The following is a 72,089-nucleotide window of genomic DNA, read 5'->3' on the forward strand; positions in this document are numbered from 1 at the left end:
CAGTTTACATCGATTGGAGCGAGATGCTTGCACGTGGTTTCATTTGCTAAATGTTGGAAATGATCTGCCAATCGTTGGCACGCGTTATTGGCTGAGAATGTCTTTTCTGCGCGTGCTGGGTTTTTAGGGAAAATCAACCGACGCTCGTTCGCATAATGGCACGTGCTCGTGAGATTCTAGCGCGCGATTTTGATGGAAATTCTTAATACGGGCTGGATTTTAACTTATTTATTTCCGAGAAATGAAGAAAAGAATGACATAGTTCAACTATAGAGTTTAGCTCTTCCATTTGAGTGACAGAAATGTAAAAAAAAAAAAAAAGGGTTGTGCCATTGGTTTCCGTGGTAACCGCAGCATCCCATGGAATGATTCTTGATGTTTTCTTCTTTTATTTTAATATAAGGTGAATCCCAAGAAATCAATAACATGTCCGGGTCCATTTTGAGTCCAAAAAACGAAAGAAATTGTAGTACATATTTTCCTTTTATTCAAGGACCATTTATATTGGCATTATGATGACAAAAGTTGCATGTATTTACATTTGTCCTGTTCTGTAATGCTTTAAACGAAAAAGAAAATAAAAATAAATATAGTATGTCATAAATGATTGAATTAAGGTAATTGAATATGGACATTTTACTGTAATTTACATTAATTGAGAACTGGTAAAAATAAATCACCCCTTTAGATTAAAGGGATAGTTCACGTTGAAATTAATTTTTAATATGTTTTATCTTACCTCAAGGGCATCCAAGATGTAGGTTTCTTTGTTTCCACAGTATTTTCAATTTTTATGTTTTTAGGTCAAACCGTTCTTGTCCGTCAGTCATATAATGGAGGTCTATGGGGTCCACCTTAAAGATCATGCAGAGAGAAGTCCAAATTAAACATGATTTAATGACTCATAAATGTAAATACACATTGATGGCCTAAGACACGAAATGAGTGTCATCGTTTTTACCTCTTGTAACCACATAAGGTGAAAACGATGTAAATACTGTTCATTTTCTCACACAAACCGCTTGTTTCGTGTCTTAGGCCATCAATGTGTACTTACATTTACGAGTCATTAAATCATGTTTAATTTGGACTTCTCTGTGCATGCTCTTTTAGGTGGACCCCATAGACCTCCATTATATGACTGACAGACAAGATCGGTTTGACCTAAAAATATCAAAATTGAAAATACTGTGGAAACAAAGAAACCTACATCTTGGATGCCATTGAGGTAAACTAAAACATATCAAAAATTAATTTCAAAGTGAACTATCCCTTTAATAAACATCATAACTATTGGGAAGAATGGGGATAAAAAAAATAATAATAAACAAACAAACATGATAATCGGGGGTAAGTGTCTCAAAATAATTACATTACATCAAAAATTGTAGCTATACTTTATTTAGGGTTGAAATATAACTTTTGAATTATTATTAAAAAGAAGACAATGCACAATAATTATATAATAAAACATTCAACAATAATACAATTATTCACTAAACCATCAAATTATTCATCGGACAAAAATGTATTTGTACTTTAAGAAATCCTGTCACACCACACTTGACCAAAGTGACCCTGAAGACATTGATTAGCTTGTTCAGGTGTGTTTGATTAAGGTTGGATGTTCCCCATCCCTGCTTTAATATACATTATAAATAATATCTATATTATTTGTCAACTGCCCGTATGTTACTGAGGAATTTTTACTCCTGAGTGATTCAGTTACATGAATGTTGATTGAGATTTAATCAGAAAGAGTTCCTTTATGTCACTTGGCCAAAAGTGAAATGTGTTACCTCTCACACTAGTATAACAGTCGCCATGTTGCATACAAAGCTGGCATTGGTTATCACACATAGTGGAAATGGCAAGATGGATTCAGGAGGCATTCTGGAGGAGACAGCGTTGCTCTTAGGTATCATAACCGCAGTCTAAAGGCAGCACACTTTAGGACATTGGGGTAGGAGCATTGCGATCCGCAGTGACGTGAGAGTGAATGTTTGTATTTGGGGCATGACAATGACTCCCTGTGTTGCTGGAGGCAATGGTTGGGTCAGTCTTGTCACTGTGGGAGCTTCATGGTAGTGAACCTGCCAGAAGTGCTCGTAGCTTCGCACACACATACGTGCTCTGCTCTCACACAGCCAGATGACTCAAACGGTCCTGAAGCCGCTGGCCCAAACCAAATGAGTCACAGAGACGCACACAAAAATAATCACACAAAAACACGGACTCGCACGCTCACACATGCGTGAAGAGGAAAAATGTGGAAAACAGGTTCAGGTGTGGGACAAGTTCAAGGATGGCGTTTTGTTAGAGTGGTTAAACACCAGAGCATGAAGAGTTTGGAGGTTCGGTCAATATGATGTCAATATGTCTTTTACACAATGAATAATATCTACGCATACTGGCACACAAAAGCGCTTCTACTTAAGGCACTCTTAAAAATGTACAAATTGCTTTATATAACAAACTAGTCACACTTCAATTTAGGGTCCCATGCTCACTATTATCTAGTTGCTTATTAGTAAGGATATTGGCTGTTTATTAGTAATTGTAATGCACATATTAATGCCTTATTCTACTTGAGCATATTCTTCACCCCTTAATCCAATCCAATATCTAAACTTAACAACTGCCTTACTAAATAATAATAAACAGTAACTAGGGCCCTTTTCACACCTGGTATTAAAGGGATAGTTCACTTTGAAATTAATTTTTGATTAACCTCATTATCTTACCTCAAGGCCATCCAAGATGTAGGTGTCTTTGTTTCCACAGTATTTTAAATTTTGATATTTTTAGGTCAAACCGTTCTTGTCTGTCAGTCATATAATGGCGGTATATGGGAGCCCCCTCAAAAAGCATGCACAGAGAAGTCCAAATTAAACATGATTTAATGACTCTTAAATGTAAGTACACATTGATGGCCTAAGACACGAAACGAGCAGTTTGTGTGAGAAAACGAACAGTATTTATATCGTTTTTACCTCTTGTAATCACAAGTATACGTCACTCATTGTTTACACACAGATTTCAGAAGTGTTACCCTTCACTGTGAAGATCTGAACATATTTAGATATACAGGAAATTGCAATGGAAGACGATTTCGATATATCAACAGACAACGTTGGGTTTTTTTTCGCAACCGCGCAAGAGATCACTTCCGGTGCTTTCTGGCACTTGCGCAGACCGAAGCGCCCATGCCTTCAGATCACTTGGATGTGGCTGTGGTTACAAGAGGTAAAAACGATATAAATACTGTTCGTTTTCTCACACAAACCGCTCGTTTCGTGTCTTAGACCATCAATGTGTACTTACATTTACGAGTCATTAAATCATGTTTAATTTGGACTTCTCTGGGCATGCTCTTTGAGGAGGACCCATGGGTGGACCCCATACACCTCCAATATATGACTGATAGACAAGAACGGTTTGACCAAAAAATGTCAAAATTGAAAATACTGTGGAAACAAAGACACCTACATCTTGGATGACCTTGAGGTAAGATAAAACATATAAAAAATTCATTTCAAAGTGAACTATCCCTTTAAGATGCATTTTGGTCGATCAAATCACAAGCAGACTAGGAAGACACATTCCCGTTTACAAGACTTCAGACCAAACTTGGGTCTTCAGATGATAAAGTTTAAACCCAATCTGGCTATCGTGCTTCCCAAAATGTTTACACAGTAGGCGGAGAGTGGGGTTCAAACGCATTCGACCACATTTTGTGGCTGTTGAAACGCATTTGACCACATGAGCGCTTACAAAAGCAATCCGTTTGAATGCATTTTCGACTACCTCTGGAAGTGGTTGAAACTGGACAAGCTGAAAACGTTATAGACTACACCTCTATTTAGCATTGACCACTTGTGATCAGATCAAACAAAACGTATCTTAATACCAGGTGTGAGTTTATTGAGGTGAAAGTTGTAGTTAATGTGGGAATTGGACCCTAAACTGAAGTTTTACCCAAAATACCAAGCATTTATTTCAAAGACAGACAGGAAACATTTTTAATAAAGCATTTCACATAACGTTAGTTTGGTCTTAAAGGGATAGTTCTCTTTGAAATTGTTTTTGGTATGTTTTAGCTTACCTCAAGGGCATCCAAGATGTAGGTGTCTTTGTTTCCTCAGGATTTTCAATTTTGATATTTTTAGGTCAAACGATTCTTGTCTGTCAGTCATATAATGAAGGTATATAGGGTCCACCTCAAAGAGCATGCACAGAGAAATCCAAATTAAACATGATTTAATGACTCGTACATGTAAGTACACATTGATTGATTAAACGCAAGTACACATTGACACGAAACGAGCGGTTTGTGTGAGAAAACGAACAGCATTTATATCGTTTTTACCTCTTGTAACCACAGCCACATCCAAGTGATCTGAAGCTGCGGGCGCTTCGGTCTGTGCAAGCGCTGGAAAGCGCCAGAAATGATCTCTCATGTGGTTGCGGAAAAAAAAATTCAACGTTGTCTGTTGATATATCGAAATTGTCCGCGCCCTCAGATCACTTAGACGTGGCTGTGGTTACATGAGGTAAAAACAATATAAATACTGTTCATTTTCTCACACAAACCACTCGTTTTGTGTCTTAGGCCATCAATGTGTACTTTTGATCTAAAACTATCAAAATTGAAAATACTGTGGAAACAAAGGCACCTACATCTTGGATGCCCTTGAGGTAAGCTAAAACATATCAAAAATTAATTTCAAAGTGAACTATCCCTTTAAATAAAACATCCTATTTACTATTCAAAATGAAAATGAGGTGTGTATTGGACTGAATTATGCTCACCTTTGTTTATTAAAAGTATCAATTTCCTTTAAAAAAAAAAACTTACTGGCTCCAAACTTTTGAATAGTAGAGTATGCATTCAGTAATACAGAGCATTGACTTCAAGCTTTTTGTTAATTAAGACACATGATCAGAAATTATTTCATTAATCATTAAACCAACAACTTGACATTCTTTACAGTAGCACCTCATTGCAGTACACGAGATCCAGGGGTGGAGTCAGATCCAGATCTGAGGGGTAGAGTTGGGTAGGTTTTGGGGAGGGTTTAGGGATCAGGGGGTGGAGTTGGGTAGGTTTGGGGGTGGGTTAAGGGATCAGGGGGTGGAGTTAGGTAGATAGCTGGGTAGGTTTAGAGGTGGGTTTAGGAATCAGGGGGTGGAGCTGGGTAGGTTTAGGGGTCCGTTTAGGGATCAGGGGGTGGAGTTGGGTAGATTTAGGGGTGGGTTTAGGGATCAGGGGGTGGAGTTGGGTAGGTTTAGGGGTCCGTTTAGGGTTCAGGGGGTGGAGTTGGGTAGGTTTAGGGATCAGGGGATGTAGTTGGGTAGGTTTAGGGGTGGGTTTAGGGATCAGGGTGTGGAGCAAGGTAGGTTTAGGAATCAAAGGGTGGAGCTGGGTAGGTTTAGGGATCAGGGGGTGGAGTTTGGTAGGTTAAGGGATCAGAGGATGGAGCTGGGTAGGTTTCGGGGTCGGTTTAGGGATCAGGGGGTCGAGTTGGGTAGGTTTAGGGATCAGGGGGTGGAGCTAGGTAGGTTTAGGGGTGGGTTTAGGGATCAGGGGGTGGAGCTGGGTAGGTTTAAGGGTGGGTTTAGGGATCAGGGGGTGGAGCTGGGTAGGTTTAGGGATCAGGGGGTCGAGTTGGGTAGGTTTAGGGATCAGAGGTGGAGCTGGGTAGGTTTAGGGATCAGGGGGTTGAGTTGGGTAGATTTAGGGATCAGAGGTGGAGCTGGGTAGGTTTAGGGGTTGGTTTAGGAATCAGGGGGTGGAGCTGTGTAGGTTTAGGGGTGGGTTTAGGGATCAGGGGGTGGAGCTGGGTAGGTTTAGGTATATGTAAGGTGGGAGTCGTCGGATCTGGATCCGACTCCTCCCTGTGGATTTCATGTTCTGCAGTGAGGACCATCTCATTCTTTATGAGCCAAAGAGCATCAACCAGTGCACATACCGAAAACCAGTCTAGAATGGCGTATGAGTGGAGTGGCAGAGACTTTCCCATCTGTGCTCTAAAGTGTCTCAGCTTCGGCTTACAACTAGCAAGAAACCGTGAGCGATCACGAACCAAGAGCAAACAGAGATGCTCTGACTTTCAAAAACCTGTCCCTCACTTGGCTTCCACCCTGAAGAAAAGACAAGTTGAGGGATAAAAACAGTGAAAAGTCCTAGTGCTGCTGGGACTGTATAATACCGCTCAGCTAATCTAAAGACTGGAAATAACTGTATTAAAATGGGTCTAAATTAAAACGATAATCAATTTCTTCACAAGGCAGTTACTGGAAGCAGTCTCATGAGAACAATGTAATTTCAAAACAGATGCTCGGTGATGATGAAAACGCAGATGTCCTCTTTTTGTAAAGTAATTATTTTATTTATATTTTACAGTCTTTACTTTCATTGCAATGTTTCATTTTCTCATTTATTTTTACTCCAGTCCACTTTGCAAGTGTAATATTCCATGCTGTTTAAATTTTTTTTTTTGTGTGTGTGTGTGTGTGGGGGGGGGGGGGGGTGGGGGTCAACAGAAGGAGAACAAATGTTCTGTACAACACTTTTCCAGTTAGGAAAAAATATATATATTCATAATTCACATTTCTGCTCTCTTCCACAAGTTCATCGAGAAAGATAAACGTTACGATTAAAACAAGGTTGTGTGCGTACGCATTTCATAAGGTTGGGTATTTAATGCCCGATTCTTGCTGAATTGTAAAGAAATTTTAAAATGTCTGATCACAATTCTCTCTACTGCATGTTTTTTCTTTGCTAATTTATACAACACAAACAAATAAGGGGAACGAAATATCATAAAATGCTGGAACATTTATGAGTGTCATTGTGAAATGAAACTGAAGTTTTTGTGAAATCTGTAAGACATACAAGTCTACTGAAACTCATAAGTTGCTTTCAAAAATTCACAGCGAATTTACCCTAGTAAATGAACATATTCATTATTCCCTTTCTTAGTCCAAAAAAAGGGACTCTGTATAATTATTTTTTTTTTTTTGATGAGAGTCACAAACCTGATCTGAGTGGCGTGTACTTGGCCTCCTGTTTGTTGTCTCCAAACAAAAATAGTGTGCTTGAGCTGGCGAGAGACTCATTATTTGGTTCCACAGTGATAGAACGATTATGCATATCAATATTAGAGTTTGGGACACACACTTGCAAGCTTATTAATAGCTGTGCTTTAATCAGAGCTTACAAGACAGGGGTGTAACTACCCCAAAATCAAGCTTCCTAAGAGAAAACAGCAGCTGTTATGGCTTGGGTGGACAGATATATGCAAGATTGAAATGGTTATGCATTAGAATTTAATAGCTGATGTTTACTTCAAACTAATCATTTGCTGAACAACACAGCTGTAGCTCAGAGGACTTGGATTAGTTTGGATTTAGGTTGTGACTATAGCAGAACTTCAGTGTTTTACGCAATTAGCCATGGCTAAATAATTCATCCACAATGATTTAAGTTTATTGTCATCTTGCTGATAGGGTGAATGTTCATTCAAATTCTTTTTTGGCGCAAAAATGCTCCATAAAGTTCTCAGAACGGGGGGGATTTAACAGCGTTAAGTCTGATTGAATGAGAGGGGGCGGAGTCACAGAAAACTCGGGCTTGGGAGGGGCTTCAGATGCATTACGCACCAGCGAGACATAAAACAGCCTCGCATGTGCATCTGGGTCTCCTCCCCAGTGAATGAAAGAGAGTGTACATGTGTGTGTTGATTCAATTCGGAATGTCGACAGTAGTCCTCCGTTCTAGTTGACCCTCCGTCACTGAAGGTCCCGGTCCTCAAGGTACCTGTACTCAAATGTAAATCCTTCCTTTTTCCTCTGGCCCCATTTCTCGTAGTCAAAGTAGATGTATGTTCCCTGTAGAAAGACAGAAAAAACAAACCATTCAGTTATTATTCTTTTTTTGGGGGGGGGTTATATTCACACAATAGTGGGTATTAATATTCCGAAATGAATTACATTGTTTAAAGGTCCCCTGACATTTTCTGAGGTTTTTTAACTAATAATATGAGTTCGCCTAGACTGTATTTGGTCCCCTTGTGTCTAGAATTTTCAACCGGTGTAAACCGAGCTTTGGCTATTTTTCTCTTCTCTGCATCTCAAACGCGCTGATCTTGAATCTCCCCTATATGATGTCATACGGGGGAAAGGTTACTCCCCTTTCTCTGCTTTGCCCGGCCCGGAGAATTCGGCCCGACCATGAGAAAACGAGCTAGGAACAGGAAGTGTGAACACGCAGGCGCGATTTTAGTTTTTCCTAGAGAAATAGCTTTGAGATTTGAGTTTTTCCTCGAGAGATATCATGGCTTGCTAACGAGCGAAGCATGGCAGTTGCTCAGTGTTCGGATGTACAAATGAACACAAAAGTATTTTTTAGTTCCTTCATCCGCGCCTCTGAAGAAACAATGGGTTAATTTTATTTTCTCTGGAGATGCGCCGACTCAACTCCCAAAGTTTTGGATGGTCCAAACAGGCAGGAGACAGGTAAGTTAATCTTTCTCTCAAAATCGTTCGATACTGTTTATGCATCAGTAAGTCAAGCCAGTGACTAAAATATCAACTTCAGATCGTTTCTTTTAGTAGGATGAAATTGTGAATAAATTATATACAAAAAGCGATCAAAGAACAAACTTTCCACACAGCGCAAGTTTATCTGGACACTTGCCAAACTCGTTATGTATTTGATGATGCACGTTACACTGTACAACGAAGCTCTTACTGTATTAACATGATCGTGTCTGCATTGGTGAAAGCAGAGAGTGCAGAAACTGCGTTGAAATAGGATCTTCATTCTCGCGATCGACAGACTGTCCTCTGCTTGCTCAATGCTCATCACAGCAACATTTTATGTGATGGGAATCTAAATACTTCAAAAAGTTCTCACAATTCAGTAATCTCGAAAGCTGTAATAGTAAAAGCGTATAATAGCTAGGGCTGGGTATTAAGACAAATTTCACAATTCGATTCGATTCACAAGCTTGCAATTCGATTCGATTTCGATTACAATTCGATTCGATATCGATTATTTTGGATATCAGTTACAATAAATGGCTATTTTTCTTAAGGTAATCAAATCTCTTAAATGCTGTAAACTATGGGAGTCTAGTTGTAGCCAATAGGCTTCATTAGCCTAATATGAAGGTAATAATTAAATGTTTTGTAGCTATACAAACACTTAAATTACACTTTTATTTATTTTTATAATAAGAAGATTATATGAAACATAAACATTTAAATGGTGGCTGTCATAAAATTTATTTATGAAAATATTTATTAAAAATATTTATTCAAGGGCCAATCCCAATTCTACCCCTTACCCCTTCACTTTCCCCTTCCCCTCCGTTTTGCGCGTCCACGTGAAGGGGTAGGGCTGTCCCAATTCTCTTTTGGTTGGAGGGGGAGGGCTAGGGTGAAGGGCCAGATAGCCCTTCAAACGAAGATTTTTCGGGAGCACACTTCAAACGAAGGGGTATGAGAAGTGTCACTGCTAACCCAGGCTGGCTGCCCAAGCGACAAAGGAGACCCATAAATTTAAGTATTTGTGGCTTTAATAAGTATTATAACGACAAATAATGATTTGCTTTATGTTACATTCAATATTGTGTTCATATTTACGGTCAGTTTCTTCACAGAAACGTTTGTAAAAAAAAAAAAAAAAAAAAAAAAAAAAAAAAAATCGCTAAAATTACTGTAGTTTGCTAACGATAGTCCCGCAACATATTTTCGTCGTCTCCGTTGTTTCCTGCGAACTTCACAAGATGCAAGAAAATAGCTGTAACCCATGTGACTGAGATAACTGCAGCTGTCGACGGCATCTTGGAAGTTGTGATAAACATCGGCGCATCTCCTGTGACGTAGGCGCTAGCGACGACTTATAATGACGTTTAACGGAGGCGTAGTGGTGTCCCATTTCTTAGGAGAATATTTTCACCCCTACGCATTGCCACTCTGTTTCAAGGGTCAAGGGGAAGGCAAAGGGGTAGGGCTAGGGGAAAGGGAAGGGGTAAGGGGTAGAATTGGGATTGGCCCCAAATATGCATTAAATATTGAAGAACATTAAGATTATAAAGCATATGTATGGTGTATATATTTAGCAAAATGCTCCTCTCTGGAGTTATTTTTTTTTTAGCTGACTAACGAGTTTATGTGGGTTTTCTGAGGTAAATATGACAATACATGACATTGATTACAAGCTGTTTAACTGACGTCTTTCCACGATTGAAACGCTGATTGACCGAATGCGGATTTCGATAAGTTGTACTCTATCTTTACACACTTTCAGATGCTCATTCATGTTTATTTCGCGGTGTGACTGGTATTATTAAGCCGGAAGAGAGATCAGCGCTGCTGCTTCTTTTGAGCTGCGCCAGAGCGATCTCACGCCAAAGCGCCAAAACGCTATTTATGTTTTTGAATTTCTAAAGAAAATGGACGTAATTTGAAAATTGAGACTTTGTTTCATATCAATAGTAACAAAGGACAAAGATTATTGCGATTTTTTGGATGCGTGCAGCCGCGATACAATGTCCCATTCATTCAAATGAAACAGGATGACTAATCGATTCTTGAGATTTAAGAATCGATATCGGTTCGTAAAAATGAGAATCGATTAATATAGAGAAATCTATATTTATTACCCAGCCCTAATAATAGCTGTAGTAAAAGTATTCGAGAGAGTTTCACATGTAATATGTAGCTATTTCATATGCAGCTATTTCATATGCAAGCATGTCAGCCAATCACAGCAGTGGGTGGTTACATTGAATCCCACAGCAGACACGACCCTTCAAACAGACAGAAGCTAAAATCAGGCGAGGAAAAATGCCTTTTATTTCTAAATTATGACTATTTTTGATCTAAAAAACATGCTAACATTATAAGGGGTTATTAAAATAACCCCATGTCAGGGGACCTTTAAAAGATATAAATACTATAGATTACATTACTATTACAATTTTCATTACGTAATTTGAAATTAGTAACCGACTATAATTTGTAAGTAATCTACACATAATTTGTTTTCGTCAGGCCAGTAGGCCTCAAAATTATTATTTAAATATTATATTAAATAAATAATAAATCAATATTTGCATAATTTGTAATTGATATTTATTTTGTCCATCAAAAGTGTGCTTTCACAAAAATTGAAAGCAAATCGCAGCCAAACTCGGTGCTGAAACCCCCGCTTCACCGTTGCTCACACTACGCTCCTGCTCGATGCTCCGGCACCACATGTGAATGCACTCACTGATTAACATGCACGGTGAAGAAAAAAAAAAAAGAAAAATCGTGCTACCCGCTCCAGCTTGCGGTGTGAAATGGCCGTAATTCACAAGGTTTCCTACTTGTGCGCGCTCCGTGTGCACGTGTGATGCTGATGTTGCGTGATATTAAGCATGCGGTGCCCGAGTGCATTTGACCGGCATAAAACCGGATTATGTCACACTGACCGGCTGGTCGCTGATCACGTGAAAATCAGCTTATTCCGGTCACCAGCCGATCAATCGGTGCATCTCTAATCCCTAGGAACAGTAACATTAATCAGAAGAATAGAGCAATAGTGTGACTCACTTGCTCAAACTCATCAGTGATGGTCTTAGGCTCCTCGTGCCTCTGGAACCACATCATGTACTTTGTATGGAACCGCCATGACTGTTTTTTCAAGGCCTTGGCTGCTAGATACTGCGCTTTTGTACCCTAGGGAGTGGAAAGGAACAATCTGTCATTTACCAGAAATACACCAATAAAAAGGGACTGTAATCTGACCGTAATGCTGAAATCCCACTCACAGATCAATAGTAATCAATATGTGTTTACTAAAAGACAAAACAACCTGTTTGCAATTACTAGGGCTTCACTGAAGGTGTTAACTATAAATGTGCACACACACACACACACACCTCTAAGTAGTAAAAGATGAAGAAGAGGGTCTCTGTTGACAGTCTCTGGTAGAACTCCACAGTGTCAGAGTGGGTAGGTGGCATCTGGTGGTGAAAAGGCAGTGTAGGGCAGGGGTTCCTCATCAGGTACTGCCTGTGTGTCCAATAAAAGAGGAAATGATTAAGTGAGTATTCAATCGAAACAAGTTTGCAAGTCAAAGAACCCTGAACCAACTGAAAAGAGATAGGAAGTGATGGTATTTTTGTGTGGCTTTAATACGGAGAACCTAAGAATAGTAAATACATTCATTTAATGAAACTGAATGTAACTGATGTACCTACCTACTTTTTTAAAATAAATACATATACACAAAATAAGACTTAATACAATACCGTACATATAAACTTAATACGAGTTAATATAATAAGACTTACCATAATACAAATAAAAAATTAAAAGTAGTAAGTCCACCAATAGGAACATTTAGGTAAATCAAATAAATCAATGTGTCAAATCAAATGAATCTCTTTTTAAATAATTATCAATGTGGCTGCATCAGGATGACCAGGACGCTCAAACAAATGATCTCATGAAACTTGTTACTATTTAATAGGGCTGGGCAAATTTAATCGTTTTTTAAAATGTGATCGATTTAAAATCGATTCTCAACGGCCGCAAACCGATTTTTTCCATATTCAGGGCTTGTGGTGCTGCGTCTTCTCTCTCTGCACACGGCAAGCATCAAATGCTGCAGGCGTCGATACACACTCGCGTTTGTATATTCACATGCACAATCGGGCCAGCATTGCATCGTAACTAACGTTTATCATTTTCACGTCTTTTTACCTTTTACCAGTTTAAACATTCAATCAGTGTTAAAGGGTTAGTTCACCCAAAAATGAAAATTCTGTCATCATTTACTCACCCTCATGCTGTTCCAAACCTCTATGTGTTTATTTGTTCTGCTGAACACAGAGGAAGATATTTGGAAGAATGTTTTTAATCAAACAGATCTCATTCCCCATTGACTACCATAGTAGGAAAAAATATATACTATGGTAGTCAATGGGGAATGAGATCTATTTGATTAAAACATTCTTCCAAATATCTTCCTTTGTGTTCAGCAGAACAAATAAACACATAGAGGTTTGGAACAACATGAGGGTGAGTAAATACTGACAGAATTTTCATTTTTGGGTGAACCAACCCTTTAAACTATCCTGTGCTCGCGCACTCTCAGAGATGTTTTTCACTGCTTGCACATACATTAAAGCCTAAATCCGCCTCACAAACAGCTCGCCAGTAACAGAAGTTCTTTTACGTGGATTATATCACTTTAACAGCTAAAAACACAAAAAATTATGTCAAAACTCAGGTCTTGGTGAGTAACCACATAAAGACAGTCGGTTATGTCTTAAATAAGCTAAAATGTGTGTGACAGATGAATTAAAATATAGTTCATACAATATAATGAAATAGTGATGGATTTGCGCACAAGTTCTTAAAGTGAACGCAGCAATTTTTGTCTGTCATTGATTTTTTTGTCGTTTTTTTTTTTTTAAATATATTAGCCTACATCTTCATTATAGTCGAATCAAGAATCAAATCAGGAATCGATATTGAACATCTGAATCGATACCCAGCCCTAATATTTAAAGTGACATGAAGAAATACTAATTATATTTATTTTTTGTAAAATCCAGTGTTAGTCATATGAAAGCAGATTTTATAAGATGTCTTGTGCAATAATGAGCAATATGGCTGTTTAAAGGGCCAAATATTTTTCATTTTTCAAATATTTTTCAACTGATGCAAAACATGGTCACATTGGAGTACAAGGTTCCAGGAATTCCCACCATTTTGAGGCATGCATGTAGTCAGCTGTCAGAATCTGTGAATACTAAAAAATCGTATTTGTGTGTGTACGTGTGTGGGGGGGTGTTGTTGTGCGCTCACCTGATCCTCTCAGAGTCGGACGGGTGAGGCATGTGCATCCAGGCGGACTCTTGCATGGCTTGCTGGTAGAGTTGCTCTTTGGAGAGGGGGACAGGACCCAGTGGACACACACCCAATGAAGGGGCGATGCTAACCTCCGAAAGAACAGATTGAGAAGCTGGAAGACGGCGATAGAATGAATGTTACCAACAACATAGAGAACGGGGCAAGATAACCTTATAGTGTTGAGTACTTGTTGATACTTACCACTAGAGATATGTAGCGCAGACAGCTCTCCTTCTAACCCTGAGCTCTGGGCAACCCTCTCAACCATCGACTTTTGAGAACTCAGAGGCTCCTGAGGCTGAAGAGAGTGAATGCAGAGGGGAAAATGCATTGGTCAAAACGCTCAATAAAACAATGCCACTGAAAACCAAGAACAGTTATGCATAGAAACTTAATGGTGACAAAATAAGTTCTAATTTGGCTTTTCGCCATCTCACTGCATCCTAGTGCCATCACTTCCTTAGGTAAATGGTGCACATGTGACTGTCCATGTGATGAAATGAAACTCATTGGACCAGGCGACATTCTTTCCCTGCTCAAGGGTCCAGTTTGGGTCAAGGGTCACGTGCCCATTGTAGGCGCTTTCGCCGATGGAAAGTGGTTATCATAGGCACTCTGAGTGGTCTGTAAGTGTGATGCACATCCCATCATTAAAATTTAGTGTAGACAGTAAACCTTCTGTTGGCTCAGACCAGACGGAATTGCCTTTGTTGGCCTCATGCATCTATGAGCCTTTGACGCAACAACACCCTGTCAACCGGTTTTTAATTTGTTTTGGTTTTGGTTTGGTTTGGTTTTTTTATTTAATTATATCAAGAAAGCCTTAAAACTAGGGCTGTGCAAAAATGAATTGCGATTAATCGCATCCAAAATAAAAGTCTGTGTTTACATAATATATTTGTGTGTGCTGTATATAATTATGTTGTATATATAAATACACACACATGCATGTATATATTTAAGAAAATGTGTTATTCATATTAAAATATTTATATTTATATAATATAGATTATGTATTTATAAATATATACAGAATTTAAGCGCAAATAATTCTTAAATATATACACATGCATGCATAGGTATTTATATATACAAAATAATTATATACAGCACACACAAATATATTACGTAAACACAGACTTTTATTTTGGATGCGATTAATCGCAATTAACTTTTGCACAGCCCTACTTAAAACATAAAAACAAAAGGCATCAAAATATAATCGAGGATTAAAACACAATAAAGTCCAGGACTTATTTCCATTGTGGTCCTCTTACACATAACGTCAAGACAGGACAATTACATATAGTGTGATAACAATGACAACATACTATACAAACATTTTCAAATTTGAAAATTTGTTCCTCCTCGGGCCACTGTTTGTAAATTCTCACCACTGCCAACGGGAGTGACCCACAAGCCTTGCCGTTTCAGAGATACTCTGACCCAGTCGCCTTGCCAAAATCCGTCACTCCAAAATTTATTCCCTGCCCATTTCTCCTACACTATTGTTCAATCGTTTGGGGTTGGTATGAAGTTTCTTATGCTCACCAAGTCTGAATTTATTTGACCAAAAATAAAAAAAAAAATACAGTGAAAAATTATTACAAATGAAAATAACTCTTTATATTTTGTTATATTGTAAAACAGTGATGTCAATGCTGAATTTAAAGCATCATTATTCCAATTTTCAGTCTGACTTGATCATTCAAAAATAATTTTTTTTGGAAAACAGTGATACATTTTTTAGGAGCCTTTTCATAGAAATTTTAAAAGAACAGCATTCATTTGAGTAGAAATCTTGTCTTTACTATCATTATAGATCAATTTAATGCATCCTCACAGAATAAAAGTATGTTTCCTTCAAAAACTTCTGAACGGTAGCATACGTGTCTTCACATCTTACACCCTTTTATTTTATCTAAACTTCTTGGTTGGTGGTGAGCAATAATTAAAGAGTAATTTCTCTGCCTGTTTCCTCATCTAATCATTGCAGAGCACTATCTGGCAACAGCAATGTAGACTTCGCCTTCAGACCCACATTGTTGTTGAGAATGTGCAAATGTTGTGTGACTGACCTTGATGTTGTCGGCAGCCTGTGTGTATGAGAGAGGGCCATTCAGCAGGCTGCCACCGCTTGGTTTACTCTCGCTGTACGATGGTGAGGGCGAGCTGGGCGGCAGTGTCATCGACCCCAGAAGGCTGGACCCACTGTCCTTACTGTTTTGAGAGTTGGGAGAAGAGCATATTGGAAATTGGTTTAATTATGAATAACAAAGGAAAGTTTTTTACTTTTTTTTCAGGAAAGTAGTGATATTAGTTTTAATGCAGGTTTTCCATGTTATTCACCTCTAGATTTGTACATTATCTGAAAAGTGGCGTTTGCCCTTGCACAGAAGTATTTTATATAATGTAGCGCTTTATACAGATTGTTTTAAAGCAGCTTTACATTAATAAACAGGAAAATAACAGTGCCAATGTAGTAAAATTCATAAATTATGAATCAAGTTCAATTTCAACTGTAAAGCAGCTCTACAGAAGACATTATTCAGCTCGAATAAGATAGGATAGTGGTACGGCAGTTAAATGTTTAATATGACTGAACATTACTTGTCTTTGTTGTCTGTTAAGTGTTAATCGAATATCAACGAATAAGTGGTTGCCAGGGCATTGCTTCTAAACATAGAAATGTGGTGTAAGTGCGCTAGTACTCACGGCTGATTTGTTGAGGAATTTAAGGATGAGGATTGGCTGGTCTGTGATTGGCTGGCACTGTTGAGGGCAGAGTCTGACGTGCTATCTGCTACCACAGCACTATAACCTGGAAGATGTGGGGATATTCAAGTACAAATGTGAACAACTCTTGCATTTATTTTAAATATTTTAGTTTCTTCTTATAATGCGATAATGTTTCGCATAATTACTTTTTTTCAAATCAGACAGTTATCCTGCACTCACTTGTACCCCCATTTTGTTTCGGCCCACTGGGTGGCCGTGGTAGTGCGGCACTTCCCGCTGAATTTCCTGTCCCAGGTGACCCTACATTGCCGCCGATACCTCCTACGCTGCCACCGATAACTCCCACATTGCCACCGATACCTCCCACGCTGCCACCGATAACTCCCACGCTGCCACCGATAACTCCCACGCTGTTCCCTGAGATCAGTGCGCCTCCCACAGGGCTGGGAGCTAGCAGAGGTAAAGGCTCCACAGCAGACTGTGTGGACCCAAGACCCAAAACACCAGACCCTGAGCCCAAGAGGCTTGTGGAGCCAAGACTTCCATTAGTCCCCACTGAGGTTACGACTCCACTGGAGTTTGTGCTGCTAACATTCGTTCCAATCGATGCGGACAGCCCGCTGCCTATGCAACTTGCGGCGGCGGCTGCTTGCGCGTATGGTGCTGGGGTGGTAAACCCAGGCATGCTGCTCATCCCTGGAAGGACTAGAACGGGCATCTGGTTCGCGCTACTCGTCACCGACATGCCCTTCCCGAGGCCCAGACTGGAGGAAAGACCTGTCCCCAAAGGAGGCTGGCTCTGCGAGCTGGGAGTCGGGGGACCCGGTGTGCAGGTGTTGGGTGGCGACGTGGACATGGATGTAGGGAGTAGGATACTGTTGTTGGAGGAGGCAGAGTTGGTGCCTGAGTGGGAGGAGACTGAGTTTTTGGGCTGGTGCTGCTGTTGTTGTTGGGATTGCTGCGTTGCCGAACTATAGCTGCCAGAGTTCTGAAGGGGGCCGCCCATGTTCCCTAAGAGGCTGCTGCCCCCTAATGCCAAGCTTCCGCTGATGGCGACAGTCGCCAATGAGATCAAGGAGCTTGAAGAGGCTCCTGAGGATGAGGATGACAGTGAGGAAGAGGAGGATAGAGATGAAGATGGATTTCCGTTCTTGATAGGTGACTGCAATAAATTGACAGGATTTTCAGAGTCAGGCCAAAACTGGAAAGGACCATAAGACTTTTAGAACAGGGATTTTAGGTATCTTTTCTCACCTGACTAATATCACTGTCTGTTGAGCGACCTCTTTTCTTATCATCTTCCGAATTCTTATCAGCACAAATGAAGAGAACATGACGTGGTAAAAAAAACAAACCAAAACAAATGACTGAATTGCTCTTTACTACTTTCATATCCATCCACATCCATGGCATTCACAGAGAAAATCATTTTTAGTGTTTTAAAATATCTGTCCATGAACAAATCAGGGTCCTGTATATCGAATGTTCCATTTTTTTTTTTTTTTTTAAGGAAATCTGATGAGATTCAAATACATTTTCATGGTAACTTGCATAAACCTCTATTGGATAAATATGTCTGCAGGTAAGCAGGTTTGAGAAGTCATATGCTGCTCTGACTAGGAATGCACCAATATTAAAAATTCAGGCTAATATGGATAACTCAATAATTAATAGACGTATACGATAAATAAATAAAACAAAACAATTCATTAGAAATACAATTAATACATTTATATTGTTATAATTAATAATTTAGTTTCAAAATTATTATTTTAATTTTATTTCTTTTTTTAAAATTAAGTTAAATTCATTCTAAAATTTCCTAGAAATTAAGTATTAATAATTCATTTTTTTATTTTATTTTTTGAAGGAATACGTTTTAAATGCCACAAGTGAATTTAGCCATCACAACATTATGATGTTCATTATGAAATAAAATTCATAATAATATTTATATTTGCTAACAGATTACAAAGGTAATCTAAATGTAAAAATCTGTAGAAACAAGCATGCACAATTAAATATCTAAAATCAATAACATAATTCCATGCCAATACCAAGAGCAAACAAAAAAACTCTATAATTGGCCAATAACCACTATGGAACTGATGTATTGTGCATCCCAAGCTCTGATTAAACTTTAGGTCTCACCGTAGTGCAAGTAGCCGGTGAGGGAGGTATGGGAGAAGATGACGTTGTGGAGGTTGGTGTGGAACTGGAGTGCTGGAAGATCTCGTCCTCTGCGTTACCAGCTGGAGATGTGGTACCTAGTGGCTGGGCTACAGGAAGGAAAAATGAAGAAAGAAAGAAAAATTTAAATTAAGAATAAACCAACACAACAGAATTCTGACATGTGCACCAAACACTTACGAAGTTCCTCTAAATCAAGGTCATCATAGATGAACTCATTCTCCTCAAAGTCTGGATCCTGAGAGGAATCAAGGTAGTACTCAACGTCATCTTTAATCTTGCGTATGGAATCCACATCTATCGAGTCATTGTCCAGCATTCGAAGGATGGTTTCCAGCATGAGGATGTGATACCGGTGCCTCTCGATCAATCGTTTCAGTTCCTCGATCCGATCCTGCTTCTGAGGTCACAGCATGGAAAAAATATATAATTGACAACGTAGATGTGACGCAATCGTTAGCCTATTTTTACAAAAACAGCTTCTACGGGGCCATAACGTAAGATACAAGGATACAAGGTGATTTCGTTCATCATGCCTTTTATACATTGTCATGTTTCTTTAGAAATAAACAATGGACAAATGGAGTCTTTAAACGCCTCAGATGTAAAATTATTCGCCGTCAAAGTGTCGCCAAAACGAATGGGAGTCAATGGAATGCTAACAGCAGGTGAAGGCTTGCTAGTCAATCCCCAGACAGACTTCAGTTTACGGCTGGTACGGCTTGGAAAAATCTCCCGAGCATGGTCACTGCCTTCCGCCATTCCTTCTCGAATTAAAAAAAAAAAAGATAAAAACTTCTTTTTTTACGCCAGCGTCAGACTGTTGCTGGCTGCAGTTATTAAAATCACGATACTCAAAACACGGTTTTAATGATAGTTAAATTTTAAACAATAATACTGACCGTTAGATCTATCGAATTTATCATGGTTCATCGTGGAACTGGTAATCGTCCCATCCCTAGTTAACACTTTTATTCGAAGTGAATTACAGAAAGGACAATCACCCAATAAGTGTCATCGTTCATGGTTCACCCATTGGTGAGTTTGATTCAAAAACCTTTATCATTAGGCTAAACGATCACTGATCAAACAGTTGCATTGTAAAAGACAAAAAGCATGAGAATAAAGAAAGCAGGAGGAAATTTAACTGACCTCTTTGTCTCCTTTCTTTTTCTTGGTCAGGACAGAAAGCGATTCAACCTCGCTCTCAAACTGGTCCACTTGCATGTTCAACGTGTCTATCGTGTTCTAAGGGAAACAAAAGGTACACAGCAGAAGCAGATGACATTAGTAAATGAAGCAACCAGAGCAACAATTCAGGTGCATGTTTTTTGTAGAATAATGAGTTGACAAGCTCTCAGTAACTGAACGGGTGTTCCTAATAATCCTTTAGGTGAGTGTATATTGAGAACATTAGAATTGTGTGCTTGGGACATGGCTTTTAATGGTGAGACTTTTGTTTTTGTAATCATGCTCTCAAATTATATACAAATTTTGATTTAGGTTTAATATCTGCAAATTTATCGGTTATTGGCTTTCATATATAAAAAATTATCGGTTAATGGTATCGGCCAACATCTTAACGGTCCATCACTAATACATCCAGTGGATTACATGTAGTAGAATTGAATCATAGTTACAGTGGATTACTTATTCATCATATCAATATTCATGTAAAAGCAATATCAAACACATCCACTTCACTGGCAACCAAGAATGCGATCACAATATTTGCCTTTGCATGCATACAGTAGATTGCTGGACCACTACAAGAAGTGGGAGTCCAGCTGCTCTTTTTTCACTCCTCCCCTGACAGCAACCGCCTACTATCATCGACATTAAAAACAAGGCATTTGGCGTCTAAAATAATCATAATGTTTCATCATATTGTGTCAAGACACAAATGCTTTTCAAAACCAATCCTAATTACTATCTTGATGCACATTTCTTGTCTTATTGTGAATTATTTATTGGTGCATGTTAGTAAAAAATAAACAACAACAAAAAAAATCTAGGTCAGCCCTACTTTTCCACAATACAGGAGTCAAATGGGTGCATCTATAACTTGTTCGTTCAAGTGCTTCACACTAGGTGTGTAAATCGGACAAATGACAGTTGATGACATCATGATGCGATATTGATTCTCTCAGCCTACGATACCTCGATTCAGATTCGTGGCCGGGGCTATATCGATTGATTTGTCAATATTTAGATAATAATAAGTTTACAAAACCAGTTACATTTTTATTACCTCACAAATGCAACATATATAACATGAATGTTTAATTAAACTCTTTGGAACTTGCACACCCTCTCCCAATTAGGACATTTACAACAACAACAAAATTACACATTACACATACACATTAGTTATCATACAAATAGGCGTGATCATATAAAATCAATCAAGCTTATGATTGCAACAGTCAATAATGTTTTGAAGTCTTATGTTCCAAATTGTGCAAATCACTGAGGTACTTTAGTTACATTTTGTTTTGAAAAAATAGAAAAATAAAGCTGTTATCCTAAACCGTCCAATCTGTTTTCGCAAATACAAAATGTTTTCCAACCCACGGTTTGCGTCCGACAGCAGGCACAAAGTTTGCTACAATGCTTTGTTGCTGCATCACGTTCGCAATCTGACACACAGGCAGACAGTATTGTGAGTAAACGAAAATGCATGCTTTGGTGGAAATGTGTAGACGGACATTGAGTGAGGATGTGGAGTGTCAAAATAAAGGTCCCTCATATTGATATACGTGTGGCATTGATTCATCGTAACGTTAGACATATCTATGTATTGTTACACCCCAACAACACACTGCCGTTCTTACCGTTAGCCACTGTCCGATCTCTTCTTTCTCTTTCTGTGCAGGATCGACTTTCAGAGCAAGGCCGAGTCCCTCTTTAGAGTATGCTTTTGTTTTGGTTTCCCGTTCCACAATTTTAAACCGCTCCATTTGCTGTTAAAAATAAATAAATCACAGTCAAAACCAAGTACCACATTTTGTTTTACCATGTACCAAAGCTGAGTACTTTTCTCTGTATTATGTTTCAGAATTTGGATTATTGGTCTAATTTGGATTTAGTATCTACTAGGGCTGGATAAAAAATATCAATTTCTCGATATTAATCGATTCTCATTTTTACCAAGCGATATCGTTTCTTAAACCTCAAGAATTGATTAGTCATCCTGTTTTCATTTGATGCATGAATGGAACATTGTAGCGTGTATCCTATCCAATAAATCGTTATAATCTTTGTGCTTTGTTACTGTTATTATGCCTCAAATTTCGAATTAGGTCCGTTTTCTTATGAAATTCAAAAACATAAATAGCGTGTTGGCGCTGTGGCGTGAGATCGCTCTGGCTCAGCTCAAGAGAAGCAGCACATGATCTTCTCGTCCACCTTAATATCAGTTACTCCGCCTTAATAATAATACCAGTTACAGCGCCAATCTGAAAGTGTGTTAAAAGATGGAGTACAACTTATCGAAATCCGTATCATCACATGAAATCGCTCAATCAGTGTTTCATACGTGGAAAGACGTCAGTTAAACAGCTCGTAAACAATGTCATGTAATATCACATTTACTTCAGAAAAACCATGCGACCATAAACTTAGTCAGTTAGTCAGCTAGAAAAATTAACTCTTAGAGAGGAGAATTTTGCAAATATTAACCATATTACATATTCAATATAATTTGTATTGTTCCTCAATATTTAATGCATGTTTGAATAAATCAGGCAAGTTTTTATGACAGCAACAATTTAAATGTTTATATTTCATATAACTTTCTTATTATAAAAAATAAATGTGTAATTTAAGTGTTTGTATAGCTACAAATCAGTTAATTTTTATCTTCAATATCATAGGTGACTAATGAAGCCAATAGGCTACTGATTCCCATAGTTTACAGCATTAGTTAAGAGATTTGTTTTCCTTCAGAAAATTTGCCATGTATTGTACCTGAAATCCAAAATAATTAATATTGAATCGTAATCGAATCGAACTGTGAAATCTGTGTCAATACCCAGCCCTAGTATCTACATTCCATTAAATAATAAATAATTGATTATTCATTTATTTACAAAAAGGTCTCAGTTGTTCACATCTCAAAAGTTTCACCTTACTGAAAACATTGCTAATGTACTTCATCCAATAAAAAAGTAATAATAATTTAAGTTGTTCAAACATATTAAATCTGGCAAAATTTATTAGCATCAAGTCTTTTTGTTAGATTTAAACAGACTCACCGTCTCAATGAGTTTGCGATTCTCTACTAGCTGTCTTTTGTCTTTGATCTCATTGGAGGCGACCCATGTCTTAATCTGGTCACGAAGGCGCTGCAGAACCAACGCAGACAGAAACAGAAAGAGCATGCAGAAAGAAAGAAAGAAAATTGAGCTGGACACCTGAAATCAAGCATGCCGACTCGTCCTGTGCCGCCAAGCACAGAGGACACGCGCAGACATGACCCTCGGCATGGGTAGTGCTTGTCCTCATGGTTACCAATAAAGACAAAGCAGTGACACAAGCCAATGTATTACAAATGAAATGAAAAGCACTTCAATCTTTTAATACTTCATTTGGTTCACCTATGGCCAAACAGTGCAGTTTTGATATCAACTAAATATTCTCACCTGTAATTTTTTAATCTCTTTTTTAAGGTCAGACTCATATTTTTCTTTTTGGTTTGCGTTGGCTGCATTGTGGAGCTGAAATGAGGGAAATAAATCACAAACATATCAATTATTTATGAGTTCATTTTAAAGGATTCTACTTGGCTTGAATCATAAGAAGGTGATTGTATTGCATTTGTTCATTGAGGGAGATTGGGGAGAAATCTAAATGCTGAGCAAGGTTGAATTTTCAGCATCATTACTCCAGTCTTCAGTGTCACATGATCCTTCAGAAATCATTCTAACATGCTGATTTAATGCTCAAGAAACATTTTTTTTTCTTCCTTGATGAATAGAAAGTTGCAAAGAACAGGATTTATTTGAAATAAAAAATATATTATGTAACATTATAAATGTCTTTTCTGCCACTTTTGGTCAATTTGGCGTTCTTGCAACAACAAAAAAAGTAATCATTTCTTTATTATTTACTTTTCAATGGTAGCATATTTATGCATTAATCAGCCCCATCTAAATTCACTACCCAATTTGGATCTGTTGTAAAATATTACTCTTAAAACAGCAAAAATAACTGAGAACACATCTAAAATATAATTAACATGATTTAATGAGCTTTACAAAAAGTGCTGTAGTCGTTTCTTACCTTTTTCCAAATGTCCTCGAACTGCTCTACCCCTTCTGCAACTTTTTTCAAACATCTGTCTATTTCGCCTGAAGAGAGAGGAGCAAACCTTCAGTACATGATGGGATGGGGTGAGACCGGGCCACACTCTCAGAGACAGACACACATGCAAACATGTGGTTGATACAGCAGAAGTATGCTAAATAATGTATGCTATTCATCTAGCATCCTCAAACTAAGCTGAATAAAGACATCTTCCAAGAAGACCATTAAACACATATGGCCAAGAAAAGCCTGTTCTCATTACCTTGAAGTTTTCTTTTATCAGCCATGACTTCCTGACTATGATGTTTTCTTCATGCCTTCATCTATTGAAAGAAACAAAAAGCACAGTAGCTCTTCATTCGTGTTAAATCAACTAGCATAGCAGGGCTGTAGACTAACATTTTCGAAGGTAATTTTGTTATGCATTAAGTAGTGCTAATAATATAAAGCTACATGTTTATTTTTTTGGAAATGCACATTTGACAGTAAAGCACTAAGCTTGAGTTCAGACCCAGATAACATTATATTTTATTAAAAACTTTATTTACAAGAAAAAAAATTATTAGGAAAAATTGTAAATATTCTACTTTTATTAAATGCACAATTGTTCTTTTATAGCATCACACTGCAGCTTCAGTGATTAAAACTTCACTTGCTTGCTTTCTGTGTAATTCAGGGGCGAACTGGGACTGAAAAGTGGCCCTTTCTGGCCCACGGCTGCCCAACCCATAATATATTAGAGCCAGACCGATATTATCGGCCGAAAAAGCGCAGGTAAAGGGATAAGCAAGCTGACATTGTAATTATAAGGTAGCTTATAAGGCAATGTAGGGACTAATTATTATTTTATTTATCAGAACTTAAATATATTTTGATGTTCCTCTGTTCTGTTGTGATAATAAAAGAAACAAGTTTCTTTTTAAATGCTTTATCATATTATTTTAGTTAAAACTCATAAATAACTACAAATAACTATGTTAGGGAAATCTGTTAATGTTTTGTTGCACGTTTCTGAAAAAAAAAAAAAATATCGGCCGATATATTGGAATATCGGATTTTAAAACCCAAAAATATTTGTATCGGTATCGGCCTTCAAAATCCTTTATCGGCCGGGCTCTATAATATATTGGCTGATTATTGTGCAAAATAGTTTTTAATACCACTTATAGCATAAAAATACAACTAAATAAATGCTATTTAAACATTTATTTTAAGTAACGCAGCATACATTAGGTCATTGTAAAACAAAGGGAAACAAACAGAATAATATTAAGACATACAACATTATTAATATAAAACTATCAAGACAGCAAATCAGCTAGTCAGGGGGTATCATCTTGGGGCAGTGTAAGATACACCACCTAGCAGTGCTGCGCTCAGCTGGACAACTCCTGACTCAAGATTTAAAATATTTATATTTTTGAAAATATATTCAGCAGAGTTTTATGAGGAGATGGCTTGTGAGTGTCTTTGTGTGTGTGTGCGTATTTAAATGAGCTTGTGTATTTATGAGAAACAGAGTTTTTGTGTATAAGAGATGAAATGATTCCTTTGCAGAAGACTAGAGCCCGACCGATAAAGGCCGATACCGATACAAATATTTGTTGGTTTTAAAATCCGATATATCGGCCGATATTTTTTTTTTTCAGAAACGCGCAACAAAACATTAACAGATTTCCCTAACATTAGTTATTTGTAGTTATGTATGAGTTTTAACTAAAATAATAATACATTTTAAAAATAAACTTTTATTGTCTTTTATTGTTTCTTTTATTGTCCAACAGAACAGAGGAACCAAAGCTCATTAATGTTAACATTAGCGGTCTTCCACTGATGATAGTGGCATTAGCTAGCTTTGTGGTTAGCTAGTGTATGATGAGCCATAATTTAGCAATGGATAACGTCATACTGCAAATTGTAATATAATTTGGAAAATGCCTTTATCAGCCAATAATATCGTCCTGCCGATATATCGGTCTGGCTCTAAAGAAGACAAAACAGATTAGGAATAATTCAGTATTATCTGTAATAAATCTGTTAGTGTAAAGAACAAAGCAAACAGCCAAAGACAAATAATATTAATACTCATAAAACCTGCCCAGCAAGCCACATGGACAAATAGGTGCAAACTTATTGTGTAAGTTGGTCCTGCTATCTGCAATGAAAATAGCTACAAAAAGGTTAACCTTTTTGTAGCTATTTTCATTGCAGATAGCAGGACCAACTTACACAATAAGTTTTTTTAAATAGCTATTAACTTAGTAGCTATTTAAATTTCTCTCAAACACTATCACATGCAAATTATCCAAGAGGATCATCAAAATCTTAAATTATGTAATTATTAAGTTAAAGTTTTAAAACATAAAACAATGAACTCGTTTTTGGAAGAGAACAATATTGGATTGTTTTAATTGTTTTTGTTTTAATGCTCGAAACAACTTTTCCCCCCATTTTATCCATGGACAATTATTTGTAATTATCTGCTAAGAGAAATTCGCTGTAACAGATCAAGCTCTCTCTCTCTCTGTTAATTAGATGTGAAAGGGGGCGTGTTTCAATATGCAAATTTAAGTAGACCATACTAATAATAAGGGAGGGAGGGCAACACACTCACATGCACATATTGCACATGTACATATGTAATATTATGATTTTTTTTTATTATAATTATTTTTTTATTTGTGTACCGGGTGGGCCAGCCCACATTGGCCAGCAGCCCACCGGGAAAATTCCCAGTGCTCCAGATGGCTAGTCCCCCCCTGGTGTAAATCATTAGCAACTTTAAGAAAAGTTTATTTTAATCCCTTTTATTCCTACTTAATCATTATGAAAAAATTGCCACACTTTAACAATGATTTCTTGACGATTTGATATTTTAGAACAGTGATTTAATAATGTCTAAAAATAAGTCCAAGGGGACAATCTTTGAAGGATGAACAAATAATGTTTATGGTCGTCACATCAAAAATATCATTTAAACTGGATATTTAGAGGGTTGGAAAAAGAGTTTAGCAACTGAAAGTTCTTTAAATACTTGAATTTCACTCTCAAAAGGTTGTACAAATCCTGAAATTAATAATGTAAAAACATTCGACTATATTTGCCACAATTCCATTGTTACAGTTAGCGTTACTACATGAAATCCAAGGTGAATGTTGGTAAATTTGTGGAATGAAAAGCCTTCTATAACTTGTTTGTTCATGGCACAATGTTTCTCCTGGTTTCCACGTCAGCGCTAGTTAATCTAACATTTATGGTTTATGACAGAGAATTCTGCCCCAAATAGAGTGCCGAAGTTACGACGTCACTCTGTAGGCCAAAACGCGGAAGTGAGTTAGCATTTTAGCATTACGGTTCCCTCACTCTAAAGCCTTTGGGATTTTTGAATGGGTTTTTGCTAAATCGCCTGAAATAAGGTCTGTGGTGAACAGAGCCTCTAAATATTTTCACGTTTTGATCTATGACATAGAACACACAGTTATAACCTGCTTGTGTTTTTTTTTTTTAAACTTTATTGTGTCTGAATGTGTTATTTTAAATCTTTATATAGGCTTCAAAATGTATAAATTTTGGATTAACTTGTAAAGATTATCTTGCTAGACAAAACGTGTAAGGGTCACAACTCTTTGTTAAACACAGATCTTATTTTTTGCGATTTTCCAAAAGTCTATGGGGAAAATGCATTGCTTTTCGACCGAGGGAACCCATGCGCCGCTAGCTTCCGAGTTGTCCTACAAAGTGACGTCATCACTTCGGCACTCTATTCAAACACTTTCTCACTGGATCACCCAGCACTAATAATAACGCTGTAATAACGCTGTCGCTTGGTCGAGATCGGATCGCGAGTTAACCGTTTTTGAGCTTGTGCTGCACTGTTTACTATTGTTCCGAGGCTCTGAGCTGATGAACCTCAAATGAGTAACGCAGTTTTGATCCGCTTTCGTTTCTCATATGCAACAGAAATAGCAGCTCTTATAAGTTGGGCAACGTGGTGGTGGCACCAGTGCAACCTCTAACAAAATTTAGGCTAGTTGCACCGGCAGAAAAACATTTGGTTGCAGTCTGGAGTCCTGCATAATCCTTTACAAATGACTGGATTTGTAAGAAACAAAACACATTATAATGTGCTTCAAAGCCAGATGTCCAAATAAAGAACACAAGCCTTTTAGACGGATGGCCTATTTTATAATTATGTTTTTTTTTTTCCTCCTGAACTATTAGTGTAATTACTGTAATGGCACAGTGATGTCATTACAAACACACAAATTGACTCTTGTGATTGCTGTAGGGAAGGCTGGACAGGTTTGGCTTGAATATAAAAATGCAAAATTAGCCTCCTTTAGTAATTGGTGTATTTACAAAAAAAGCCAATGTTGCAATAGCCTTTTTCCCTTTAGAAATTGGTGTATTTGACTCGTCAATAAGCTGCAAGGAGAAGCATACTTAATTTAAATGTTACGAACATTAACCATAGTTTGTTTATGTCTGCCATTTGGGGAAGTGTTTTATGGTATCACAGTGTTTTACAGCATAATGATAAACCTGCATGGAAAATAATTATTAGATTAGATTAGACACAACTGTCATTTTGCAGAGTACTAGTAGAGAGACAATAAAATGCAGTTAGCATCTAACCAGAAGTGCAAATAGCAATGTGTGTACTGTGTATATTACTTAAAATATGATTTATGGTTCGATAGAAAAGTCCAGGGTTTTAGGTAGAGAATATTATAATAGCATGGCAGTAATAAATAATAGTCTTTGTATATAAACAGAGACAAAAACGACGTCATTGGATGAGACAAAATGATGTCAATGTTTTGAAAGCGGCACAGAGACACAGTGTTTACACTCTCTTTGGAAGTCAACTTATGGATTGCTTACAATTACAGAATTTTTTCCGCACATTAAACTGGAAAAGGAGAAAGTATTAAACACTTTTACACGCTTTTAATAAAAATACCTTCAACGCAAAGAGCAATTGAACGCTTCTGCTTCTCTAAACGAGACAAGTAAGCCCTATATACTGGAGAGTCTGCTATAATTTTACAGATATGTCTATAAACATCTCTACAATAAAACAAAATATGAACCGTTGAGCTCAGATCCAGTTGCATTTGCGTCAAGTAAATAAATATAGTAAAAAAAAAATTAAAAATCACGTTTGACAGGCATGATCAAATATATATCAATGCACATTCAAAGCACACATTTGGGATGCACACAACACAAGTATGCCGGTGGGAAATATAAAGATGTGTGATCTCAGTCTAAATTTACATTTAGATCTAAATTCTTCACACATCTCACATAGTAAAGACTTCCATGGATCCAGACATCTAATCCGTGTTTATTAGATTTAGAAAGCTCAAGGGTTTCGCTCAACACAAGTGTACTTAGAAAAAAAAAAGGTTCAACGGGGCTAAGAACTCTCCCAAAAGGTTTAAATAAAGATATTGCATAATATTTTCATGCTAAACAGTTTGTTTCATTTTTCTAGTGATATAACATGTTTATGAGTTGTTTAATTAATAAATGACAAATTTAGCTAAATTAATGAAAACATAATCCAGAAAATTAATATAATGGGAACCCCTCAAGTTTATATACAGAACCTTTTCTTCTAAAAGTGTACAATACTTACAAGGCTTTTAAAATTAAAGATCAATAAAAATCTGAGATTGCAAATAGTCCTGGGGTTTAAAATAAGGGTTGTCATCTGTTTCTTCAGTAAATAAAAAAGCTCCTGATGTAAAGGCATGTGACAGCAAGAAGCCTAGCCTACATGTATAAATGATTAAATAGCTCCTTTCGGCCCTTTTAAAGGAATATCAGCGTTTACACAAATCTTTCTGGTACTGCACTTTCAAGGCTAGTTACAGTGAAATGGATTCATAAAGAACTTTCCACATATGGCTTTTGAATTCATTTCGACATGGTAACCTTTCCTATTGTGATGAATATTTGAGTGAAACGGCTTCTTAAATAAGAATGGAGGGTGGGCTTGATTTTGTTCATTAGGAATTGTTTTATGTGATCTCATATGAGTGACAGGTTGTCCCACTCTCACACCAGTAAACACTTCATCAGAGAAGATGTTGTTATAAGAGGGATGGGAAGTTGAGGGCACATTAATAATAATAATGAGGAGCACAGATAACTAAGAGGCTACTTCAATATCTCAGTAAAACAAATGAATGGTCAATTTTGATTTAATGGTGACTTTATCGTGCTTTGAGTTATTGTCAGTCAGTAAAAACATCCAATTCACAAACTTGAAAGGTGTGGACAACAGTGACAGGAAAAATGTGCCAAATTGAATGATGAAAGAGCAGAAATCAAAATGAAGCATTCATTTTATCAGGCAGATTTCTAACTAAAGTGATCACCGTCCAAACACAGCTGAGCAAGATGCATCATTTGCCACAATGAAGAAAGACATTTCATCCATCATGCACTTCCATAACCAATAGTTAGTTCAAGTGTGACTGAAGCAGAAAGCTAATACTGTATAGAAACGTGACATTCATTCAGGAGCATTTCTTATCATCACATATGACATAAACAGAGAGGATGACAGCTGCATGTCAATCAAAATTCTCTGACACAGTCGCGCGCGTCCATTGAGTTCTCGCAACAATGTAGCGCCTGCAAACACAGCAGCTGTAGTTCTCGAGCTGATCCTCCATCGGATGTTAACAGTTTAAAGTAAACCCAAAACCCCAGATCTCACAGTCCTGGTGATAACAGCTCATTTGGAGAAAGCTCGGTTTTAAATAAATGTACTATATAATATTTCAGCAATATGAAACCAGAGACTGCCACTGTCTTTGCATGCATGTGGCTTCTTTTAAAGGCTCACTACTTTTTTTACGTGACGAGACACTGGTGCGATAATTTTAACACTTTAGAAGAGTTAGTAAGCTCAATTCCAGCAAGCAGCTCGCGAGCATGTAGTAAACGCGACCGGCTCGAGTTTCTTTCTTTTTTTTTTTTTTGGCTGGGATACAAATTGGAAAGGAAAAAAGCAGCATGTTATTGGAGTTACGCTCCCACGTTGTGGTGATGTTTTACCTGATTTTCCTGAGTTTTACTTTCCCTCTTAATATCCCCTCCAGTTCCGCCACAATTCCACAACTTTTCACGCTATATTTTTATTTCCTATTATTTCTATTCGCCAAACAATCACTTCTCGCATCAAAGATGGCCGTCAGGAACACCTCCTCCGCTTGTGTGCTGGAGGCTTGTGGTCCCGCCCACTTAATCGCCATTGGGTACTGGCCATCAGCTCTCATCTCTCATTGGGTGAGAGGAGCTGTCTATCTTCTCACAGTGCTTGACAGCTTCCGTGCACAGCGAGTGATGGTTGGTGAAAATGAGAGGTTAAAGGTGTACCGGGATTTCTTTAAATTGTCCGACTTACACTATGCAATTACTATTTTGTACAAAAGTAGGAAGTTTCTGACAAAAGCAATAGTTTCTTAATTCACTGCAAGTTAGATGCTTCTCACCATCAATGCAGTTATCCTTGTCAAACAGCTTGCTTGGGAAACAGATGGGGTTTGGGATATGAAATCTCATGACACTGAAAAAAAAACATTAGCCTTCATCTTTTAGACCTTTGATTAACCCTCAAATGGACTTCGTTTCCTGTTTACACTTCTGGTCTTAGGGGTCTATCCCCCAACAATTGATAGAGTAGGCGTAATTGTACAAAAAGATACATTTTTAAGCATACAACTAATATATCATTTTAATTTTTTTTTTACTTCTTATCTGTTTATTAATGCTGTGTTTTGGGAGATATAAAGTACTTTTGTTACGCATTTACCACACAATTCCTCAACTACACCATTAGCTTGCATAAGAAATATTGCATTTTTATGAAAAAATCACTTAAATGACGATCTAAATTTAATTTAACTTGTTTCTGGATATTGATCAAGGTTTTAAGCATAGATGTTTTAAGTATGTCATCTGCTTGTTCGAGATAAACCTACAATTAATATAGTTTAAGAAAGAAATAGTTTTGACCAGCAGAGGCAATAGAGAGCCAATCTTTTTATGTGGCCAACTGCTGGTATCACAACTTTTGTGATAGATTTTGTGAATTATTTTATATATATATATATATATATATATATATATATATATATATATATATATATATATATATATATATATATAATTAGCAGTAATAACATCACTCGTGAAAAGTCATCTCCCCCCTCTCACTCTCTGGAGTGATGATATTACTGTGCCGAGTCGAAGTGCTCCCAAGCACTTGCTGTGGTATTCCCCCATACAATATAGTTATCCACTTTACACGCTTAGAAAAGCGCAACGTTTTATTTTGTCACCGTCCTAGGTGAAGATACACTACTCATGTTACTGTATTTAAATAGGGAAAACGTGGAGGTGTTTGGTCACTTTTCTGCTTGGCCCCTATTGAATGAACTGGGCTAGTTAAGTGTGTTCAAAGTGTCTCGCGCCCCAGAGCGATTGAGTGCATGCACTGAGACAAGAGAGGTATGTATTTTATAAATACAAATGTAAATTTTTCAAAATTCCTCCATGGTTTTTGGTTTTAAGGAGGAGTTCAAAGCATATTTGGAGACAGTGAGAAGAATGAAAAGCCCTAAAGCAGTGTATTTGTACTCCTTATTGGAAGATTTTGGTTTTATAATTTGAAAAACTTCCAAGCAATACGGATGGAAATCCAAGGTTTGCCCAGTGGAATGTGGCTGCAGAGGCTTTGTGGGCAAGTCAACTATCAGGCTGCTTAAGGAACTGGGAGTGCGAGGCCAAACCCTATGGCAAACCATCAAAGCCCTCTCAGTTGCAGCAGAAGAAGCAAGCAAATGGATATGGGTGAAAAGGGGAGACCTCCAACTGGGCCCCTAATACCACCTGTGGCATGTAAGGGTTAAAAGCAGAGGGGGGCACACCTGGGACGCAAGATTCTGCCGATGAGCCCTCTGGAGGTGTCGTGGGCCTATCATTGAAACACCAGAGAAGGGGGGTGCCCACTTGATGACCCCAATTAAAACCCCCATTCTTATCCCACTAATAAACCATTACTACAGTGACAGTGATGAAATCACTCTGATGGATGCATTGTTACCACTCAGACCTAAAACCAGTCACCAATACAGAGAGGAAACCACTCCGATAGATGCATCATACCTCAGGTCTTAAACAGGGGATTGTTTCACCTAGTCCTAAAAGACAATTGATCGTCTGGATCTACCCAGTGACTGCTGTGAAGAAAGCAGCTGGCAACTAGGGAAAGACCTGGTGACAGACTGGAAAGACAGCTGCCAGGAGGGAAAGACACCAACAGGCCTGCCCCAGGTTAGCTCACTGTGGTACAGTAGGAGGGACCTGGCACTATTAAGCCCCCTTCACACAGAGATTCCGGAAAATACACGGATAATGTGACCCGGCATTTGTCCCGGGATAGTTTGATTTCGGTTCATTCACACTGCCAGTGATTTGCCGGGATCTGTGAGTGCGTTCACACACAACCCCTAAAAATCCCGGGAAGACACATGACGTCTGGATGAGACGTATAACGGACGCGTCGAAAACATGTGCACGCGCATACCTTTCCACAAAGCTGGTGAACGATCTCAACTTCAGTGCGGATAGTAAGGAGCGCGTTCCAGGACTGATCCCAGCAATCTTACTAGGTCCCCAACCCGGCATCAGTCCCAGTATCAATCCCGGGTCGTGTTTGCGTTCACACAGAAGCCGTTCTGGCAATTTCCCGGCAATTTCCCGGGATCAACGCGCTATGTAAAAGGGGCTTTAGTGTAGGCTACAGGTCCCACCCATCTCTGGTTACAAAAAGTTAAAGGAACAAAGTCACAGAGTCACCGAGAGCGGGGGAGGATGATGACTCACCGACAGACTACATGGTTACTGACCCAGGTATGAAACAGACAACAAGAATGATGATCAATAAGACACCTGAGATGACAACATCTATAAGACGCCATTGAGATGACAACACCTGCTCCAGGAATTAAGCTCCAGAGTTGTAGATGTGGCTGGACCAAGGAAACATCCTATGCAGGCCTGAGAAGACACCAAGGCTTGAAAAAGTGCTTGCTGTCAACGCAACAGGGAACTCACATTGACCGTTACTTACGTAGCAGATTGAATAAGTGAAGTTCAGCAGCAGGACCAAAACCAAAGTCTGCAGAACATCAATCCCCCTGTTCGAGAGGAAGATGAGGAGCCAAGCATAGTTGTGCCCCTCAAGCCCAACTTGCCGCAGCCTACAACTGAGAATAAGATTCAGAGGCGAAAAACACAGATCAAGTGGCCAAAATCCTGTGAGAAAAAGGAGTGGGAGACGATTGACACAGACATCAGTAACCTCTGGGGACAACTGAGGGGATCTGCAGTCAAGAAGCTGGAGTGAATGGGAGACCTGATTTACAACTATGGTACACAGTGCTTTGGGATGGCAGAAAAGAGGAAAAAACCATCACCCACCCCGACGAAGTTCAGCAGCAGTAGGTAGAACGATTAGTCAAGGAAAGAAGTCAGCTGAAAAAAACAATGGAGAAAAGCTCCAGAGGAGAAGGAGGGAATTAACCTGCTACAGGCAGAAATTAAGAACTGATTGGCAACCTTGAGGAGAGCTGAGAATCTGAGGAGGAGGCGTAAAATGAAGGAGCAAGCGAGATCTTGCAAAAAACCTTTTCACAAAGGAAAAAAGTGGCTAACTCAAAGCATCAAAGAAAGATATGGAAACTTGCCTAAAACAGAGCCACACTGACGGCCAGCGAGGCAGAGAGACAACTCTTCCACCCGATATGCCAGCGATACATTCCCCAGAACATAAACTGGACATCCAACAAGAATTGTACGCCGGGCAAGAGCTGCATCCTCCCCTGGACCCAATGGAGTCAAATACCGGCTGTATAAGAACACACCAGGGGTATTGCGCTGTTTATGGAGGCTAATGAAAGTAGTGTGGCAGAAACAAGTAATTCCAACAGCATGGAGGAGGGCAAGAGGCATCCTAATCCTGAAGGAAAAGGACTCTGTGGACATCAGCCAGTTCCGCCAAATCAGCCTCCTGAACATTGAAGGTAAAATCTTCTTCAGTGTAGTGGCTAACAGACTAACAGCCTACCTGGGAAAAAAACACTACATAGATACCATGGTGCAGAAAGCTGGGATTCCAGGCTTCTCTGGTTGCTTAGAGCACAAAAACATGATATGGAATCAAATCCAAACCACCAAAAAGAATGGAAGAGATCTCCATGTTGTGTTCTTGGATCTTGTCAAATCCTATTTTCAAGACCTGCAGCTATGCTTAACTACTAATGAGTATACCACAGAATGGCAACGTTTAGAAATCGTAATAATGGCAGGATGCACCATCTCACCTTTAGCATTCAAGGTGACTATGGAGGTCATCATTCGCGCATCCGGTGGCTAGTAGGAGGTCAGCTCAAATCTGGTCTTCGTCTCCCTCCCATCAAGGTCTATGGACGATATCACCATTCTCACCTCAACCAAGGCTTGTGCTAGGCTCCTGCTGAACAAGCTACAGGAGAACATCCAGTGGGCTCGGATGGAAATAAAGCCAGGCAAGTCCAGGAGTATTTCAGTCGTCAAGGGAAAGCTGTCGGAACAGCGGTTTTATGTGGGCAAGGAGCCTATACCAAGAGTGGCAGAGAAGCCAGTCAAGAGTCTTGGACGTTGCCCTCTAGTACCATGCCACCCTCAAGGACACAAAGCAGGTAGACCAGCTTACCATGCACGTCCTTGAGAGTTTTGACAAGACCATGCTCCCTGGCAGGCTAAAGCTGTGGTGCCTTCAATTTGGGCTACTAGGATGATGTGGCCTCTTACCATCTTTGAGGTCTCAATCTCAAAGTTAGAAAAGCTGGAGAGAGTGATCAGCTCATTTGCCAAAAAGCTCATTTGCCATCTGGATGCTTTACTATAGGACTGTGTGGAAGAGGCATTTTGGAGATTCTTGTTTCCAGCATGGTTGAAGAGTTCAAGTGCTCTAAAGTAAGGCTGGAAATGACACTAACAGAGTCCGTGATCCATGAGTTTCCCAAACAGCTCCTACTCTGAACATAACTAGTAGGGGAGTTGTAAAAATATAACTACTCCCCTAATTTATTTATTTGTTCATTTGTTTTTTATTTGTAGTATTATTACTATTATTTTTTGATGGTTCTTGGCTTAAAGTTAATTAGCCCACTGATGGGAATGTAATCTATATTGTGTTGTAATGTGTATGTAAGCCTAGGGTTGGCTCTACAATTTGAATCCAAAATGAATCAGATTCAGTTCGCGCCCCGAGTGTAAACCCTGTGATTGGTTGTAGCAAGAACGTGCTACGATTGATCAGCTCAACCTGGCCGTTATCTGATTGGCTTATGGAAACGGTAGGTGGAATCCACTTATTTGTGGATTTGTCTACACCTCGACGCTAGGAGTGTTTCATAATCTCAGATTTACAAATACACAGAAAGCGGTTCACAAATAAATGACAGGCTGTGTTGGTGGCATAAAAACATTTATATATATATATTGCAAATATAATTTTATTGATTTGTGTATTTTATAATAGTCAGGTAAAAGTGGCTCCATTCAAAACTTAGTTTGCACCAATTTATACTGCCCATCTGTGGTCTTATAAAAAAAAAAATAAATAAATAAAAAAAATCCAGCATGCAGTTGCCTACAATGATGCAATGAGAATTTTACTCAAGTTTCCTAGAGGAGGAAGTTTATGCAAGGTCTGGATGAGTCTACCAACAAGTATCATGGTGGCACTCTCCCTCCCTGTCTTTGAGACACTCTCTTCTATGAGGGAAATAAAAAATAAAAGCTATATATAAATGTTTATATATATATATATATATATAGAATTAAATTAAAAGAATGAAACCTGAAATTAGTATAAATTAAAAAAAAAATGCTCAAAATATTAATAAATACCATATTAGTATATAAAAAAATAAACTCTTGAAAGAGTACAATTGGGGGATACAATAAGACAAACCAATATATAAACTGTTTTAAGTGATATTTATATGGACAATCCAGTGCACTTTCATTTGCCAATGATTTATGCTCTGCTGTTATTTTGAAATAATTTTAAGAAGAAAAAAAATCAACAACTTCCTCAAATAAGATGCTGTTTGATGTTTTTTTAAATGCATAAGAAAAAAAGCATCTTCAAAGACCATTCCATTAAAAGTCGAATGTTGTAAAAGCCTTTTACTACTGTTTACATAAGAAAATCAAGACATTACCAAAAGTATTCAATGAACAGAAAATGAGATGGAAACACATTATGAACTGACCGAGTCAACATGAAAACACACAACAGGCCTATTCGTTTTCTACCATGAGTCATACAGTGTTTGTTACCACACATCTCGATGTTCTCACCACAATGAACATGATAAGGCTAGATCTGAACTAAACAACAGCATACAAACTGGTTTTAAATCGAACACACCAATAGAAAAGTGTTTGCAGCATGTTGCTGCACGGCAGTGATTAAGTCTTTAATTTGACAGAGAAAGAGAGGGAGAAATAAGTGATTAACTTTGGTTTGGATTGACAAAAAGACCTCATAAAACCAGTTCAACACAACTATCAGTTCTTCCACGGCATCCCAGCTCAATCTGATCTTCTATAACAGAAGCTAAAAGACTATAATGTGGAAATTACCTTCACGAGCAAATTAACAAGACACTAAATAGTCCTTAAATGGGAAACATTCGGAAATCGGTCATGATTATAGACACTTACGGCACATCATTTTAAACCTACTGATTTCAGATATTAGCGTTTGTAGCACTAAAGATGTTCCTAGTACTATTTGAATAAATCAAGCCTGGTAGGTGTGCAGTATGAAGCAACAAGCAACAAAAATATTCAAAATAATATTGTACAGAGATAATCTAGATGATGTGCAGAAGGAACAATGATGTATATTCAGCCCTGGAGATAAAGAAAATACAAGTTTTGTCTAGAGAATAACCACCTGATCAGCCACAAACTACAAAAATGCTACATATCGCTTCTTAACAGAGAAGCATGCAGAGTCTTTCAAACCAATTGACAACCAGACGGACAGATCGACAACGGATCATACTTCCAAGAGTTTTATTATCAAAAGTGGCCTATTATACTGAGAGAAAAAAAAAAAAAAAAAAAGACATCACACGTACAGAAACAGAAAAGGTGCCACATTGGACAAATGTCATCACCATCTAATCGTTTGGTGATATGTATGGAAGAGACCCAGTAAGTGTAAGAACAAAACAGACAAAAACAAGATCTAATACCAGGAGATATGAACTGCAAAAAGCTACAAAATGGGAGGGAGATGTGGTGAGCTGGCCAACAGAGAAGACAAGTGACTTCTGTCAATTCAATTGAGGAATAAAAAGAGATAAAAACAAGGTAAGTGAACGTCTTCATTTGAATTATCCAGCAATTATGAACAAATCTCCGCATTTGGTTGGGTATCAATAGTTCTTTCATCTTCTCTGATGGTCAACAATCACGATTTTACATCATTTGTTTCAGTGTACAATTAAAAAATAGTAACAATTTTATTAACAGAATAAGTATAATCACTGTATAACAGAATATCTCCCGCTAATAATCTTAAAATACAAACAAAAGCAGAAACCCTCCCATAATTGCTCACAAATCATCTTTTAATTTAAGCCTCAAAACAAAAGAAAAACAAAACAAAAAAACACAACATTCACCTTTTGGCTTTTTTTAAGCATAAACAGAAAAAAAAGAAATGTTCCCCCTGTCATCTCTGCCTCAATTTCTCTCTCTTTTTAGACGAGTTGTTATCACAAAGCTGGACTTCGCTCTCTTCCTCTACCAGAAGTCTCGGCGGTGGTAGGCATCTGGATCGCAGTACTTGGTCACCACCACTCTGTTGGCGAACTTTCTCCCCGTTAAGCCCTGCATGGCTTTCTGGGAGTCGTAGACGGATGTGAACTCCACAAAGATCTGGAAAAATAAAACAGATTGTGGGATGGGTTTGTGTAGCACTACCAGATGTTCATTGCTGAAGGGTTCAGAGTCAAAATGCTTTAACCAGCACCTACGCCCATGGTCATCACTTGAGCTGGTTCGGTATGGCTTACCTTGCCGGTTCCAGGGATATCAAGGCCATCAACAGGCCGAGGAATCTCTATGCTCTTGACCTGGCCATATTTGGAGCACTCCTCCTTGACGTCCTCCACTATTTCCTCGTACTCCTCGTCGTCCAGGAGCTCCTCTGGAGCCACCATGTTCATCAGGCACAGGACTTCGGTAGGGATGCCGCCCATCTGCATCATGGAGTTTGCCATCATCCCCGGTACTTGCAACGTCACCGGAGTCTCATTTATACTCGTCTGCAGAAAAATAAAAAGATGGCTTGAGAATCAATTCATGCAATTTAAAATAACAAACTTGTGCATCATTGCTGCATATATTTTGACAATTTCTTTTTTTTTTTTTTTGGAACATGCACAGAATGCACTACCATTCAAATGTTTGGGGTCCCATTTTATTCATTTTTTTGTTTTTTGAAGAAAAGTAATACTTCTATTCAGAAAGATTCAATTAATCAGAAGTGACAGAAATTATTTGTAAAATATCTTTACTATTTAAAATTAATGCTATACTATATTCATAAAAATTATCACAGTTTGGACAAAAATATTAAGCAGCTGTTATCAACATTGATAATAAATATTAAGCTACTGTTTTCAACATTGATACTAAATGTTTGAGTAGCAAATCAGCTTTTTTCAGCTAATTTCTGAAGGATTATGTGAAACCTGAAACTTGAGTAATGATGCTGGAAATTCACAGGAATAGATAACGATTTGAAATGGAAAACAGGCCATTTAAAAATAGAATACTTAGAATACCAAAATACGAATACGACACTGCACTTCCTTGTGAAGTCGTTTGGATGAATGGTTCTCGAAATAATCAAAATGTAAATGGACAGACAGATATATAGAGATTCCAAAGCTTCGAATATTTGATGTTCATTACTACCAAAGCTTCAAAGCTCAAAAATGGTATTCGGACCAGCCCTAAATATTAAACAAACCCAAATTTTGTACAGTAGAGTAACAAGACAATTTGTATAAAATGTCTTCAAATGAGTGAATTTCATGTTAAACTTGAGTCTTACCATTGTGGCATTCTTGGCCCCAACACTTGCCCTCTGAACCAGCAGCTTCTTATCCGCTAACTGCATACCATTCAATCCCGCAATAGCCTGAAATAAACATTAACAGATTAACTTAATCTTAGTACATGGGCTACATGTGTTAAAACCCATTGGACACAACGAAACACTAACCATGCCAACTCACCTGATCATTGATGTTAACATCCACATATTCACAGAAAGCATAGCCCTTTGAGAGGCCGGTAGCGCTGTCCTTAACCAAATTGAAGGCTTTGAGAGGTCCAAAAGAGGTTAACAACTCTTTAACCTGAATACACGGAGAAAGAAATTCAGGATTTACATTACATCTAACATAAGCAGGAAAAAGGTAAAACAAACAAACAAATACAAACATTACATTTTAAACATTTAAAGTCCCCCTGTGGTAAAAATCAAGTTTTTAATGTTGTTTATATGCCTATGTGGTGTTTTTAATATGATTTAAGACAAATCATGTGCAAATTCATAAATCAACAAAATTTCAGAGTATTTTCTTTTTAAAACCGCAGTGAACCAAAGACAGTTTCAAACGCGGTATGAAATCACTGGTGTTTCTGACGTCACAAACTACCTTGTAACCAATCACGACAACGTGTGATCGTCAACGAGTGGATCTCTAAGTAGGTGTGAGTGAGTAAAGGCGGGGATAATTTGCATTTTCAAAAAAGTGCGTATACTAAATGAGGCAAGGGTGTAGAGTTACATTTAAGCTATTCTAATGGCATGAATAAACTTTTTTATTTCAAATTTTAAATGTGTAATGTTAGTGATCAAAAATGTATTTTAAGGGATCAAATTATTGACTACAGGGGGACTTTAATTTCCCCCGAGATCCACTCATAATGTTATTAAAGTTTTTTGTGCCAAAAACATTTCAGCTATTCCCTGACCAATTTCCACCTTTTTTGCTGTGAGTTTGCTCGTGTGTCAAATATGCATATATTACCTGGTGTTCAAACAATCTGTCCTGAAATAGAAATAATCAAGGACCTTTTAAAAAAATCAACTTCAACTGCTCATTGCTCATGTTGGGAAGGATATGCAGAGAATGAAGAGCCACATGCAGCCAAGACAAGCACAAAGCTGGGCAAACCTTACAATATATTATTGTTAGCCGTTATAGTGTTTATGAATAATACAATCTGTCCTACTAGCTCATTATTTCACTATGACTTTCTCATTATTTTGTGCAGTTTAGTTTCAATAAATGTTTTTTTTTTTTGTTAGTTCCAGTAAAAGGAAGCAGTATGTTTTCATGGCACATGAGGCTCTTATGAGTTAAAGGGATAGTTCACCCAAAAATGATAAATCTGTCAGTAATTTCTCACCCTCATGTTGTTCCAACCCCGTAAGACTTTCGTTCATCTTCGAAACACAAATTAAGATATTTTTCATTAAATCTGAGAGCTGGATCACTCCTCCATAGGCTTCTTAAGGGATCGAAACTGGCCGGCCCAAAAAGTTATGAAAGACCTTGTTAAAATAGTTTGAGTGACTACAGTGGCTCAATCTTAAGTTTATCAAGCGACGAGAATACTTTCCGTGCGCAAAAAAATAAAAAAATAAAAATTTCCTTCTCTGTGGGCCTCGAGATTTCACGCAGTGTAAATGCGCAAAGCTTATGTTTTGTACGTCACACATGACCAGCATCGGCCAATAGTGAGCCTACGTATGATGTCCAAACAAGAAGCTTTGAGTAGTTTCACTACATGAAACGTCGAGGCCCATAGAGAAGGAAATGAATACTTGAATAAAGTTATTCATTGAATAAAAGTTATCATTTTTGTTTGTTTTTTGCACACAAAAACTATTCTCATCGCTTGATAAAATTAAGATTGAGCCACTGTAGTCACTTGGACTATCAGATGTCTTTCATAAATTTTTGGGCCGGCCAGTTTCGATCCCTTAAGAAGCCTATGGAGGAGTGATCCAGCTCTCAGATTTAATCAAAAATACCTTAATTTGTGTTCCGAAGATGAACGAAGGTCTTACGGGTTTGGAACAACATGAGGGTGAGTAATTACTGACAGAATTTTTATTTTTGGGTGAACTATCCCTTTAAATAGACTTTCTACCAAAAGCCAACTGTAACCAACCTGGTCGTCGTTGAGATAGTTGGGCAAACCTCCAATGAAAAGCTTGTGAATAGAGTCTGGTACAACAGTGGACACCACACCTGTGGAGCAGATGGAGAACGTTCATTAACAAGTCAATTGACTGGCAGAAGAAAAGGAAGAGAATAATAGACCGATAGACTATAATTAGAAGGTTGTAACAGACTCATTTTTCACTCAAGGTTTAAACCAAATACATTCACCTGAGAACCGAGAATGTAATACAAATGTATGCTGAAATCAGCCATTTGTAATTAAAAGTACAAAAGGAACATGCCATGTTGTAGTTTGATATCTCTGAGTAAAGAGCAAACTGTAAAGTGGTCATACCCGGCACATATACGCTGGGGTTCTCGCTCATGCCAGGTAATGGCTGATAATCATGTGGCCGGCGAATCTTTAAACTCTGCCCCTGGAAGATGATGCCATCAAACGCCATGGCCTGTGTGGTCTCATCCACTGATCGGAACTGAAGAATTAATGGGAGGAAAATTGTAAAGAACCAAGCTTGCTAATTCATAGGTAATATAAGTCAGTGTACAGGTGTTACCTACCTCAAGGAAAGCAAAGTTCTTGTCCTGGTTAATCTGGACGGCAAGAACAGGGTTTCCTGGGGCCTGAGTCAGACCGCCGAGTCTCATCTGGGCATTGAAGAAGTCCATCATGGATTCCTGAAGAAGAAAAGGTGTTACATAATGCAAAGACAATCATGCATTTAAAAAATAAAAATAAAAAAGGATGTACTGATAATAAGATGGAGATTTTTTTATGTTATGAACAATAACAATAAAATGGCAGATATTTAAGTGTATACTTTGGTTTTTCTAAATTTTTATTTAAATAGCACTAAAAATGCCTTTTGAATGCCACGAGTAAATTTAAGCAGCGCATTATACAGTATGAAATTGTTTTAGATTCATTCTAAGATTTGCCAAAGATTGTATTTATTTATTTATATAAGAGTGTTAGTCATTTATTTGTCTTTCAAGATGCAATACGTGATTTCTGAGAAACGCTGTTGAAAGTGAATCGGACCAAACGTCACAACACACTGTTGTGTCCAAGAGTGAGATTTGAAGAAAGACTGTAGAAAGGGAAAAGGCTGAGAGACATTACAAAAGATAAAAGCACAGGGGACTATCACAGGAAAAAGAAGGGTCATGATAAGGCAAGAGCTTTAGGAACCGTGTTAATATTAGAAAAGCTTTCCAGCACTGGAGAAAAAAAAAAAAACGGACGCAGAGGTTGCGTTTATGTTTCACAGAAGATATGGTGTTGTTGTAATGTTACCAATAGTAACAGGACGTTGAGTGTCATTGTTTGTCTGAAGCTGCTGGCGACAAACAACCAAATCTTGCTTGTAAATACTCTTTTTTTTTTATTCTTCCTTGTTGTTTGTGTCATCTTCACTGTTTTTTGTTTTTTCCAGGGAAGCATTATTATGTTTCTCTTCAGCTATGATACATTATGATCCACTTTTGCATTGTGTTTGTGGATTTTGGCGGCAGAGCAATGAAGAGAGGGGTGAGTTTGTTTGTGTTGATTTTACATATCAACAGTGTTTCTCAGAAAAGTGAAAATAGGGGAAGCAAGCATGTACAATTAAATATTCAATATGCTTCTGCAGAATACATCTACTTGTGCCAGTGTTCTGTGTGTAATTGTTCTCTAAAGCCCTGCAGAGTAATTCTAGTGTGTGAATAGTGTTCATTCAACACCTCTGTGATGCCAAATGGGATATTGCCAACGTAAAGTCTGCGGGCCTGGCGAGTCATCTGACTGCCCACTACAGGCACCGGGGTCGGCGTTACTGCCAGGCCGTCTGGCGTCATGGTGGGCAGCAAAGCAGTGGCAGGGATCTGACCAGCAGCTGAGGAAGAGAAAGACAGAATAATTTCATCAACAACAGAATATGCATTTATTAAATCACATTACATTGTTATTATCAGGAGATGTCTGAAAACGCCTGAACCAAAAAAATTAAAATAAAATAAAACCAAAGAATAGAGAGGGAGAGAATAAATAAGACTTGATTGGGGTGGGTACAATATGAGCAAAAAATATAAAATATTTAGTTGATACTATACCAAAAGTATATAGTGGCAAAAGAAAAAGTACAAAAGAAAAGTGATGTACAGCGTAGGAAAACATATCTTCCCCCTTTATTTATTAAGAATTTGTTAAATATTTTGTAATCATATTACATAGCTGGGCTTGGAGTCAAATTGTTTTATTTGTAACGCAATGAAACATGACAAATGGCCAGGCTTTGAAAGAAATTATGAACATGCTAAAACAAACGAGAACCAACACATTTTTTTTCTTATTTTGTTATCAATATATGCTTTTATCTGTGATCTTTTTGTTTTTCCATGCAAAAAATAAAACATGTAGCTGTAGTTTGCATTTTTTGACAAATAATTGTGTAAGATATATACCTTAACCAAGTTTAGTGTATTTTTTAGATTTCAAAATACATGTATACACACACATATATATATATATATATATATATATATATTATTTTCCCCTCATATTATAATCATTTAATCAAACTTGTAGGGTCAACAAATATCTCCTCTGTACATCACTTTTGACTGTCGCCTTGCTTTTGGCTTGCTTAATTGGGGTTATTTAATATTTAACAATATTATTGATCTGTGTTGTACTACTTTCATGTTATCACTGTGAAGCTGCTTTGATACAATCTGTATTGTGAAAAGCGCTATATAAATAAATGTGACTTGACTACTACTGTACAGCATGATATCATCATTTTATGGAAATATATAAAAAAAACCTACTCCAAATAATGAATTTAAGCCTTTTTATTTGAAAAGTCATTGATTTGGCTCTCAAATTTTCAACAAATTTCTGTGCTCCATTACAACCGGTATATCACCCACTCCTACTTGGTGAGTATAAGGAGTAGACACTGGACACAGGGTAGTCTTTTAAGCTGGCACTCACCTTGCATTGCCTTGTACTGCATAGGTGTAATATGCTCAAAGCCAGGAGGCGGTACATCCCAGTACTTCTTAATTTTCTTCTTTTTCTCCCGTTGAGGTGAACGGCTGATTTACAGGAAGGCAGAGAAAAAGAAAAAAAACAAAACAAGGTGAACTTATTTTTATCTAACTGGTATATTACATATTCAACAATATGATTACTCATTTATTTATCTAAAAGAGCCATTTCATTTAGCTAAATTATTCCTTTAAATCCAAAAGGATAGTACAATTAAAACCACAATAAAAAAAAAAAATTGTGAAATAAGAAGAATCTGAAACCATTACAGTTGGCACTAATTAAAAATATTTTACCTAGCGTAACAAGACGAGGATTTTAACGCAGAAATAAGAATTAATTCATCTCACAAACTCCTTCAAAGTCAAAACACTAGCCAGGTGGATTTGTAAGATGTAAACAAATGGGAAAAACTGAGTCAGCCCATCTGCAGTATTACCTGACGTTTTCTTGGGGATGGTTCTGAATTTGATCACTGAAATGACATTTAAGAACAGGGTTTGACATGTAGCTACTTTACAGTAGCTTAAACCACAGTACATAAACTGAATGAGGTTTAAGAGCAAGACTAACGATTTTACCGTGCACCGATTACATTCTTGATTACAGTGCACTTAAAACGAACTACTTCAATTATAAATTCAGCTTAAACTGCGTAAATCAACAAGCAAGCATAATTAAAAGGGCATGAATTGACTCGTATCGTAATAGCAACATCGATTTCAACAGGGCTCAACAATAAGAATAGATTGCAGAAAACCAGATATTTAAATATGCATGTACATCAACTGGCCCAAAGCTCTCACTCTGCACCCTCTTTATTGTTGAGCCTTGAACAATGATGACAGCCACGTCACAACATTCCCTCTCGCACCTGCGTCTATGGCGGCGGTCCTTGCTGTCGCTGCGGCGTTCCCTGCTTCTTCTCTCTCTGCTCCTCCTCTTCCTCTCTCGACTGCGGCTGCGTGAAGGGCTGCGGCGCCGGTGCCGGTTCTCTTTGTCCCGCTCTGAGACAGAAGAAACAAATGAAAAATATGAGCATCCCAAAAAATGAGACAAAGCCATAGGCTCCTGAAGCAAACCAGTAGGGATGCTCCTAACAGGATTTTTGCAGCGGATACCCACAACCCATTTCTTGTCATAATGATCGGCCGATACCAATCATTCCAGCTTTATACAAGTGATATGTACACTCTCTATTGACTCTCTAAAACGTTTTTTTTTTTTTTCCCAGCTAAAAGTAATGCCACAGATGTTGCCATGGTTATATTGTTTACAGTGATGATGTATATTGTTTTAATTGAGAATCAAATAAATAATCACAACAAATATTCTTTTTACAATAAACACTGAATTGGCCTTTAATAGCAGGGCAAAAAAAAAAAAAAAAACAATCCTGTCAACTACATCTGGGCCGAATTTTGTTGATCTCAAAGCAATCAAAAGTTTTGGCATTTGGAACCATGGTAGGCTTTTTATCAAAAATCTCTCCAAACAAGTGATCTGATTGTTTTACTGAACATACAAACTACTTACTAGGGCTGAATTCGGAATATTTTTAGAATGAAAAAGCGGTCAGAGCATTTCATTTTAATAAAAGATGCAAAGCCTGATTTGGTGTAGATTTGCTTATCGCTTCATGGGATAGTTAACCCAAAAACTCAATTTACTCATCCTCAAGTCATCCAAGGTGTATATAACATTCTTCTTTTGGACAAATACAATCGGAGTTATATAAAAAAATATATACATCATGATTCTTCCAAGCTTTATAATGGCAGTGAATGGCCGTTTCAGATTTGAAGTCCATCAAAGTGCATCCATCCATCCATGATCCCCCAGAGCAGTGAGGAGAACCTTTATCATGGATGGATGTACTTTGATGGACCTCAAAACTGAAACTGAAAAACTCATTGTATTCCTGTGAAAGAATGTCATATACACCTAGTATGGCTTGAGGGTGAGTAAATCATGGGGTAATTTTCATTTTTGGGTAAAAAATCCCTTTAGGACAATACAGTACTTTTATCTTCTAACATTAAGTATTACCTTTAGAATGAATTTTGTTTGTAATATTTAAGAAAGAAATTCGAATTTAGCTTCTCAGCCATTTTGACAGCCCTACTACTTAAACGTGTAAATGCCACAATAAAGCATAAAAAATTATAACTACATAGATTAAGTAACAAATAATGAGATCCTGGTGGATGACTGATGATCTCCCAGTGGTGTTTTAGCTGTGCGCTCCTATTCTATGGCGCATGGTAAATTAAGGCCTGTGAATTAAACCAATCCAAACACGCTCCAGCTGTAAAACAGTGTCCGATTGGTCTCCTCTACACATCATCCCTACCCACTATACCCTCCCACCATGCCCGAGATCCAGCTTCCATTGGTTGAACTTTCATCATGATGGCGATGCAAATAGATCACGGAAGTCCTATAGCTTTAGCCGAGCAGCATGTCAAGTCACTCAGTGAGGATTTTATCAAGAATGACGCATCATGCTATGAATAAAGGCCTGTTCACACCAGGACGAATTTCGCGTGTTTAACGCCTCGTGACTAAACAAAGGGCGCCAATGTGAGTGTGCACTAGGGCTGCAACGATTAGTCGACATTGATAATAAAAAATTGTCAACAAATATGGCGCTTTGGCGCTAGAGTGTAATGCAGCCCTTTACAAATCCAAGTGTGGTAAAAGAAAAAACAGAGCGAATTATGACGGAGTACAAACGAATCCGAACTAGCAAGGTTTTTACAAAACTTAAAACCAACAATGCTGTCTTGTGCAATCCATGCAAGGCAGAACTTGCTTTTCACGGCAGCACCACATGCATGTTGGAGCACTTAAAGAAAAAACATCCAAAAGAGGAGCCGGTGAGAACTGAGGCCCCGTCCACACTACTGCGTTTTCGTTTAAAAACGGAGAATTAAAACGAATACGATCTCCGTCCACACCAGCGTTTTATCTGCGTATTATAAACGATCTCCGTCCACATTAAAACGACTGAAAACGCGGATCACGTGACCATTCACCAACACTGGGCATGCGCGTGCCGGTGTAAACAGTAAATGACGAATCAGGGAAGGATACGTCATGACTGATAACACCCAATCATAGAGCCAAGCGTCAGCATTTCTGAAGTTCTCCGTTTTGTATGGTTTGGTCCCGTCCACACTAAAACGCCCTCGGGAGATTCAAAACGCAAAACGCAGCTCCAGCGTTTCTAAACTTCTCCGTTTTAGGTCTTCGTTTTTCCCGTTTTAGTGTGGACGGGAGGTGCAAACGTAGCAAAAGGTCTCCGTTTTTAAACGAAAACGCAGTAGTGTGGACGGGGCCTGAGTGTTCTCCAGCTGGAGCCAACTAACTGTAGTGGTAACGCATCTCTTTATTAGATCATGCAATACTATTAATAGTAATAATATCATCAATAATAATATAATTACAGTAATGTAATGATTTATTTTGCATAGAATAAAGCTTGATTGAGCTTAGGAGTCAGGGCTGTTTTATTATTGTAACACTATTTGGTATTATAGTCTTATTACTTGCCTGTATTTTGTTCCATAATCATGAAGACTTACAAAAGAAGATATTAGGAATAATATAATAGCAGTTACTTTCTCTTTTTTTTTATTCTGTAAATTAAAAGGTGAATGAGAACATCTCTGTCAGCTCAATTCTCATGTAAAAAAAAACTATTGTAATTTTATATCCATAATAATGGTTTGCAGAGTAATATTTTACCCTTTTTGTGTCCTGAAGTAATGACCCTTTTTTCTGTTTCAGTTCTATGAAAAGCAGTGGGGTTATTAAACAATGCTTAGAGCCCATTTGTGTGTGATTTAAGTTAAACTTAAAGAGAATAACCTGTTTAGTTGGCTCTAAGTTCATTAAAACCACTATTTCAAAAGCTGAACTGATTTTCTTTTTTTATATTAGAACTCAATTAACTCAATTATTATATTATTAATGTTTTAACTAATTGAAAAAAAGCTGAATAATTGTTCCAAACTTAATGATTTGCTGGCAAAATAATCGATTAGTCGATTAATCGTTCTAATAATCGTTAAATTCATCGATCATCAAAATAATCGTTTGTTGCAGCTCTAGTGTGCACACCGACGCGTAAAAGCGTCATTAAAAAAAAAAAAAAAAAAAAAAAAAAAAAACACCATGGTTTCAGTTTTAGTTTGACGCACAGCGTCAAAAACTATTCAACCAATGAGATTGGCGCTTCTGAAGTTACAGTAAAACACAACTTGGGGGCGCTCAAACACAAAATGGTCTTGCCGAGGCAAGATGAATGTAGAGCTGCTCTTCTCGTTGGTGCTGTGAATTTGCATGTTCACTCGCTCATCGTCAGCGAAAATCGATTGGGTGTGAACACAAAAAACGAAGAATGCGCGCTGATATTCGTCCCGGTCTGTACAGGCCTTAAAGATGTGATTCACAAGATTCACAAATTTACAAAGCAAAATAAAAAAAGAAGGCACAAAAGTCTAATCAGTATACTGTTGACACATGCGAATCGGCAGCAATTTTCATATGAATACTTATAGTTTGTTCACGAATTGATTACTAGTTTGATTACTGATTGGTCGCTAATTGAGACCTATTCATAAAATTTTGATCGGTCGGCCAAATTTTGTGACTCCCGATCGAGTCAAAGTATGGAAAGAGGAAGGAACAAGAAGAGAAAGCCCATTCCAGCTGCAGAATGAAAGATTTGACACACTATTATGTAGAGTTTCACAGTGAGTATCTAGGGGAAAAAGGAAGATTAGAGGTAAAGGAAAGAGACAGGTTGTGTGTGCTTTTCTGCACCTCATTATTGGATACCCACCATGACCGTTTAGACTGTCACCTGTGCGGAAGAAACAAGAGGGGTTACAAAAGGGAAAACAAAAGTTATTGCAACTCAATTTTACTTACAAACAGAATACAGTGTGTGGAGCTGTAAAATTGATTAATCGCGATCAATCGCATCTAACATAAAAGTCAGTGTTTACAATATATGTGTGTATTATTTTATTATCTCCATGGATAAACTTAGGTTATTAAAACCAGTTAATTATTGACAATAAGTTTAATCAATTGTGCATTTTAATTATAGACACTCATGGTTGAGTTTGTTACAGTGTTTTTATTTTTAAGAGCATCAACCTGTATTTATATTTTCTGTATGCAAATATGCTTAAGCAGAGTCATTTAGATTGGATTCTGAAAGTTGTGGTCCAGCTTAACCATATTTGCATACAGAGATTATAAATACAGGTTAACGCTCTAAAACATACCTTGAATGTGTACAATTAATGCACATTGATTAAACTCATTGTCAATAATTAACAGGTTTTAATTACCCAAGTTTACACACAAATATGTGTGTGTGTGTATATATGCACACAGACATGCACACACAAAAATATACACTATATATATATATATATATGAAGGGCTGGGCAACGATTAATTGCATCCAAAATAAAAGTGTGTATAATTTCGCATCTATAAATACCCACACATGCATGTATATATTTAAACATAATTTATATTAAATATAAATATTAATATTGTATATGTTAATAACACATTTTTCTTAAATATATACATGCACGTGTGTGAATTTTTTTTTATACAAAATAATTACAAACAGTACAAACACACATATATTATGTAAACACAAACTTTTATTTTGGATGCGATTAATCATTGCCCAGCCCTAATATATATATATATATATATATATATATATATATATATATAACATACACATATATTATGTAATGTAAACATACTTTTATGTTAAATGTGATTAATCGTCATTAATCGATTTTACAGCCCTAACAGAATGTGTCAATTGTGACAGGTGATCTGACAACCATGTAGACTAGAAATGATACAAAACCTGCAGTTACAAGCTGATCATAAGTTATATATAAAACAATAAATTCAAAGCTTTTAATGAGATGCCAATTCTGGGACAATCACCACAATAAATTCAAGTAAGCTCTGAGCTGCTGATTTCAAATATAAAACTTTCTCAGCAGTTATTGTAGAGGTGTGTGTGTGTTTTTTATATTATTATTATGATTTTAAAATTCATGTACTACATTAGTAAGACTTAAAGCATGCAATGGAACTTGCAAGTGTTTTTTTTTTCTTAACTATTGTGAGATCTGAAATGGCTTCATGAAAATGTTTAGGTCTGGACTTGATTCTCGTGTGACAGGTGGTCCCGCCCTCGCACCAGTAAACACGTCATCAGAAAACCGATGTCGTTTCAAGTGGGAGGGGGGATGTTGCTAATTTGATAAAAGATTACATGGGCTCACGAATTAAAAAAAAAAAAAAAAAGAAATGCTATGCATGGATAAATAATTTATAACACTGCAATATTCCATACATTTTATTTCATGTTGACTAAGTACATTGAACTTTTCTTGACACATTTTTATCCAAACAAAGGGAGTTGTTTCACCAAATACAGAATAAAATAAACAGTATCATGTGAGTAAATATAAACAATTATCAAATGTTTATGCATATCTACAGCATTCTAGATCTATTTTCTTCAATAAAGCATGAAAAAAAAATGTTTCAAGTGCTGAGTGCGTTTAATTACCGTAAGCATCAATAGGTTTTGTTATTAAGATAATATGATGCTATGCAAGTGATTACCGTTCAAGGCAGGCAGTGGTGCACATTTATACTCACCTTGTTTGTTTTCAGATAGCTGTCTCTCGAATTCATCAAAATCAGACATCCTGGTGTTTTGATCTAACCCAGACTCTGAAACTTCAGTTAACACGCTCTTTCGCTTTTAAATAGCCCTCTCTTTGTCACACGCAATTTCAAGGGACGGACTATAAAAATGCAGATGTTTTAAAATGTCACACCAGCATATATAGTTTCCAAAAATGCACTTAAATTCGTGGAGAGAAAAATACACGCTTTGCTTTAGAGGGTTGTTAGCTGCTAATGCTAACTCGAACCACCGCAGGGTGAAAATGGAAGGCTCGGGTCGGCAATACAGATGATTAAACTCTTTAGCTAGTAATATTTGCTCTTTTAGACAGTCTCTTTGATAGTCAAATGCTGTAAGTTGTCATTATTAACTGTGTTGAAGTCTAACCCGTCTCGGCTGAGGAAGCTAACCGCTCATTCCGCGTTGGCGGATGCTGATCGTTTCTTCACAGACCGTAAAGTCACTCTGAATAAGGGAAATGAAGCTGTGCGCCCCTATTGACCAGGAGTAAAAGTTGTTTTATTTCCATTTTCATTCCAACCTCCATCAATCTTCCACTTTGCAGTTTAGCTTGGTAACCAACAGTCCTGTTTTCACGTCCTGTCCTGGTTGTTTTTAATAAAGTGATGAAAATGTCCAGGTTTTCAAAAAACCGCTGGGAAAGATCAGCTCTACAGCAAAATATAGATGAGAAAACAAGGAGGATGAGGAAGAAAATCAGGATTTATATCTTTTATCTATAATTTGTATTATTTATATATTTATTTTCTAATACAGAAGAGACATTATTTCTATCATTATTTTTAAACCAGTTATGAAACATGTTGAGTAACCTCCGAGAAGCCTATCTGAATTTGTGTCTTGTAATATAACAACGTTCTATCCATACAGAGGAGGCATAGTCTACTTTAAATGTGAAATTATTAAGGTATCTCGGAGTAAACTTCCAGTATCACTTGAGAATCTGCTTTGCCGGGCCGATTGTCCTGGTTTTTGGTAATCAAAATATGGTCACCCTGGTTTAGCTTTGATTATATAGACGTGCAATTTTCTCTTTAAAAAGAGTGAAGGCTACTTCTTGCTGTAAATGACTATAAGATGCGCTCTTTCATACAATATTGGAGAGATGTTTAATAACAGCAGGGTACAGTCTTGAAATGAAGTCATAAGACAAAAATAATAGATCGTCACAACAACAAAACACCATTTAAGCCATTAAACGGATGTTGCAAAGTTGTTAGCATTAGCTTTAATATAATACAGGCACAACAAAGGAGGGTTATGAACTAGTTAACAGAGTAATGAACAAGCCCTTTTCTCATAAATTATATTTTAAATCAATAAACAATCTTTGAAATTTATGGATTGCTTTATAATCTTCTGAGTCACATTGGCACCCAAAAGTGTACAAAATTGCACAAATGTAAAGAAAGTCTCTGATATCAAATACCTTGTGTATATATACATAATTAACTTTACCCATTTGTCAATTACAGAAACAATTAGTACTGATTTTATTAAGGCATCAACACATTTCTTCCCAAGAGATTTCAATGATTAACAGATGCCGAACACAGCATAGCTACTATTCTGTTTTTGCTACCATTTGATAGCAAAACGTATTAGTAAGGAAAAGTTGAAGAAAGAAAGAATGAAGATTTAGGAACGCCATTTTTTTTTTTAGATGGTTGCAGGCTGAGAATTTTATTTGTATTCAATAATCTTTATCCTGACTCATATTGTCCAAATGTGATCACAAGGGTCAGGATATTAAAGAGAAGAGGTACCTTATGTGATCCAACTTATCAACTCAAACAAGACAAGTCCTTTATATTTAAGGGGTGAGATTTTCTAACAGAAAAACTAAATAAAGACAGACAACCTTTTAAATACAGTGGCTGACTAATTACCTCACAAATGTTCTTCTCCCTTTTGTTTTCACCAAAAACTTTCTCTTAAACTTTCAAAACTGTACATTATTGGACCAAATGCTTACTCAACCTGCAATTCTTTTTCAATCTACACACTGAATAATTACCAACATGTACTGGGACAGACTGTGGTTTGGACAACGCTTGGGTGGGTTATTCAGTGCCTGAACCTGTATGAAATGGGCAGCAAGAAGTTGTTCTTCTTCAAAGCCTGCACCTTAGCGTGAGCGTCCTCATCAAGAGCTTTATAGCAGCGCCTCGCATAATCCAGAAGCTTCTCTTTGGACGAATCAAACTCCCCAACCTCAGATACCTTCTCAGGAGCGACCAAAAGCATTTCAGCTATAGGAGTGGTGGAGGCCACTGTGTTTCGGTCAACCCCATGGACCTGGAATGCTCTAGACATGCTCTTCAACTTCTGATAAGTCACAAGGATCTTATTGTAGCGAAGCAGAACACCTGCAGGGTCTTTGACTGCAAACAAAGTTGCCATAATTATCAAACGTCTGTTTGGAAATATAGAGAGTTGCTTTAAAGAATTAAGAGACTTTCTTACCTCTTTGTCTTTCCATGCTTCGCGCAAAGCGAAAAACGCGTCGTCTTTTCACTCTCGTCTGGCCACTCAGCCTGCCTGAACGGTTCTTCTGTAAGCTTTTATTATCTGAATCATCACCATCGTCATCTGTAACAACCTGCTCCTCCACATAATCTTCCTCCGCTGTATACTCTTCCTCCTCTATCACCTCCTCTGCTTCTTGATCTGAGTTGAACAACAAAAAGTTATAAAAAATATATATATATATTATATGTGTGTATGTATATATATATGTGTGTGTGTGCATAAAGAGTTCAGATGCAAAAGCCTCTAAGTGCCATTTGAAATTTTGTTCTAGAATGACCATTTTTATCAAGCTTGTATATTTAAGTTCAGTAATTTCACTTAAATGACAATTAATAGGTAATCTTCATTGCCATTTAAGTGAAATTACTGAACTTAAATATACAAGCTTGATAAAAATGATAATTTTAGAAGAACATTTCAAATGGCACTTAGAGGCTTTTGCATCTGAACTCTTCATAAATATATATATATATATATATATATATATATATATATAGATGTATATATACACACACACACACACACACACAATTTTCTCATTTATTTTTCCATTTTAAAATCAAATTAGTACAGACCAGGGCTATTATCTATGGAAACTTGTTTCCGCCACTGAATATAAAAATAAAATAAATTCTCACAATTCTGACTTTATTTCTCAGAATTGCAAGATAAAAAGTCAGAATTGTGTGATATAAAGTCGCAATTGCGAGTTATAAAGTCAGAATTGCGAGATAAAAAGTCAGAATTGCATGATATAAAGTTGCAATTGCGAGTTATAAAGTCAGAATTGTGAGATATAAAATCAGAATTGTGAGATATAAAATCAGAATTGCGAGATATAAAATCAGAATTGCGAGATATAAAGACAGAATTGAGTGATATAAAGTCGCAATTCTGAGAAAAAAAGACAGAAGTGCGACTTTTTCACAATTCTGACTTTTTTTTCCTCACAATTGCGAGTTTACATCTCGCAATTCTGACTTTATAACACATAATTGCGAGTTTATATGTCGAAATTCTGACATCTTTTGTCAGAATTGTGAGATATAAACTCGCAATTGCGACTTATCAGGCCAATTCTAACTTTTTAGTAAAAGTAAGAAAAAAGACTAACTTTTTTCCCCCTCAAAATAGTTTAAATCTCACAATTCTGACTTTATATCATGCATTTCTGACTTTAACACGCAATTGCGACTTTATATCTTGCAATTCTGACTTTATATCTCGCAATTCCGACTTTATATCTCACAATTCCGAATTTCCATCTTGCAATTCTGAGAAATAATGTCAGAATTGCGAGATAAAGTCGCAATTACCTTTTATATTTTTCATTCTATGGCAGAAACAAGCTTCCATAATATCTTTAAAACTAAAACCATAAACTATATTAAAATAAAATATAAATAAAACCTTCAACTTTAATCAATTCAATTTCTGCAAAGAAAATGGTGGCATGGTGATAGGTAAATATGGGAGGAAAATATATATATATATATATATATATATATATATATATTTCAATGCATTCCCTCACAAAACTTTTCCATTCCCCTGAGAAACTCTCGAAAAACATTTGTGTTGTTTGTGGTCAAATGCAAAGTTTCTCAAAGAAATGTAAAAATGTTGCAAGCAAAAGCACATTTTCTTGGGGGAACGCAAAACATTTACGAGAGAAATAATTTTTCCTCCCATCTCATATTTTTTCCCTTCACCATGTCCCTTTAGGTCTACCACAGAGTCCAGCTAGTTGCCAAAGCTACATTTCTCATTTTCATTTAGTTTCAGTTGAAGAACTAAAATAATTAAACTGAAACAAAAACTTACATTTTATGTTTTCAAAAAATTTCAAAACTACTAAAACTTTCAAATTAAATTGAAAACAGTAAACGTACAAAATAAAATCCAATTCAAAATATGAAGAAAAAAAAACTATAATAGTACATAAATGACACTAAAATAACACTGTTACAGAAGCAGTGAGATCGCAATTGATTTTTAAATTTAAATTGAGATAGGGAAAAGTAGTAGTAAAAGCTTATTAGCTGTGTTTTCTGCTGCGCTTCTGGTAGCGTGCAGGGATTTTTCCAGAGCGTGTCATCATGGGTGATGAAGGAGTGGGTGTTTTCCGGGAGGAGGGCTTCAGATTGGTGGGCTTCTTCTGACTGGTGTGTTGCTGCAGGGCCTCGGCTTCAGTTTCTTACATAAAAGATAACACTAAATCATAAAACAGGATTATTACATTACAAGACACTACTTTCCACAAGTACAATTTAAAACAACCTTTCCCCATTGAGCCATTGCTCTCCTGACTCTTGGTGTTGAAAATGAATCTGTCAAGTTGGCAGCGCAGGAAGTCCCTCTCCTCCTCCAGATCTTCGATGCGTTTTTGGAGCCAGGAGTTCTTTTCCAGAGAAATCTGCAGTTGTGCTCGGAGGCTGGTAATCAGAAAGTACGGACTGCACGGAAGAACCTGACCTGAGGCCGACTCTACAGAAACGTTGATTTGTATAACATAATAAAGTGGAGATCTCAATTGTGATAATCAAACATGTTACTCTGTCACAACACGGATGAAGTAAATACCATCGAAGGTGTGGTCACTTTGATTATAGAAACCAGACTCGTCCAGGGTGTTGTCCTCACAGGGGATGGAGATTTCATACCCATCTTCGTTCTTCAAACCTTTTAAACAGGATCAAGACAAATAGGACCTTATTAATCAAATGGATGGTAGCTGGTCCAATCTTAACCCTATAAATCCTACAGTATCATATTTTGTTTTTAAACAATCTAATTCATGCCTTCTGTCCTCTGATTCATACTTTTAGCAAGTGAAAGGCTTCTTAGTATAATTCAAAAAATGTCCACCTTTCAGATTGTGGTATTTGCTGAGAAATCTTAACTGATTAAACTTTTAAATTGTTAGTAAGTTAGATGAACATTTACTGGACTGAAGTAACTTAGTTTTCCTGGATTATCCATGCATAATTTGAGAAAAATCATGTTAAAATTTAACTATGAAATGTGATTTTGAGGAATATTTATTTTACGTATGTAACGTCTGTCTTCTAAACTGTTATAAAGAGCTTATTGACTTGATGCCAACATAATTTCATATGACTTTTTTGATTATATAAATAAAAGCAACTGCACATTTGTGTCTTTGAAAACAATTTGGGTGTTTTTTTCTTTTCACTCATTGAATGTGAGCTGCATATTCTCCCTGTTATGCTTTTTGAATCATAAAAGGCTGATATCAAGTATAATACAAACATGTATGCAAACTTTTTTTTTTTTTTTTTTTAGAGTTTTCAGTCTATACATTATTTATGTCAGGCTTTAGAGGGTTAAAACAGCAATAATCGCTTATTAATTTGTCAAACAGGTGTGTGAAACATAGGCTAATAGTCTAACGTTAGCTAGAATAAACCAGCTCCACGTCCCAAAGTCGACGTATACCATCTCAAACTGGATTTACCAAAAGAAAAGGGATTTTATCCAGTTTAAAAGCTTTTTAAAACTAATTTAGTCTGACCTCTGCAGTTCTCCGTGCTTCTCTGTGCCTCAGTCATGATTCAGGTGACATGAATCTGGCTAATACACTCGCAAAACGAACTTACAACCAAACATAAACGCTCTCAAAAACACGAATCCAAATGCTCTCATCACAAAACCAATACTACTAAACTTTCCAAAGAGCAGAAATGCATGACACAGCACAGGGCGTGCTGCAATTAATAACAACCAAGGACGACTAAGTAGTTAATTAGACATTACCATTAACAAGTAGTTAATTAAACAGTAGTTAATTTGCTTGCGTCTCTCTCGTCCTGTCAAACAGGGCAACGGATGACCGTTTCATACATTACATGTTTCTGAAAATAAAAGGCATGTAAGTATATTTAAATTAACTTTGGATATATTAATTTGTATAATTAGTTCCACTTAACTGTACAATACATTAAGCGCATGTGAGGGTTAATAAACTTGTGTTTTAAAAAATATACAACTTCAAGGACCTCGTTTGCCAAACCGCAGACGTGATTGAAGCGTCCGCCTGTTGATTGGCTCTTTTTTTGTTGTTGTGCGTCTGTGTTGATCGCCACATCATAAGGATTGACAGACTGAACCATTGTCTGTGGAGCGAGATTATCCGTATCACTTAAAAATCATATGTACGGTGCGCTGAAAGTCTACCTATTTTTTTTTAATTTTTATTTTATTTATACAGTAATAACAAATACAAATCAAGACAGTAATATACATGACAACAATACAGAGGGTTACATTCCATAAACATAACATTAAACAAGCTTACATGATTGATACCATTGCATTTCAGAGTCTTACATGCAGTAAAGTTTTTAGAGTTCTTTAGATCAAATGTACAAGAGATAGTTAATATTGTACAGGCTAGTAGTTGTATTTTTCAGTATAGATAGTGCGGTCCATTACAATGTTAACATAGTTCCCCCAATTGTTGTTATTTACTGACACTGTAAATTTATAATACACAAAAGGGATCTCAATCAAACAGTGTAAGTCGATGTGATGAAAGAAAGAAAAAAAAATGTTTGAAATGGCCGATTCCGGTGGTGTCAAATATCAACATGCCTGGCTGGGAGGGTCCGGAAGCAGCTTCACACAGGTAGTCTGCTCCATACCTGACTCATACACCTGAAAAGAGATGAAATATTTCATATTCGTGAAGTGAAGATACCGAGAATTTAAGGTCAGTTTTGAATAATGTTCGATCCACGTCTTCTGTGTTTGTTAACTGTTTCTGAGTAGCCTACAACTCTCCATTGTTTAGTGTTAATCACACGTGATCTTTCTGAGAACATAAAAAACATGGACGAAAGTTGTTGCAGGTAGCCTATGTTATGTTGGTCGCTTTAAAGTTAATAGTTTAGACTGGGTTGAGGGTCTAGATTTTACACGACTGGACATCAAGTGGACATATGAAGCAAGAAACACAATTTCTGTATCTGGCTTCATTTCGCTTAGTGTGTCAACCTTTTATAATTTGCAGTGTGCAGTTTTACACTGTTATTAAATATTATTACATTTTGTTTATAAATGCCTTAATTTATATGTTACAATAATATGTATTTTTTGTATATTTGTCTCCAACAGTTCCCATGGCACGTCTCAAACACTGCAAAGTGGCCCTGGTCTTTGCTGTTATTTTCGACCTTTTTGGCTTTACGTCCCTGTTTTTGGGGCTGTTTGTGCCATTGGAAATGAAGGGGAGAGATTTTGGGGACCTTCTTGTCTACACTGGGGCTGTCTTGGTACTGATGTCACTTGGTGGTTGGGTCATGTGGTATAGTGGCAACATTGAGGGTATGCCAAATCAAAAGGATCTGAGCGGAATTGGCAATGTTGTGGATCGCTTGGCCCGAAACCTCAGCAGGAAAATATATAGGCCTACACTTCGTGTTCACAGAGGACCCTGACTTTTTGACAGTGATGCTGTTGACGTTTTATTACTATTTTTTTTTTCTCCATTTGGACATGGAGATTCAAAGTAAAAAAATATATATCCTGAGCTTACACCTTGCTTAGGTAAATAGCAGTTATGGATAAGTGAATAAAATTTCCTCTATTGTACTTTTTATATAAAGATGATTTAATATAATACTACAATTGTAGTTTATTCAGTAACTGTATACAAAGGTCAGAAAGAATGTTACTACACAAATTGTTACAAGAAATTCAACTTTACCAAAGTGTTAACATGTATGCATTGTATTTTTAACATTTATTATCTGTTGTTTTATCAATTGATGGCCAAGAGCTGTGTTTATTCTCTGTAAATATTCTTATTCTAATGGAAAAATGTTAATTGAACATGTACACACAATGTATCTTGATTGATATTTGGGCAAATTGTCAGTATTGTTTACACTGTATAAAAATATATAATCCATAGTTTTGCTTTAAGTAAGCAATTTTCAACTTTTTTATGTTATACAAGATTCAACTCATTTTTTTGAAGTCAGTTTAATTTAATTTACGTCGAAATGACTTAAACATTCAAATTGATTGTTCTTCAAAATTTAAGGCAGCAACTTTTTGCTACAGTGTATGTTAAATGCAAATCGTGATCAGTGCACAATCATTTGCATTACATCATATGATCTCTAGGTGGAGACAGACATAAACATTTCATGATATGACAAAAGTTACTAGTGGTGGTTGTGGCTTTTGCATGGCTAAAAATATCAGTTTTGACTAATTAAAAGCATGTTTGTTTAGTAAATGTTTTGAATTGCTTTCCATAAAATGACAGACAAAATGAATTTACAAAAATAAATATAAAAAATATCAAACAAAAACAATTTTAATTGAATCAATTTAAGACTCCATTCAAGTATCAATCAAGTAGATCAACTTTCTTGTCTGCCTCTTAAGTTTTTCCAGTAAACAAAAAAAGAAGCTTACGGTTAGTCTAAGACAAAAAAAAAACAGTGGGCTTTATTTAGATCTAGGGTATTTTCCTGTTTTGCACTTGATCTCTGAGGGCTTTTCCTGTTTTAAGCCTTCTAAATTGGATTGGGCCTTATTAGCACATGTGGTCTAAAAGAGGCATATTCTGTGTGGTACACGCTGGAGTGATAAGGAAGATTTGCACTTGATGTGAGAAAAGTAAGCCCACTCTTTGGAAAAAGAGATATAAATACAAATCAATGGTAGGCATGCAATTTTCATAGTGCTAAATTAGTACATTGGTGTAATGTAAGAGCAAACAAGTTGTGAAAAAACAATTGTCTTGGATGAGCTGGAAATCGTTTGTAGATACAGTATACCCAAAGGTCAAATAACCACCTCCTTTCAAAAAGATTTGAAACTGTGAGATTAAACATCTTCAGAAATCTTTTGTATGGATTTTAATGAATTTTATGGCCAGTTTTTAGGCAAACGCCCTAGTAAGAAGAGAACCCGGGTGATTGCATGCTGTACCATTTTGTAAGGAAATCCTGCTTGCTATTCTTGGGTCTCCATATCAGCTAAAGAAAATGACATGCACAATAATTATAATTTATATAGTTTTAAACTGACTAATTTTTCACAATCTCATTTCATAGAGATTCTGCTATTTTGACAGTTTCCATGTTATGTTTACACCTTTACACTGTAAAAAAAATGATATGATTAAAAAATTATGACATTTATGACAACTTTATTTTTGACAAGTTATACAAGATTCAATTCGTTTAAAGTCAGTTTAATGTAATTTAAGTTGAAATGACTTAAACATTCAGAATAACTTAAACATTTAAAGCTACAATATGTATTTTTTTCACTGCTAGGGGTTGCTAACCTCTTACAATAACAAATGAGTAGATTGATGACGCAGTGATGAGCGGAATCATGGAACTTGTCGCCATGCCGATGTATCTAATAATGTTTATGGATGAGTGAAAAAATTAATGTTTAGCATGACTGCGAGATTTTTAATGAGAGACAGACATCAGCGCCACACGTATAGGAATGAGGACATTTAATTCTACCAAACTACCCGTAAGTGCTGAATTACTACTCACACAGGTCAGTTTATTTGACGAATTAAACTTGTTGTGAGGTAACGCAGCACTGAATCGAAGTTTGCCGCGAAGCTGCCAGCATCTCGAAAACATTAGTTTAGTTCTCCTTTTGTCCCAAAGTCTGCTTTCCATAATCCATAATGTTTGAACGAAACAACAACAGCTAAACATGCCGCTAAACATTACGCAGTTGTCCACATCTGTCGCCATGGTTACTATGGCAGTACAGGCGGAAACTAGGGACAACACTGTAAAAAAATATTGTTGGTTTAACTTAAAATATTACGTAACCTGGCTTCCTTAAAATTTTAATTTCATTGAAATGGAAAAATTGAGTTAATACAATGAAGGAGATTGATTTAATCATCAGAAACTCAAAATATTATGTTATCTGAACTATATAAATGATTTAAGTTGAAAAATTACGTAACCTGGCTGCCTCAAAATTTTAAGTTCATTGAAATGGAAAAAATTGAGTTAATACAATGAAGGAGATTGATTTAATCATCAGAAACTCAAAATATTATGTTATCTGAACTATATAAATGATTTAAGTTGATTTGACAAAAGAAAAAAATGTTGTGATTACAAATCATTAAAATATATTTTTTTACAGTGTATTTTCATTGATCAGCTATATTCATGTTCACATTTGTTGAAAAAGAATACAAAATAGGCATATATAGGGAATCCTATTAAGACTAGATTAGTCCCAATAGGACTCCCTGTGTTAAATCTTGTGACATGCTCACTACGTTAAACGTTTACAGTAAATTGACATTATGTGGGTTTAATCAAGGTATACTAAGACGTAATTAACTGTACCAGTCATTAAATTACCTGTGTCCCGAGGCTTGGCATTCATTTCATTGCCATGCTGTTCTTTCTCTCCTTAAACAAATCCTATTTATTTCTGTCTTTATAGAGCAAATGTTGAGGGATTGTCTGGTATGGGGACATTATCGTAGGCAGGACGAGGTAGACTATAGGGACAGTAAGCTGATCAGAACCAGACTGTCAGGGTGTATTTATGACCCAGATCCAACACTTTGAAAAGAGCAAAGATAAACTTAATGTTAGAGAAGGATACAGATTAAAAATAAGGACAGCTTGTATTGAATACCAATAGGCAACATTTCAATTGAAGCATTTTGAAGCACTTTTTCTGTTTTAAAATGCATAAATAGCCCTTTATAGAACCGCGAATAAATAAAAACCTCAATTAAAAAAAGGCTTGCCTGGGGCTGTATTCAAGTGAGCAGATATTCAACATTCAAATTGAATAAATAATTTAATCAATTCAGGATAACTGTGACATTTTTTCCCAGTCATCTAAATGGCAAAAAGTTCCAGTTTACCTGCATTCACCCCTAAATAAATACATATTTTTGATCATTAATAACCTATACACTGTAAAAACATATTGATGGTTTAACTTAAAATATAGTTGCCTTAAAATTTTAAGTTCATTGAACTGGAAAAAGTGAGTAAATACAATGAAGGAGATTCATTTAACCATCAGAAACTCAAAATTATATGTTATCTGAACTAAATAAATGATTTAAGTTGATTTGACAAAAGAAAAAAATGTTGTGATTACTACACTGTAAAAAATATTGTTGGTTTAACTTAAAAAAGTAAGTAACCTGGGTTGCCTTAAAATTTTAAGTTGATTGAACTGGAAAAAGTGAGTTAATACAATAAAGTATTAAGTTTATAAAATAATAAGTTAATAATAAGTCTCAACTAAATAAATTATTATAAAGTTGATTTGACAAAAGAAAATATGTTGTGATAACAAATCTTGAAAATATTTTTTACAGTGTAATGATGCATCACATGAGAATTTCAAGTAAACATTTTTGTCTTTTTGTAGCTGCTTTAAAAGTAGTTATCTATTTATAACTGCATTAACAGTTTTTATTTCAAAGGTCACTAAAGTACTGGGCAACACACTAAGAGGAGAAGACCATCACCACTTAATGGTGTTTAATGAGATTTATGAAGATCTAGATGGAAATTCCTCTCTCTAGACACTAATGGTTGATCTCTATGCACACCTTGTGGATATTACTGTATTTAAAGATGGCAATCTTACCCAATACCACAAATAACAAACTACAAAAATCTAATCATAAAACAGTCAGTGTCAGAGCCTTTTAGCCGAAACAGTGACTACATTGAATATGGTGTTAAAAAGAACAGAACAGAAACTGTACATTATGAAAAGTAATCTCTTTCTGTCTGAGCCTTGTGCAATCTTATGTAATTGACTTAACTCAGTGGAGAGGTAGCCACCTTCTTCGACACGGCCTCATTACTCTTCCACACTCCATCTTGATTACTTGCCCTGTGATTCTTCATCCTTAAACCACAATCACAGGTAAGCATGTTGTTTTCTGTTCATTTATATTTAATTTCACACACACATATATATTGATCTCTTAGAGTACCATGATAAGAGTTGCACATACATGAATAATCAGATCACTATTAAACACTTGTCAAAGCATCCCAGTCAGTGGCTTACTCCAAGGAACTTCTTATATCCTTTAAATTATTTTGATTTTACTTGATTTATTATTTCTTTTAAATGAGCTCTGTGCACAATAAATAAAGCTGTAATGATCTTATTTCAAGCTAAATTTGTAAAATAGTTTAGGCAAATAGTCATAGACTAAACTGTTTTTTGTTTACTGCAGTTCATTGGGACACTTTCATATTTAATGACTTGTAAGACTATAATTTGTATAAGTTACAATTTGTAAACTTCTGCACACTTAAAAACATGCTGGGTTGTTTCAACCCAAATTTGGGTCAAATATGGACAAACCCAATTGTTGGGTTAAATATGTAATTTAAATTTTTAACCCAACTTCAACTTTCACTTTAAACTGTAAATTCTTTATTACATTTTTAACCCAACATTTGGGTTTGTCCATATTTGACCCAAATTTGGGTTTAAACAACCCAGGTAGATTCCACATTCGAGTGCTCAACGCGTTGGCACATCCGCCATATTGGAAAGGTCAGCGTTTCGCAGTGGTGGGAAGATTATTATGGAAATGTAATAGGTTACAGATTACAATTTACCCTATAAGTAGAGTAACTATTTTAATTACTTTATTAAAGTAATTTATTACATTTCATTACTTTTCAAAAATTTCTAACAAATGTTTTTAACTGTTAATCATTTCATACATTAAACCGGTAACACTTTATTTTGATGGTCCCTTTTGAACATTCGGTTGACTATAAGTAACTTTGCAACAACATAACTAACTCTCAGTAGAGTATTATAGTAGACTGTATAACTCTTTATTGTGATGGACCCCAAAATACATTCAACTGGCTATAAATAACTTTGCAACTAGATCTCAACTCATTCAATCCCTAACCCTATAATCAGTCTACTAATACTAACACTCTAATGAGAGTTAGTGGACAATTTCAAACAAGAGAACCAAAAGCAGCAGAATAGCATCGCTAAAAGATTGATTACAGTTACATTTATTTTGTACTTGCATAACGTTGCATAACTCTGTTACATATGGAATTAGTTACTCCCCAAAACTGCACTCTAAACAATGCTAGGTTGTTTTAACCCAAAACTAAAATATGGACAAACCCAAATGTTGGGTTAAAAGTGTCATTTTCAACTTTCACTTTCAACTGTACATTTTTTTAATTACATTTTTAAACCAACATTTGGGTTTGTCCATATTTGACCCAAATTTGGGTTGAAATAACCCAGCATTTTTAGAGTGTGGCATTTCATCACTGACAATAAGAATCGATGATGCCACAACACTGCACACCGCCGAGATTTAAATTCCAGAAGAAATGGGATAATCTTACAGGTGATAATCCGCCAGCAGCCAAATCACCCTTGTAGCCAAAGACTGGATGTCCACTGAAGCTAAGCTGGGTTGAGCCTGGTCAGTACCTGGATGGCAGACCTCCCAGGAAAACCAGGTTTCTGCTGGAAGGTGATAGTGAGGCCAGCAGGGGGCGCTCACCCTGTGCTTTGTGTGGGTGCTAACGCCCCACTATAGTGATGGGGAGACTATACTGTCAAAAACCACCGTCTTTCGGATGAGACGTTAAAACCGAGGTCCTGACTCTCTGTGGTCACAAAAAAATCCCAGGATGTCTTTTAAAAGAGTAGGGGTGTAACATCCAGGCCAAATTTTCCCAGTGGCCTCTGTCCATCATGGCCGCCTAATTATCCCCATATACCAATTGACTTGCTTGTATTTTTAAATTTTGTATTACGGCATTCTAACGAATTTCAAAAAAGCTGTTGGTGTGAAATATGACCTACACTTGACACTTCACACTTGCTAATTTACGGTTTTGACTGGGTACACTGAGTGACTAACATCCCATCTGATCTTTTCCAAGGACACAATTACAAGCCTTTGTTATTTCCTCTGTATTACTCAGAGAAGCCATGGGAAACGCACAGAGTGGAGGGATTCCCAGAGAGATCCTGGATGACCTCAAGCAGACCACCAGGTTCTCTGAAGCTGAGATCACCCAGTGGTACGATAACTTCCAGAAGCAGTGTCCTTCAGCTCGCATCTCACTGCAACAGTTTGAGGAGATCTACGGGAAATTCTTCCCCGAAAGTGATGCCAAGACCTATGCCCAACACGTTTTTAGGTCCTTTGACGCCAATGATGATGGAACATTAGACTTTCAGGAGTACGTCGTTGCTCTTCACATGACCTCCTCAGGCAAATCCACCTTGAAGCTAGAGTGGGCTTTCTCACTGTTTGATGTGGACAAGAATGGTTACGTCACAAAACCTGAAGTGATTGAACTCAGCGAGGTAAGAAAATGAACAGATAAAATGTACAATGTACTTTCACATAAAAAGTACAAGAACAGCTGCTGAAAGAGCTGTGTTCTCCATACTGGACAAACCACCATTCCACAGATTGAGTTCCCAAGATTTAGCATGTACTATGAAAAAATATTATGCTTTTCTATTTTCCTGATATCCTTTTTAGCTTTAAGTATGTCCATTCTGTACCACTATAGCATCACCCAAACAAATGATTTCAAAGAGATTTCCCCCAAACAGATAATCTTCACAGAACGCCCCCAGACTTACTGAATGCATTGGTTTAGTCATTGTAAATGCATTGGGTTGGTAATAAGAGAATAAATAATTTGTATTTATTTCTCTATTAGCCATGCAGTTGGCAGGTAAAAGTATACCGTCAGAACAGAAACTTAAGGAACATCTGCAGTTATGAAATACAGCAAAAATAAATGCCATCTATTAATTAAATGAAGAGTGATAGTATTTTATATAGAGATAATTAATGGACCACTTAAAAATGCCAACAATATTTGTGAATACATAAATATAAAACTTTATTAACGTAAAGTCAGTAAAGGTTCATTCAAAATTTACGTTGCTCTGAAATTTTATGGGCGAAATGCAGCCATTACCTTTAAGGGGATACTCCACTTTTTTTTTGGAAATAGGCTCATTTTACAACTCCCCCAGAGTTAAACAGTTGAGTTTTACCGTTTTTGAATCCATTCAGCCTACTTTCTGATATTTAGAAGAATATCAGTAACCAGACAGTTTCTGGTCTCATTGACTTCCATAGTATATTTTTTTCTTACTATGGAAGTCATTGAGACCAGAAACTGTCTGGTTACAGATATTCTTCTAAATATCAGAAAACCAGCTGAATTGATTAAAAAACAGTAAAAATCAACTGTTTAACTCTGAGGGAGTTGTAAATTGAGCCTATTTCCAAAAAAAAGTGGAGTATCCCTTTAAAGTCGGGGATGATTCGGATTGGCTATCAATGTTTTTTTTATAGTCATCATGGTTAATGTTTGTCGTGGTTATAAGTTGTGTTGTGGACTTTGCTATTCTCAGAGAATTAATAGCAGTTACTCTCTCAGACAGTAAAGGTGCAATCACTACCATTGCTCTGTGAAAGTTTGCGGGCGAAATAAGGCCATTTTTGAATTCATGTGATCAGGAGTTTGATTGGTCGAAAAAAAAAAATCCTAACACAGATTTAACTCCAAATGGTCAAACAAATTGTCAACGTTTACCAACAGAAAGTTGCTTGATTTTAAAGTGACTTGTGTGAGCTGTGATTCATATTGCTAAACTATTAACAATGAACAATTCACCTTTTTTGTCTGCAAAATTTCCTTAGTGTGACTGGTGGAGCTGGTAAGTTTGCCTGGTGTGGCGAGACCACACCTAAGTCATAAAGGATCATGGCTGAATAAATGAGTCCTAGAGTCAGGTCATTTTTACAGTGACTTTTAAACCATAAGAGCATTTAAAATCAAAGCTGACCTAAGATCAGTGATTAGAAGCATGGAGTGACATCACCCTTAAGCCCAAGCTCTATAAGAACTCATCGCAGAGGGAGACAGAAGGATTCGGTGGTGGGTACTGTGTGAGAGATAAGCGCCTCAATGTGCAATCAGGATTTAAGACCATGGGCACAGGGGGATTCAATGACATGTCAACTCTTAAGCCTTCTTCTCAGAAATGGCCGATCAATATCCCAGGGAGTAGTGTACGGTGCTGGACAGAGATGTTGCAGATGAATCATCAGAATATCCCTTATTTATATCATCTAGAGACAGTCAACTCTCATTCAAATATAAACAGTGTAATATTACATCAAAGCAGGACTTATGTTGCGAATACCATGCATTATTGGGTTGTGGTGGTTGTATGTGAGCACTCATGGTAACAATAGAGTTTCCTTCAAATACCTGTGCCAGGTATTTTGAAGTAGCATAACAGCTTAACACATAATTTATCTTAATTTAAATATATGAGTAAGCTAATTCATACATTTTACTTAAAATGACCATGTTATCTCAACTTAGCCTAAATATTTGAGTAGTAGGCCTACTGGAAACTTTTCTATTTCAGTACTAAGTTTCAACTTGGTAACACAATGCTTTAATAGCATTAGCATCGTATAGGCTACTATTAAATGCTGAAAGAGTAAACATTTAACATACCAGTTCCCAAACCAAGCTCATGCTTCACTCTTGATGGTAATCCAAAAAATAAATAAATAAATAAATAAAAAATCTATCATCTATAGACCTTATGCACCAGAGAAACGAACTTTTTACGAGCAGTTCATTCTACCTACGCAAGATCGCTGTGAAAATACAGACCGGAAGTCAAAAGACAATGAGCGCAGCGCTGAAAAGGGGCGGGGCTACATAGGGTCTATAGCCGTTCCGTGACCGTGGAGAGCGAAGGTTCGTTTCTCACTGGATTTGTCATCTATAAAGGTTAAAGAAAAAAAATTAGCTGGGGTGCCCCTCACAAAAATGTGGGGAAATTTTGTGAGAGCCTGATATCCAAAATGGCTGCCGCTGGAAATTAACTTTTTAATGGTTTTGCCCACAGTGCTGCATAATACATGGTTTCTGTGACTATTTGGGTCAAGAAATTCATAGATTATGTAGATTTATTTATTTAACCTATTTTTGACCTTCAAATTCAAGATGGCCGCCATTTGGCTCTTTAAAGTGAGATGCAACTACATGTGAATAGGGTAAAAATTTTAACTTACAGCCATGAAACTTTATCAGATGATTACTCGCATGAATAGGAGACATAAATCATTATATAACACTTAGCAATTACTCTCTCTTTTGAGTGTCATGCTGGAAAAGAGATATTCCTGCCCAGTTTCAGTTAAATGTATGTTTGCCTAAATTAAAAGAAACAAGTTAATACAACTCAAAACAATGAAACAATTCCGATTACTTAAAATGTGTCAGATTTGGGAACTCAAAATAAAAAGAATGTTCTGAATACTCATAAAAGTTCATTTGATTGAACTAATTAGTTAAGATTAGCCAACTCAAATTCATTATTTTTAGCATTAGGATTTACAGTATGTTTGATTCAGATGAACTAAAAATTGCCCAAGATTCTTCAAACTGTAGTAGCGATGCCCTGTCAGAAAATTGGTCGTAAAAGAAGATGGTCTTGTGACAACTCTGAGAATGTGACATATTTGTGTTGCGCTTTGAATTGTGTTAAAACCCTTATTTCGACGCTTAACCCTTATTTGTGTAGAAACAGATCACCATGAATTTTTTGTTTTGTTTCGTCATTTACTCACAAATCTGTAAGTCAACCTGTATTCCTTTCTTTCAAGGGACATATGAGGAGACAGTTCACCCTGAATAATTCAGTACAAATCATTGTCTACACCAACGTAACATGACATCCTGTGTATTATAAGTGGGCTATCTTTAAATGCTCAAACTCTCTTAAAGGGATAGTTCACCCAAAAATGTAAATTCTGTCAGCATTTACTCACCCTCAAGTTGTTCCAAACCTGTATGAGTTGCTTACTTCTGTTGAACACAAAAGAAGATATTTAGAAAAATGTTGGTAACCAGACAGTTAGCCAATGACTATTGGAAGTCAAACTGTCTGGTTACAAACATTTTTCTAAATATCTTTTTTTGTGTTCAACAGAAGTAAGCAACTCATACAGATTTGGAACAACTTGAGGATAAGTAAATTATTTTTGGGGTGAACTATCCCTTTAAGTTGGATGGATTCAACGTTATCATTCCTCTCTGTCCTTATCATTAGTTGTGATATGTTGCTGACTTTGCTATATTCTTACATAATTAGAACGATTATTTAAACTTTATATTATTCTTGGTGTGAGCCCTTACACACAATATTACAAGTCTTCTGAAGTCATAATAGTTTTATGTGGACAGACCAAAATTGAAATAGTTATTTGCTGAATGTTGCCTTTTTAGCATAACTCATATATTGACTTTTTATGGTTTAAAAAGTTGCAGACTAATACTTTTTCACACTGTTCAGAGTCATGCAGATTTGTAATTTGAGTTAGAAGAGCACTTCAAATCTTTATCTCGCAAAGCTCTTAAGTAAGATTGGCACAGCTGGCACTATTTCATCTATTTGTATTGACCTATTGTTAGGTAACTTCAGTTTTATTAGGGTGAAACAAATCAACGAACAAATCACCAAACAAGCAAGTTAAGCTCTAAAGAAGAAGTAAGACATATATAGCACTCAGGCCAAACAGAAATAAATTTAGCACATAGCCTCAACAAAATCCATTAAAACTGAGCTAAGCATGGATTACAGAACAAAATAACAGATTTAGAAATACGCCTTTGTGCGTCATAAGATGTTATCCAAAGAATAGGCCCATGTAATGGCCAAAAACAACACCAACCAAAAAACAAACCAAAAAAAAAAGACTGGACAGAAGAAGTCATAGTCATTATTTACGAAAGGAATACAATTGCTATTTTAGTGACCCTGACTATACTATTGCATAAAGTGATATTGTGTTTTATGGGTCTTGACATTTTGCATGTTGATAAACTAATAAACTTTATTCTAATTCAGGATTCTGTTATTTAATTCAAGCCAGTAACTTGATCCAGCTCTCTCTGATTTCCCATCAGGCCCTTTTCAAACTTATACCCAAAGAGAAGCAGGCAAGCCTTCCCAGTGATGAAAACACACCAGAGAAGAGAGCAGAGAAACTCTGGTCCATCTTTGACAAAAAGGACAGTGGTAAGAAACTAAAGCTTTTATAGTTGTTATTCATGGAAGCTTGTTACCGCCATGGAATACATAAAGTAAATAAAAAGGTCATTTTGACTTTCCA

General features: G+C 36.7%; 6 protein-coding genes across 15 annotated transcripts in view; 2 read left to right on the forward strand and 4 right to left on the reverse strand.

Annotated features, from left to right (window-relative positions):
• Positions 1-146, reverse strand: part of shisa7b (shisa family member 7) — a 21,622-nt gene extending 21,476 nt beyond the window's left edge. For 2 of the 3 annotated variants that reach the window (XM_089122732.1, XM_039652092.2), the window contains exon 1: positions 1-144. This exon is cut by the window's left edge. The gene's annotated coding sequence lies outside the window, so the exon portion shown is untranslated. The other variant, XM_089122733.1, reaches the window with a different exon arrangement.
• A 6,367-nt stretch (positions 147-6,513) lies between these two features.
• Positions 6,514-31,387, reverse strand: cnot3b (CCR4-NOT transcription complex, subunit 3b). 2 transcript variants are annotated; one of them, XM_039652084.2, is made up of 18 exons: positions 31,228-31,387; positions 24,416-24,476; positions 24,130-24,197; positions 23,490-23,564; positions 23,103-23,192; positions 21,681-21,809; positions 19,999-20,094; positions 19,027-19,246; positions 18,808-18,935; positions 17,911-17,964; positions 16,876-17,818; positions 16,633-16,738; positions 15,996-16,137; positions 14,119-14,215; positions 13,873-14,029; positions 11,937-12,069; positions 11,608-11,733; positions 6,514-7,893 (listed from the first exon to the last, which is right to left on the reverse strand). In XM_039652084.2, exons 2-18 carry the CDS (start codon positions 24,438-24,440, stop codon positions 7,795-7,797), a joined length of 2,688 nt encoding a protein of 895 aa, XP_039508018.2. In that variant the 5' UTR covers positions 24,441-24,476; positions 31,228-31,387; the 3' UTR covers positions 6,514-7,794. The 2 variants fall into 2 exon arrangements, with proteins under 2 accessions (XP_039508018.2, XP_039508019.2); XM_039652085.2 differs by lacking the exon at positions 17,911-17,964 and having other exon boundaries at positions 16,876-17,857.
• A 6,011-nt stretch (positions 31,388-37,398) lies between these two features.
• Positions 37,399-52,748, reverse strand: u2af2b (U2 small nuclear RNA auxiliary factor 2b). Of its 7 annotated transcripts, XM_039652113.2 has the most exons (14): positions 52,264-52,748; positions 50,393-50,413; positions 46,418-46,550; positions 45,983-46,018; positions 45,487-45,590; positions 44,235-44,386; positions 43,071-43,187; positions 42,847-42,985; positions 42,499-42,578; positions 41,349-41,369; positions 40,548-40,670; positions 40,364-40,450; positions 39,318-39,569; positions 37,399-39,180 (listed from the first exon to the last, which is right to left on the reverse strand). In XM_039652113.2, the coding sequence occupies exons 1-14, from the start codon at positions 52,310-52,312 to the stop codon at positions 39,046-39,048; spliced, it is 1,449 nt and encodes a 482-aa protein (XP_039508047.1). In that variant the 5' UTR covers positions 52,313-52,748; the 3' UTR covers positions 37,399-39,045. The 7 variants fall into 7 exon arrangements, with proteins under 7 accessions (XP_039508047.1, XP_039508049.1, XP_039508050.1 ...); XM_039652115.2 differs by lacking the exon at positions 50,393-50,413; XM_039652116.2 differs by lacking the exon at positions 45,983-46,018.
• Positions 52,749-54,234: 1,486 nt separating this feature from the next.
• On the reverse strand, positions 54,235-58,569 carry ccdc106b (coiled-coil domain containing 106b). The gene is made up of 6 exons (XM_039685287.2): positions 58,383-58,569; positions 57,431-57,529; positions 57,128-57,334; positions 56,891-57,043; positions 54,782-54,985; positions 54,235-54,699 (listed from the first exon to the last, which is right to left on the reverse strand). Exons 1-6 carry the CDS (start codon positions 58,417-58,419, stop codon positions 54,383-54,385), a joined length of 1,017 nt encoding a protein of 338 aa, XP_039541221.2. The 5' UTR covers positions 58,420-58,569; the 3' UTR covers positions 54,235-54,382.
• A 1,414-nt stretch (positions 58,570-59,983) lies between these two features.
• Positions 59,984-61,725, forward strand: tmem238a (transmembrane protein 238a). The gene has a single exon (XM_089123059.1). The coding sequence runs from the start codon at positions 59,989-59,991 to the stop codon at positions 60,304-60,306; it is 318 nt and encodes a 105-aa protein (XP_088979185.1). The 5' UTR covers positions 59,984-59,988; the 3' UTR covers positions 60,307-61,725.
• Positions 61,726-66,837: 5,112 nt separating this feature from the next.
• Positions 66,838-72,089, forward strand: part of rcvrn3 (recoverin 3) — a 6,896-nt gene continuing 1,644 nt past the window's right edge. Inside the window, exons 1-2 of the mRNA XM_039678333.2 lie at positions 66,838-67,231; positions 71,884-71,995. Coding sequence (XP_039534267.1) covers positions 66,851-67,231; positions 71,884-71,995 — 493 coding nt within the window. The 5' untranslated portion in view covers positions 66,838-66,850. The remainder of the gene's footprint in view (positions 67,232-71,883; positions 71,996-72,089) is intronic.

Source organism: Pimephales promelas, chromosome 18 (genome assembly GCF_988280905.1).
Source record: "Pimephales promelas chromosome 18, fPimPro1.hap1.1, whole genome shotgun sequence".
NCBI lineage: Eukaryota > Metazoa > Chordata > Actinopteri > Cypriniformes > Leuciscidae > Pimephales > Pimephales promelas.

Excerpts from the sequence above, each read along its gene's own strand:
- u2af2b (XM_039652113.2), bottom strand. The coding sequence starts at position 52,312 with ATGTCTGATTTTGATGAATTCGAGAGACAGCTATCTGAAAACAAACAA. Across the intron at positions 50,414-52,263 it reads GCTATCTGAAAACAAACAAG|GTGACAGTCTAAACGGTCAT; the intron begins GTGAGTATAAAT and ends TCTTCCGCACAG. Across the intron at positions 39,570-40,363 it reads GGGCCAAGAATGCCACAATG|ACGAGTATAAATGAGACTCC; the intron begins GTAAGACTCAAG and ends ATTTTTCTGCAG.
- ccdc106b (XM_039685287.2), bottom strand. The coding sequence starts at position 58,419 with ATGACTGAGGCACAGAGAAGCACGGAGAACTGCAGAG. Across the intron at positions 54,986-56,890 it reads GAAGCGCAGCAGAAAACACA|ATCAAGAAGCAGAGGAGGTG; the intron begins GCTAATAAGCTT and ends TGTTCAACTCAG. Across the intron at positions 54,700-54,781 it reads AAGCATGGAAAGACAAAGAG|TCAAAGACCCTGCAGGTGTT; the intron begins GTAAGAAAGTCT and ends CTTTGTTTGCAG.
- cnot3b (XM_039652084.2), bottom strand. The coding sequence starts at position 24,440 with ATGGCTGATAAAAGAAAACTTCAAG. Across the intron at positions 24,198-24,415 it reads TGATAAAAGAAAACTTCAAG|GCGAAATAGACAGATGTTTG; the intron begins GTAATGAGAACA and ends CTCTCTCTTCAG. Across the intron at positions 11,734-11,936 it reads TCATCTTTTACTACTTAGAG|GGTACAAAAGCGCAGTATCT; the intron begins GTGTGTGTGTGT and ends TCCACTCCCTAG.
- tmem238a (XM_089123059.1), top strand. The coding sequence starts at position 59,989 with ATGGCACGTCTCAAACACTGCAAAGTGGCCCTGGTCTTTGCTGTTATT.